The 56,941-nt window shown below is 41.1% G+C and overlaps 2 protein-coding genes across 3 annotated transcripts; one reads left to right on the top strand and one right to left on the bottom strand.

Moving 5' to 3' along the window:
- The first annotated feature begins 8,030 nt into the window (after positions 1-8,030).
- LOC124146457 (inositol-trisphosphate 3-kinase A-like) lies at positions 8,031-25,391 on the top strand. The gene is made up of 8 exons (XM_046516750.2): positions 8,031-8,257; positions 16,048-16,138; positions 16,285-16,425; positions 17,082-17,209; positions 19,634-19,783; positions 21,417-21,518; positions 22,357-22,428; positions 24,639-25,391. The coding sequence occupies exons 1-8, from the start codon at positions 8,114-8,116 to the stop codon at positions 24,840-24,842; spliced, it is 1,032 nt and encodes a 343-aa protein (XP_046372706.2). The 5' UTR covers positions 8,031-8,113; the 3' UTR covers positions 24,843-25,391.
- A 4,946-nt stretch (positions 25,392-30,337) lies between these two features.
- LOC124146458 lies at positions 30,338-43,376 on the bottom strand. Of its 2 annotated transcripts, XM_046516751.2 has the most exons (5): positions 43,229-43,376; positions 40,553-40,757; positions 33,819-34,043; positions 32,855-32,916; positions 30,338-32,201 (listed from the first exon to the last, which is right to left on the bottom strand). In XM_046516751.2, the coding sequence occupies exons 2-5, from the start codon at positions 40,749-40,751 to the stop codon at positions 31,656-31,658; spliced, it is 1,032 nt and encodes a 343-aa protein (XP_046372707.1). In that variant the 5' UTR covers positions 40,752-40,757; positions 43,229-43,376; the 3' UTR covers positions 30,338-31,655. The 2 variants fall into 2 exon arrangements, with proteins under 2 accessions (XP_046372707.1, XP_046372708.2); XM_046516752.2 differs by lacking the exons at positions 40,553-40,757; positions 43,229-43,376 and adding an exon at positions 37,025-38,130.
- Positions 43,377-56,941: the final 13,565 nt, after the last annotated feature.

The raw sequence follows: 56,941 nt of genomic DNA, 5'->3' as shown, positions 1-56,941 counted from the left end.
CACGTCAGTGACGTAGCCGTATGAATCTGTCCTGTGCTCTAGTAGTGATATGTGGTCGACCGGATGTGGGAAGGTCACGTGTTTTCCCGTGTGTGATAACGGTTCCACAGTCTTGTAATGGTGCTTGGTGCTACATGGCAAAAACCTGGCTACAACTGAAGCTATTTTCAAGTTTGCAGTCGGCCGATGACGTTGTTGCGTTTGGCTTCTGTCAGTCTCGGCATATTTTCGCTGTTCACTTGATGAAAGATTGTGATGGCATGCAAATGAAAACCCAACGTTTTTATAGCCCAACAAGTGATGCTGCACGTGCATGGCATGTTGGTATATTTCGGTGCCAGCTTCTCACGTGGTTGTGTTTTGGCGATTTTTCCATCTTTGCATCACAAGTTCGCAGTACCTCACTCTTTCCACACAAATCAATCCCAATCCACGCAGAAACGGACCCGTGAAGATCCGGGGTAGAATTGGTCTTCAGCTACCCATGCTTGCCGTAAGAGGCGACTATGTTTATCGTGAGGCAGTTGCTGAGTGCGGCGTTAAGCAACAAACAAACAAACTTAAGAGGCGACTAACGGCATCAGGTGGTCAGGCTCGTTTACTTGGTTGATGCGTGTCATCGTATCCCAATGCGTGGATCAATTCCCATGATGTCAATCACTGGATTGTCTGGTCCAGACTCGATTATTTACAGACCGCCGTCATATAGCTGGAATATTGCTGAATTCGGTGTTTAACAAACAAACAAACAAACAACCATGCATAAATTACGAATTGGTATTAATTGTGTATGGATGTTGGCAACACTGCCAGATATTTACGATTTTACAACTTTTGCGTTTCGTTTTTTACATAATAAAGTTCACGAAAACGCGTGTTTTGTGTTTGTGTTATGTGTCATTATAAACGCACCCTTTAGAGAAGAATATATATGCTCTATTATTTACAAATATATTCTCCTCCTCACAATAAATATTTCATTTAGTATCGGCATTTAACATTGTGATCAAAACAAAATGCGTGGTTGTAGCACGTGATGAGGAACGTGAATCGTCACATAGTCATGCGCCCCAGCCAAACCTCACGTATCTCTGGCTGAAGGTTACGCACATAATCACAGATAAACAAACTCTACACACAAAGAGCCCGCGATGAACAGGGCCGTTGACAAACACACGAGACCATATATACAGACGGAGCCCAGTCGTTTGTTCACGGGCCTCAAAAGCACTTGGTGACCTTTTTGCGTCAAACGTTGCCACTGCTAAGAGCTCGCTCCCAGCAAGAGCACTTCACCAGAATATATGGAGTGAGAAGTATTCAATTGTTCTAACCTTTTAAAACTGTCTTGTTTTGTTTTTCAGCGTTTGTGAAACTACGGGTTTTAGTTGATTTGTTACTACAAGATGAAATTAATTAAACACGTCAATAAATTATCTTTAATTTTCGCGAAAATATAATTAAACATGTCAATAAATTATCTTTAATTTTCGACAAAATCTCAAAAATTATTTTTTGTGCTCTGGCGGTCTTAAGACTACTTGAATTTCGGCACTGTTCACTTACGAACATATTCTAAAGTAGATTTGGCCACGGACCTATATAACCAAGTCCCTGGTTTGACAAGCTTGGCCAGAGCTGGGTCACATAGAGGTCACACAAACTGCTCCTGTCAAGTACTTGTAGTTCTTATGTCATCTCAATGATGCAATTGACAACTTTGTGATCAGTAAATATTAATACATGTATTTTTAAAAGATATAAGCACAACAGAAATATTGTTTTGAAGATAATAAGTTAGAAGAAATTAATAGATACCTACAGATAACGTTTTTCTTTGTGTAAATTACAATAATAGAAATATGTTGATAGAAATTGAATCTCTTTGAGTGATTGAGTGTTATTTTACGCCACAGTCACCAATATTCGTCTCATATCAGCCCAACCCGGCAGACATACCAAAGGTTGATAGCATGAACCAGATCAGTCATTGTGACCGTCCACTCATTAACTCTACTCGGCTCTTACAGCGAGCGTAGGATAATTAGAAATTTGAACCAGGAAATCCAAACTCTGTATCTCTCCCGACAACATTCAAGATTTAACACAAATTTTACATATCCCGTAGTCTGTCTCACAGTCTCTGAACCATCTTACTTTCCTTTCCGCCCAGCCCTTAGTGTAACGATCGCGCCCTAATGAAGCAAGTCTAGATTTTCCACAGGTTTGGGTCTGAATCTCCCATCTCAATGGGGCTAATTTTCAATTTACATGTAGTTGCTTGTTTCCAGCAAAATTATATATTTCCAGAGGCTAAGCGTTAGTCTAGGGTATTATATTTTACGATTTTCACATACTTTCTGGGATTTTTATATGAGTGTATACACACTCATGAGGTTGGATGAGCAGAATGTGGCTTGTGTTTAGCGGGGAAGTGAAAGCACATGGTGAATCGTGTTAGGGTTGATGGATGCAAAAATAGTCTAACATGGGGCAGGTTAACACATGTAAATATTAAACCGTTGTGCAAGATTTAGTCGCTGTATATTTTTAGAGTTGTCGTGACGTGATAGAGTGTAGCCCTTGTGGGTTGTACATAGAGAGACGCCATCGGGATATTCGGAACATATTTACAACAGACACGTTGTTCTTTCCCCCAGCCATGATGTTGGACAAGAAGATGCCATAAATACTACTGACGTGGTACCTGCCCGATACAACGTGATACAACGCATGTTGACGCATGGATTGACGGCCACTGTTTGGTGTCAAGGTTTGCATGTGCCGAAATGCACGCCATTGTTCCAGTCCCAAGTTAACGCTGTAAAACACAGATAGGTCGCCGTCAGACAAAACAAGATGAAGTATAATTTTGTTTAATTTGTGGTGAGGATTTTTCTAAGCGTCTGTAACCTTTCAACACTTTTCAGCACCGCTAGAGATCGACGTCCAAAGAAAGGTCGTGATTGGATCACGTGAAATATACTCAAAAGAAGTTACAGAACACCCATTCTTTCATATGACTATAGTTAATCTGTCATTGCATAACCGTTGGTTTGTTGTTTTACACCGCACTAATCAATATTCCATCTATGTGACTGCGACCTGTAAATAATCGCGTCTAGGTCAGACAATCAATTGATTCATATTAAAAGCAACGTCGAGGTTCGATGACACACAATCAACCGAGCTAGAGTGAGTGAGTACGGTTTTACGCCGCTTTTAGCAATATTTCAGCAATATCACGGCGGGGGACACCAGAAATGGGCTTCACACATTGTACCCATGTCGGGAATCGAACCCGGGTCTTCGGCGTGACGAGCGAACGCTTTAACCACTAGGCTACCCGACCGCCCCCAAACCGAGCTAGAGCACCATTCCACTGAGTCGCCTCTTTCGACCAGCATAGGTTGCTGGGGACGAGGTACCGTTCCACAAACCGATCTTAACTTTAACATAGACTCACGATAGTCGCAGCGCTAAGATGGATCTGTGGAACGGGACCCTGCAGTCTGTCATACAAACCCTGAATCTATCCAATCTTTATATATATATCCAATACAGCCCATGCTATAATAGCGTTTTTTGTTGTTGTTGTTGTTGTTGTTTAACGCCGGACTCGGCATTATTCCAGCTATATGACGCTGTAAATAATCGAGTCTAGACCAGACAATCCAGTGATTGACGTCATGAGCATCGATCTACGCAATTGGGATACAAGTCAGCGAGGCTGACCACCCGATCCCGTTAGTCGCCTCTTACGGCAAGCATAGTCGCCTTTTACGGCAATCATGGGTTACTGAAGACCTATTGTACCCCGGATCTTCAGGGGTCTCTATGATAGTGGGTAGAGTCTAGATTACTGCAGTTTCAGGGCCATTGGGAATGAAGAAAGTCTCTGGGCTCCTTCTTATCATATATGGGGGCACGGGTGGCCCAGTCGTCTAAGGCACCGCGATTCGCTGTGCAGAGTTGCGTCCCTTGGGCACGCCAGAAACCTATGATTGTGGGTTCGAATCCCGGTTCGCCTCGGTTATGTTTCTAGGTTTGTCAACACCATACCCGTGCTCGTGGGTTTCACCGAAGTGGTAAACGTCAGAGACCTGCATCACTTCGGGCCTTCCTCCCACATTAAGCTGACACGCCGTGATATAACTGGAATACTGTTAAAAGCGGCGTTAAACCCAACTCACTCACTCACTCTTATTATATATTATAAAAATAATTTAACAACTGTTTTTTTCTGTAAAGTATGTTCATTTCAGAGTCTAGATGTCAGTCTAGAGAGCGTGTTCCACCCATCAATACACATAGGACTGTGTACGTTCATTTCTTGCAAGATGGTGTAATTTAGTGCGTATTGAAAAGAAATATCGTTATGACAATAAATGATGGCGGTACCGAACAAATACAGAATATACAAGTGTATGATATGCAAGGGTCTAATCGTGGGATGGAGAGGTCAAAAGGACAAGTTTGATAAGGTTTATTTTATGACTGTGGGGTATATATTGTTTATCTTTGTCTCAGATCACAACCCCTGCATGACCGCCCAGCAGTGAAAACACAGTCCCTTATAGATTTATCACCACTATATAATGGAGGGGGCACCGATCAAGGGTTGCATTATTGCATGAATGACATACACGTTCAACACTTGACCTTCCAATAAAGCTGTCGCGGTAGGTCAAGAGTGAAACCTTGTACACAGAAGACGTGTCATGATTACGCACTGAAGAGCTCGGAATTTCCGATTAGTTAGAAGAAGAAGGAGGATGAGGAGGTGAAGAAGGAGTAGAAACAACAGCAGAAGAATGAAGAGAAGGGATAGAAGGAGAAGAAAAATAAACAGCAGAAGAAGAAGAAAGGGATAAGAAGGAAGAGAATAAACAACAGCAGAAGAATGAAGAGAAGGGAGAGAAGGAGAAGAAAAATAAACAGCAGAAGAAGAAGAAGAAAGGGGATAAGAAGGAGGAGAATAAACAACAGTAGAAGAATGAAGAGAAGGGAGAGAAGGAGAAGAAAAATAAACAGGAGAAGAAGAAAAGGGATAAGAAGGAGGAGAATAAACAACAGCAGAAGAATGAAGAGAGGAAGAGGGAGAAGAAAAATAAACAGCAGAAGAAGAAAGGAATAAGAAGGAGGAGAATAAACAACAGCAGAAGAATGAAGAGAAGGAGAGAAGGAGAAGAAAAATAAACAGCAGAAGAAGAAAGGGATAAGAAGGAGGAGAATAAACAACAGCAGAAGAATGAAGAGAAGGAGAGAAGGAGAAGAAAAATAAACAGCAGAAGAAGAAAGGGGATAAGAAGGAGGAGAATAAACAACAGCAGAAGAATGAAGAGAAGGGAGAGAAGGAGAAGAAAAAATAAACAGCAGAAGAAGAAAGGGGATAAGAAGGAGGATTATAAACAGCAGAAGAATGAAGAGAAGGGAGAGAAGGAGAAGAAAAATAAACAGCAGAAGAAGAAGAAGAAGAAGAAGAAGAAGAAGAAAGGGATAAGAAGGAGGAGAATAAACAACAGCAGAAGAATGAAGAGAAGAAGAAGAAGAAGAAGGAAAAGAATCATATTAATGTTATGTTGCTAATGGAGAAAATATATGGTATACATAGAGGATTTATCACGAGTGTTTTTATATATGGGAAATATCAGCCGGGTCTTAGTTAATGGGTATTTGCCGAGCCTTTGGCGATTACGTATCCTCCTCACACAGGTGATCCTATAATATAATAAGTGGAGTCAATCCCGGAAAGAACCTTCACACGCCGCTCACCTCACTGCCGTACACTTGGGGGTCCATACTGGAGCCGGATTCACAAGTTCCACTAGTTTACTAGCCACACTATCTTTTCATCAATTACATCCAACTACTAGATGCTACAGAAACACGTTTCACGAACTAAACCTTCGGGCAAAGGAAAGTATACGTCCATGTTTGATGGTGGCTAAAAATGAAACAAACAAGGTCATTCGCTTACCCGATGGTCACGTGTTAGATACAGGTATCACTGTTGTGATTTGGATCTTTTACCGTGTTGCGGCGACTATTTTCAGCCTAGTAACGTTTAAATATCGTTTCTAATTTTTTGGTCAATTCAGTTTCCAAGTGTATACTTTCCTTTCCCCGGCAGTTACAGTCAAGACACCGGGTGTTGTATTCATAATGTGTATTATACTCAGCAGTTGTTTTGCCCAGCAGTTTATATGCGATGGAAAAGATTGAATTTTTCTGCAATATCCGGGCTCCGAGGTATAATGTAGGCAACTGAGTAAGCTCCCAATTACACTTTGGATATCTTGAGCTACAGAATATTACAACATTTACTACATATGGAGCAGCACAGAAACATATACCTAAATCAACTTTTTCTAAAAAGTATAACCCCAATTTCACATCAATGGGAAAATATTCATCCTGTTATCCTGATACAAGAAATCTAACAAGTTTACAATTTTCGTCGCGCACCCCGGAAGTGTCAGTGGTTCCAAGGGGAGATAACCCTTCTCCCTGTCTGCGATGGCAACGTGCTTAAATTGAGAGCGAGTTGTGGGACATTAATAGCTTAAAGGTACATTCTGGTATTGTGTAATAAGTATTTGCATCTCTCTGCTGTAAATTTTCATATTGAACATATTGAGCATATTGAACGTAAATATCTTACAACGATTATAGTCTATCATGAGTCGTATATGATTCTCACCGTTCGAATTTTACTGGAAGTTGTCAAAGATGGATTCTAAACGTTATCCTCTTAGAGTTCCAATTAATAGCTCAGCTTACCTGCCGAGGCCAAATTTATTTTAATATCTTTGGGTTGTATCAAATATAAAAATAGATTGTATAATGTTTCATGTTCTTTGTATTGCCATCAAACACTCGAACGTGTGTCCTCGAGTCATCCATTAATGAGAGATTTCGGAATACACAATCATCTTTCCCTCGGCCAATACGACAAATATGGTTTCCTAGCTATGTTGGCACAGCAGGTACAAATTGTAACTCTAAGACCGCTGCTGCGGCTAAAAGCAGCACGTGACAACAATCATCTCCCCTGCTTACCCCACACAGCGATTTTAAGCCAATAATTAAAGTTATAATAGGGATCTTATTCCCAAATAGGTGGGACACAGTTTTGCCACAGAAACTGTAACTATGACTACAAGGCAACAATAAGGAATATCAGTCAAGACATGGCGGGGTCATCGTGCGATGCTGTCGTAATGGGTGGTCGGTTGTCTCATGAATATCTGCGAAACGCCAAATTCAGATTTACGTTTATCCTCCCAAATGTATCCCTTGTGATGAGAGGAATATTTGTCAGTGGTAAACGCCTGAGACCTGCATCGCTTCGGGTTTTCTTTCCATGTTTAAATGACACGCTCTGAAAGCGGCGTTAATCGGCTGTTCAAAGCGGCGTTAAACTCAAATCAAGGCCACATTTAAAGAAGGTCTCAAAAGAACTTTACTAAAAATATTATAAATTATTGCCATCTTTCGAAATGTACCTGCTAATACCATCTTCTACTTCCTATCCATTTTGAAATTCAGAACTTATCACAATCTTCCCATTGAGCCCTGAAGAAGACCGATCATGTAAACTTTGCAATTGTTTATCAATTGCCGATGAATTACCTTACAAACCTTAAATCAACTAATATCAATAACAAACTGCTTATGCCACTTAATAAACCTTCTATAAAATATATCGCATGTAGATCGAATCGTACAGAATTACATTTCAGTAAGTTCCATACACTTCTGAATACGCGTCTAAAGAGGTAGTTTATAATTATACACCCAGTGTTGATTTCTATGTTTTATAGGGTGTATTTATTCCACTTGCTCTGGTACCAAGAACTGCGGCTTAATGAGATGTAAAGCATCAGAATCAGATAAAATGGCCTGTATAACTGATGGGAGGATACCATCTAAGTCCATGACCGGGCTGTATGTTCCGCTTGGCCGCCGTTCCGCACGACGCAACGCCACCGCCCACATTTACGACTGTCAACATTGCGAGATGGTATATGTATTTATAGTGACAGCCCGGTCCCGTTCTTTATAGCCAATACAACTGGTTGCAGTGTAACTCAGGTACTTTGTGAAGTGTATGTGTAGATGCACGTTGCCGAGTCTGTTATTTGGATCTGTGACAGCTGCAGTTAAGATGGCGAGCACAGGTGGTTCTGATGATGATCTCAGCGATTGGGAGGGTCCCGTGGACATCGACTTGGATGCTCCCCCAAGTAAACAGGTAGATAGATACTCGTTTGTACCTTGTGCAGGTGTATCCCATGTCATGGTATTCAATAGGCAAACTATACAGCGTTACGTCATATATGTTTATTGCCTGTACATGTCACATTCCACTTGACTGGGGACCAAGGCAGGTAGATGTGCATGTACATTGCGGGTACATTTAAGACCGGTTTTATTAAACTCCATTAAATACCACGCTTGTTGGGTACTTGATATGTCATCTATATGCACAAGGTCTATGAAACCAATGAGCGTATATCAAACTTCAACCCATTGAATAGAGTCTCTAATGTTTAATCGTTAGAATTATGTTAATTGTATTGACAAGTTACGCATGCATTGTGCACGGCTGCTCTTGTGATATTTGTAGTAAAATTAACACCGGTTATTGACCCAGGGTTAAGTTTCAGTTGCCCTGCAATATTCGAGAATCAGCCTCACAGATGCCCCGCCTCCGTACTTGTGTAGGGCGTAATGCATAGCCATGTACATCAGAACTAGAGCTGACAGAGACCAAACAACCATCCTGTCACTATAATACTGCATTATACACAACATATGCTTGCCAAAAGATTCATCGGAGAGTCAAACATTCCTAAAAAAATATATGATCTCACCACATCTCACCATGAGATGTACTCATCTTGTGAACACATGTGTCAAAATACGTATAACTTGTTAACTCATGTATCAAAATACGTATAACTTGTTAACTCATGTATCAAAATACGTATAACTTGTTAACTCATGTATCAAAATACGTATAACTTGTTAACTCCTGTATCAAAATACGTATAACTTGTTAACTCATGTATCAAAATGCGTATAACTTGTTAACTCATGTATCAAAATACGTATAACTTGTTAACTCCTGTATTAAGATACGTATAACTTGTTAACTCATGTATCAAAATACGTATAACTTGTTAACCCATATATCATAATACGTATAACTTGTTAACTCATGTATCAAAATACGTATAACCTGTTAACTCATGTATCAAAATACGTATAACCTGTTACCTCATGTATCAAAATACGTATAACTTGTTAACTCCTGTATCAAAATACGTATGACTTGTTAACTCATGTATCAAAATACGTATAACTTGTTAACTCGTGTATCAAAATACGTATAACTTGTTAACTCATGTATCAAAATACGTATAACTTGTTAACTCCTGTATCAAAATACGTATAACTTGTTAACTCATGTATCAAAATACGTATAACTTGTTAACTCGTGTATCAAAATACGTATAACTTGTTAACTCGTGTATCAAAATACGTATAACTTGTTAACTCATGTATCATAATACGTATAACTTGTTAACTCATGTATCAAAATACGTATAACCTGTTAAGTCATGTATCAAAATATGTATAACCTGTTAACTCATGTATCAAAATACGTATAACTTGTTAACTCATTTATCAAAATACGTATAACTTGTTAACTCATGTATCAAAATACGTATAACTTGTTAACTCCTGTATCAAAATACGTATAACTTGTTAACTCATATATCATAATACGTATAACTTGTTAACTCATGTATCAAAATACGTATAACTTGTTAACTCCTGTATCAAAATACGTATGACTTGTTAACTCATGTATCAAAATACGTATAACTTGTTGTGCAGTTATTGCATACTGTAGCCTTCCTCCGTGAAGCAAACAATGAATACCATTCACTTTGACCCACTATTTTACGTACAGTGATACAGGTGTGGCGTGCATGCCGTGGCCTAGTTTGTCCCCGGAGACGTATAAATCAGGGTTGACAGGCAACGTTTCAAGTTTGACGGCTCTGTAACGCAGAAGTATTGTCATCCTTGCAGTAAATTCTGAGATATCTATATATTGATTCTAACGCTTTTGTCCACATATTGACTAACCCACCTCTCTTCCGACAGTAGCACATGTCACCGGCATACTCCCCAGTTGATGCAAATTCACGACATCGGATAATCATGTATTTCAGGAAACGTCAATTTGTACATAGGACACCGCCGGATATACATATAGTGAAAGGTAGCCTGTCCAGCCTGATTTACTCCGTCACAGCCATGATGATGAATAGAATATTGAGAGAGAGAGAGAGAGAGAGAGAGAGAGAGAGAGAGAGAGAGAGAGAGAGAGAGAGAGATGAAACTTTCTGCAATCAATTTGAATGTGTCTCTGTGTGTGTGCATGCGTGTCACATTCTATACGACACACGTTACATTTACAAAACAGAAAGGTAAATATACAGTTTATATTGCGTATCCATATACCGTTCTATACACAGTGTAGGTACCCATACACGTTGTGCATGTATCGTAGCGGCAAAAGTAGACAAGACGTCTGTCTCTTGTCACTATATTCTATATTATGAGCCAACTCAACTTCTTACCCCAAATGCGTTAGACCGGCACGGGTAGGCCTGATTAAACTGTTGCTTAGAGTTGAACAAGCGGTTGGTTAATAAATGAATGATTTGTCAGCACTTTTACAGCTATATAATGGCCGATTCTGTAATTTGAATTTATCAAGTATATAATTACAGCAAACTACGTTTATTACGAACACGCTTATAACGAATTGACGGATATAACGAACTGCTTTTAGCTCCCGTCCATTTGCTGTATAAATGCTGTGTATATGCTCATAACGAACCAAGGTTATAAGGAAATTAAAATTAGTGGTCCCTTATAACCGTAGTTTACGGTAAAGGTTTGCTCTCAAATTACTGCTGGCTACTTGCCATCGCAATATTGACTCCCATCACCGATAGATATTAGGGCAATGCCAGTCGTCAGAGTCTGCAAATAGCTTCGGGTCAGTTTGTATGCATTGCCTGACTTGAACGATGGCTCGGTTAACCCTGCTCAAATATAGGACAGTCAAGAGGTTATCAGCATGAAGTTATCAGTTTAATTGTAACCGTGAGAATCACCGTCCAGTCAATTGAACCGAAACTGCATATAGTGTCTGTTTGTTTGTTTGTTTGTTTTTGTTTGTCCCCACAGTCAGCAATAGCCGTGCTATATCACGCGGTCTGTACTTAATCGAGTGTGGACCAGACAAACAAGTGATTGGTGTTATTAGCAATGTACAAACACGAGAAGATCTGGGGTAGAAGTGGTCTTCTAAAACCTATGCTGGTTGTAAGAGGCGACTAACGAGATCGGATCGTCAGGCTCGCTGACTTGGTTGACGAATGTCAACGTATCCCAATTGCGTGGATCGATGCTCTGGATTGTCTGGTCCAGACTCGATTATTCACAGACCGCCGTCATATAGATGTGCAAACAAGCAAACACCAAAGCTATGTACATGTCCCGCAACGTCGGGGTACGATATCACACAACCAGCCAAGTCACCGCGGATGACCAACCGATCCATTTAGTCGCCTCTTCCAACAAGCATACGTTGCTGGGTCTCATATTCCTACCCAGAATCTCCACGTCGGCGTATACCCGTAGCACTGGTGAGATGACACTGAAAAAGGGGATATAGCCTCATGGTTAAAGCGTTCGCTCGTCGCCGGGATCAATTTCTAACATGGGTTCAATGTGTGAATGTTGGGTGCCCCTGCCTTGATATTGATGTAATATTGTCAGTCAGCGTAAAACCGCTCTGTTGACAAAGGAGTCTTTGATGTTATCAATATCAATTCATAGCGTGATAAAAGTTATGCGACCTCTTGAGTGACTGATATACGAAAGATCCTATGTATCTGACATGGTAAAAAATATACTCGTAGCGTTACCTTGCTATACTATCGCTCCTTTACAATAGCAGATAGGCTACTGATACGATTATCCAGTATCACAACCACGTGAGAGCCTGGCGCCGAAACACACCAACATCACATGCACGTGCAACATCACGTGTTGGGCTATAAAAACGTTGGGTTTTCATTTGAATGACATCTCAATTTTACATCAAGTGAACAGCGAAAACATGCCACGACTGATGGAAGCCCTTCGCATAAACGCCACCGGCCGACTGCAAACAGGAAAATCATCTTCACCTGTAGCCAGTTTTTTTCACGTATCACCAAGCACCATTACAAGACTGTGGAACCGTTATCAGACACACGGACAACACGTGACCTTCCCAGATCCGGTCGACCATGTTTCACGACTAGAGCGCAGGACAGATTCATTCGGCTACGCCACTTATATCAAAAACGTAGTGTCATTTTGACGGACCTGCATCATAGGCTGCGACGTCGATGGCGTCAAGGTCACAGAGTTTGGCCACAACTGCGATGGAAGCAAGTGTGGTTTAGTGACGAGTCACGTTTATGCTTCACCGTGCGGGCGTTACAGGCGTTACGGAGAACGTTATGAACGATACTGCCTTCAGAAAATGGACAGATTTGGCAATGGCAGTGACACCGATAGAACAGACTTGGTGCAAGTTCTGGGGAAGTTAACGGCATATCGTTACACGGATGGCCACACGTCCTTCCCATTAGGCAACAAGCGAACGTCATTTTCCAACAAGACAACGCCCGACCTCACACGGCAAGACTGACAAAAGACTTTTTCAGGAACCACAACATCCGGGTCCTGCTGTGTCCCTCAAGGCCTCCAGATTAAAACCCCATCGAACATTTATGTGATGCACCGGATCAACGACTGCCAGCACGTCAGCACCAACCACAGAACCTCCGACAGTTGGCACAAGCACTGCAGACAGAGTTGGTGAACATTCCAATTCTGGATCTGATTACTTTCATGAGACAACGACGCCAGTCAATTGTGGACTCTAATGGTGGCCATACAAGTTTTTGAGCATTTATGACCTTCATCTTGAAAATCTACTGTTCCATGTTTGCCATATGGAACCTGGGTCAATGACAATGGTGTGTCAATTTTAAACAAACGATTGCCATCTGTTGATTATTTATATGATATATATAATTTGCATCTAAACTCACTTTTGCGTGTGAGTATATTTCAAAACCCTGAATGACCCAGGTGAACTTAGTTAACTTTGGTTGACCAATTTTCGCTCATGTTAACTAATTGACGTCATACTTAAGCTGCCAGTACATTCTAAACCCTTGGGGTGCAGCACTCTTGTTACCCCAAGTGACGCCACCATTAAAGCTAATTAGTTTCATTTACTGATTCAATCATGAATATAAGCATTTTAATGAATACAATAAACCAGGTATTGATAGTGTATATGTATTCTCATATGCGTCAAGAAAAATGAACTTTCGGTTGTTGATATAAATACTTAAGAATCAATAATGCAACTTTGATGATTATTTTGCATCTCATTTGATGGTGTCCGCGTTGTTTAGAATTTTCTTGTCGGTTTACTTGCATAAAATAGTAAAGGCACAACAGCAGTGCTGTCAAGCAATGAAAAACTTGTTAACCTCTCACGGATGTGTTTTATTGCAATGGCTTTTGTGTTTCTCCTTGTCCAGGCTAACAATGTTATAAGCAAGGTTGCATTTTATGCGTTTTGTTTCTGGAAAGTCCTAAATTCCTCTTCTTGTGGTAGAGCGTCCGCCCGGAGAGCGGAAGGTCCGGGCTTCGATCCCCAGCCGCGTCATACCAAAAGACGTTAAAAGATGATACTTGTTACCCTGTCTGGCGCTCGGCATTAAGGGGCTAAAACAAGGACTGGTCGGCTCGGAGTCAGTATACTGTGTCTGAGTGGCGTATTCATGTTAAACTGCGGCATGGTATCTCAGTGAGCTAGCACTATAAATCGGCATCAGTCCGGACTAGTACAAGCAGCAACAAACACACACACACACACACACACACACACACACACACGTGCATGCACGTCGCTATATAAGTGCAATAATCTTGGACGCGACGTTAAACCAAATTTCACTTCACCTCACCTAAATTCCTCTTGATTAACGCTGGTTAACGAAGGCTGAATCTAGTCATCCCTGGTTGCCAGAAACGTGGTTGACTCAGGTCAGTCAAATTGTACTAATGGAACAAATCTACTTACAGCAAAGTAGGCCACGCCTCCGGGGCACAACGACACATAACAAAAAATGTCCCATATCCAGTTCACATTAAGCGGCACGTTGAGGCAATGACGCACGTGGAGCAGCATGTGCTTGTAATCTCACTCGTGCAAATTTGTAATAACTGATGAATACAACACCTGCAACATTATTATTGTTGTAATTATATTTTCGTACCGTTCACACGATAAAAATAATTTCCCGATCCGTGATATATTTCGAAAGAAAACGGGCACCGTATATCATCTGGCCTCTAAATTGGAACATGAAAGATATTTTCAAACGATCAAAAAGCATAAACTGTCCTGGTATTGGTGCTCGAGCACATGTTGTCGTCGGCAGCCTCATACCAAAACACGTAAAAAGATGGTACTTGTTGTTACCCTGCCTGGCGATCGGCATTAAGGGTTTAAAAGCCAGTTTCTAGCTAGTCGGCTGGCTCGGAGTCAGTTTATTGCGTCTGAGTGGGGTATCCATGCGACATGGTATCTCAGTGGGATACTATAAAACCGGTATTAGTCCGGACTTGTCCAAGCAGGCAATCCAACATGTGCATGCACCTCACCACCTGTCCTTTTTTTGCGTATTTTTTGTGAGAAGAACCACTGCCTCCATGGAGCGGTATGGCTGCCACGCTACGGCCGAGAGAGTGCAGATGAACACCGAGCATGTTCCAACAGGGTGTCTGCCGTCTCGTCACTTTAATTATGTTATAAACGTTGCTCTCAACAAGGGCTATCGGTATATGGTCTCTGTGCTTATCAACCATATGTTTGTAACTCATAAAACACCATTTTGAATACACGTACTAAGAATCTCGTATCGAATGTAGTTAAGGTGTTTTGAAGAATCGTGTTCGTTTCTTCTGAATATAATAGAATCTATGATATTTGTGCCATATATATATAAAACCGGTATCTTAAGTGCATACCAGATAAAACTAGTATATTGCATGCACATGCTGACTATTGTTTGTTGGTTTGTTGTTTAACGCCGCACTCAGCAATATTCCAGTTATATGACGGAGGTCTGTAAACAATCGAGTATGGAACAGACAATACAGTGATTGACATCATGAGCATCGATCCACGCAACTGGGTAACGATGACATGCATTAACCAAGTCAGCGAGCCTGACCACTCGGTCCCGTTAGATGCTTCTTACGACAAGCATAGTCGCCTATTACGACAAGCATAGTCGCCTATTACGACAAGCATAGTCGCCTATTACGACAAGCATAGTCGCCTATTACGACAAGCATAGTCGCCTATTACGACAAGCATAGTCGCCTATTACGACAAGCATAGTCGCCTATTACGACAAGCATAGTCGCCTATTACGACAAGCATAGTCGCCTATTACGACAAGCATAGTCGCCTATTACGACAAGCATAGTCGCCTATTACGACAAGCATAGTCGCCTATTACGGCCGATAAGTAGGGTCCAAAACACAACTATGATACCCCTATCAAATACATAAGCATAGATGGACCGTTTCTTGCAGGTTTCAATTTGCAGCCACTATCAAACATGGTTGTATACCTTCTTTTGACCGTGAGGGGCGGTCGGGTAGCCTAGTAGTTACAGCGTTCGCTCGTCACGCCGAAGACCCGGGTTCGATTCCCGACATGGGTACAATGTGTGAAGCCCATTTCTGGTGTCCCCCGCCGTGATATTGCTGGAATATTGCTAAAAGCGGCGTAAAATCATACTCACTCACTCACGCTTTTGACCGTCAGTTAATGAGCTGATCATTCAGCTCCCATCGTGTAACTGTTTCAGATGAATCCATGGAGTGTGGTGACTAGTGTGGCCAAATGGGTGGGAGTGGGCAAAAACAAGAAGTTGTGGACACAGCTCGCTGGACACCAAGGTAGTTATCAAATAATAATAATTATGAAAGATGCAGACAAAAAATAAATTTATGCCAAATGTTTGGTTATTCTCTTCAATTTTACTTTACAAGTGCAATGTTCTGACATTGCACTTGTGAATACGCTGTTCACACGTATATTCCAGGCAGTTTCCAGGCAGGAGAATCCCAGACTGTCCTCAAGAAGCTGTTGGAGCGGGAACGACAGTGTTACGTCAATATACAGTGTGATCTCCTTAAAGACTTCACCCCGGAATATAGAGGGGAGGTCCAAAAACAAGGGGAGAGTATCCTTCTTCCGTGTTGATAAGTAAGCCAGTTCTAGCGAACTGCAAATTTGTATCCAATAAGAGCAGGACATGGATGGCAACGTCACTATTATTTCTGTAGGACATTTCGGCGTGAGAAGGTGGGTTAGTTAGGTAGTGACTTAGTTAGCTAGCTAGTTAGTTCACTGCCGCTTTTAGCAATGTACCAGCAACCAAAAATGAGTGAGTGAGCGAGTGAGTATGGTTATACGCCGCTTTTAGCAATATTCCAGCAATATCACGGTGGGGGATACCAGAAATAGGCTTCACTCATTGTACCCATGTCGGGAATCGAACCCGGGTCTTCGGCGTGACGAGCGAACGCTTTAACCACTAGGCTACCCGACCGCCCTTAACCAAGAATGGGTGGTGGTTCGAAACCAGGTTTTCGCTGTGCCATTAAACACTTTAACCACTGCAGTTCTTTTCTTATTTTCGTATTTAAGTCGGGAGTGAAAATAATATCTACTAAATATTTTAAAGTTATGTGCAATTGCATTGGTATTCAATTCATAACTCCAAAAGTGAAACACTACTATTTTTCCAGGACGGGTATTTTTGGGTGCAAAATATTAGAATTTTCAGAATTTTATATTTTAAATGTGCAGTATCAGTGGAACCTTGACAGTCCCTAGCTTACCTCCAACTGCAGGACTTGTTGAGTGGGTTCACCTGCCCGTGTGTCATGGACGTAAAGATGGGCTGCCGCACTTATCATGAGGAGGAGTTGAAGAACGCCAGGGAAAACCCAGTATTTAGAAAGGTATCTTTAACCTTTCAATTTCATTTAAATCAGATCTTAGATCTTAGAGTTTAGAACTGAGATCCTGATTTTGAGTTTGTTCACATTCTTTTAATAAGAGCAGGCCTGAAATACACACCCGGTCAACCTATCGAAATAATGAACCTACACATTTTGTATCATGTTAATGTTATGAAGTATTTGACTGGCATTCAGTAAGTTGAAAGAACATTAAGATATAGAAACTCTTATGGGTTAGTGTGTGAGTTGAAACTGTACGTCACGTCGGTCATGTAGCGAAGAGAACACGTTATATACCCATAAAACTACACGCCAGTAAAACAGTAAGTTAAATATCACGTGTATACCTTTATGGATAGCCGTGTCTTCAGTGTTTGTCTCGACCCTTTCATGTTAGTGCTATGTTCTTTCTGTAAATGTCGTGCTTCTACGGTTACGCCGTTCTGTAAATGTCATGCTTCTACGGTTACGCCGTTCTGTAAATGTCATGCTTCTACGGTTACGCCGTTCTGTAAATGTCATGCTTTTACGGTTACGCCTTTCTGTAAAAGTCATGCTTCTACGGTTACGCCTTTCTGTAAATGTCGTGCCTCTACGGTTACGCCTTTCTGTAAATGTCATGCTTCTACGGTTACGCCGTTCTGTAAATGTCATGCTTCTACGGTTACGCCGATCTGTAAATGTCATGCTTCTACGGTTACGCCGTTCTGTAAATGTCATGCTTCTACGGTTACGCCTTTCTGTAAATGTCATGCTTCTACGGTTACGCCGTTCTGTAAATGTCATGCTTCTACGGTTACGCCGTTCTGTAAATGTCATGCTTCTACGGTTACGCCGTTCTGTAAATGTCATGCTTCTACGGTTACGCCTTTCTGTAAATGTCATGCTTCTACGGTTACGCCTTTCTGTAAATGTCATGCTTCTACGGTTACGCCTTTCTGTAAATGTCATGCTTCTACGGTTACGCCGTTCTGTAAATGTCATGCTTCTACGGTTACGCCGATCTGTAAATGTCATGCTTCTACGGTTACGCCGTTCTGTAAATGTCATGCTTCTACGGTTACGCCTTTCTGTAAATGTCATGCTTTTACGGTTACGCCGTTCTGTAAATGTCATGCTTCTACGGTTACGCCGTTCTGTAAATGTCATGCTTCTACGGTTACGCCTTTCTGTAAATATCATGCCTCTACGGTTACGCCTTTCTGCAAATGTCATGCTTCTACAGTTACGCCTTTCTGTAAATGTCATGCTTCTACGGTTACGCCTTTCTGCAAATATCATGCCTCTACGGTTACGCCTTTCTGCAAATGTCATGCTTCTACGGTTACGCCTTTCTGTAAATGTCATGCTTCTACGGTTAGGCCGTTCTGTAAATGTCATGCTTCTACAGTTGCGCCTTTCTGTAAATGTCATGCTTCTACAGTTACGCCTTTCTGTAAATGTCATTCTTCTACAGTTACGCCTTTCTGTAAATGTCATGCTTCTACGGTTAGGCCGTTCTGTAAATGTCATGCTTCTACAGTTACGCCTTTCTGTAAATGTCATGCTTGAACGATTACGCCGTTTTGTCAATGTCACACCTTAACGGTTAAACCTTTTTGTAAATGTCGTGCTTGAACGGTTACGCCGTATTGTCAATGTCATACGTCAAAGCAGAGACCATATACCGGTATATGGTCTCTGGTCAAAGATTACGCCTTTATGTAAATGTCATGCTTGAACGGTTACGCCGTGTTGTCAATGTCATAGGTTAACGGTTACGCCGTTCTATAGATGGGATGCTTTAACGGTTACAGCGTCTTGACAATGTCATACTTGAACGGTTACAGCGTCTTGACAATGTCATACTTGAACGGTTACAGCGTCTTGTCAATGTCATACTTGAACGGTTACAGAGTCTTGACAATGCCATGCTTGAACGGTTACAGCGTCTTGACAATGCCATGCTTGAACGGTTACAGCGTCTTGACAATGTCATACTTGAACGGTTACAGCGTCTTGACAATGTCATACACTGTTACCGTTACGTCTTGCTATTAATTTTATCCGTGTATGGTTTCACTGGCAATAAATCCCTCAATGACAGACCAATCAGAAGAAATCTCCCGACCCATGTGGGAGTACCTTCGATCAGAATTGCATAGTGGATTGACGTGTAGGTATGTTTTAATGGATATGAATCGATTGATCTCTCCCATACCAAGATACGGGGGACGGAATGTGAATTTGCGCGAAACACGTGACAGGTAATTAATAATGTTGCCACTGGTATGATGAAACTTTCTTCGCGTGTTGGGTCCGATCAGGCTTCAGTCAGAAGGGCATTAGTTCCGCATGGCTAGAAACGTGATTAGCCGGATATTTTGACCTCTGTATAGCCTTTGCACGTGTCGTGTTTTATTCTTCATTTCCGGTTGTTTCAAGGACATTTACAGGAAGATGACTGATCTTGACCCAGATGCACCGACGCCAGAGGAGAGGGAGAAAGGGGGTGTGACCAAGGCTAGGTACCTGAGATGGAGAGATGAGATGAGTTCCTCTGTCAATCTCTCATTCCGCATCGAGGGAATTCGGGTATGATACGAAAGTTTTGCATGTTGAAATAATGTAAATGTCTTGGACATGGCTGAATCGGTGATGGCTGAATGAATAAATGAACGAAATTCTTCTTCTCCTTCTTCATTATGATGATGATTATTATCATCATCATCATCAGGGGCGGTCGGGTAGCCTAGTGGTTAAAGCGTTCGCTCGTCACGCCGAAGACCTGGGTTCGATTCCCGACATGGGTACAATATGTGAAGCCCATTTCTGGTGTCCCCCGCCGTGATATTGCTGGAATATTGCTAAAAGCGGCGTAAAACCATACTCACTCATTCACTCATCATCATCATCATCGTCGACGTCGTCATCATCATCATCATCATCATCATCATTATTATTATTATTATTATTATTAATAATGATGATACTACTACTACTAATAATATTATTATTATTATTGAAACAACAACGGATAGTATCCACGATAAACTACATATCTTTGTGATAAGAGATTACTGTCACTGATGCGACTACTACTACTACTACTACTACTACTACTACTACTATTTGTGGCACCTTAGAAACGTAGTCACTTCTAACCCCTTTATGTATTGAGAATTGACTATTGTATATACATGAAATAACGACAAGCTGACATGAACCTTTCTAGTGACACTTCTTGTGTAGTATGTATGCTTCGTAGGGACTTGTGTCTTACACGTTACTTTCATTTGTCTAATGTTTTCTTTCCTTCAACTCATTGATTACTGTTTTTACATATTGTTGTATTTTTTTCCGGCGTCATGTTGCAACTTTTTATCCTCATCCCGAAAATCTCGAGTCCAGTAATTACGTTCTCGCTGTAAAATGTTTCCCAATCATCAACGTTTTATATTAATTAATATTAAATTACAAATGAAAACAAAATGTTCCTGGCGTTTGTAGCTCAAGTTTTTATTAAAAACAAAAGACCATAGGTGAATATAAGGGCAAGTTATTTCAAGCTCATTTTACGAAAAACAAACCCCATTAATTAGAGCTACAAATGAAATTTACAACTGAACCATCGCATCATTCTTATTTTTGTCATCAGACAAGCTGATTTCCCTGAATGTTTAAGGCCACTGATGACACCAATTTCTTTAAAATCTGATCTTTGTTCTCGCTACCGCTGTCGTAAGTCTATGTTAAGGTATGAGAGTTACGATCACCTTAGCGCTAAGATCACATTGTACAACGGCACCTGGTAAGCAACGCTCTGATTGGTTGGATTAAAGGCCGTGCTGACGTGACCCGTATTGGGACGTCCTCAGATCTTTGTTTAGCGGTCGCGAGAACTAAGATATCTGATTTTAATTGTAATGACCTAGTCGTCTAAAGTTCCTCAATCTGTGCAGTGTTGCGTCCCTTAGGCGTTCCAGAATCCTATGATCATGGGTTCAAATCCCAGATTTGCCCTGATTATGATATTTGGCAGCAACAGATCCATGCTCGTATGTTCACAAAATGTTAAACGTCCTAGACCTGCATTACTTCAGGCTTTCCTATCTACAGGCTTTGATATGAATGAAAAAGTATTCACTCTACAGGCTGTGATATAAATGACAAAAATATTCAAAGCGTCGTTGTTCACAATGTCAGTGTTTATGGATGTCTCCTGCAGAAAGATGACGGCAGTTCCAGTAAGGACTTCAAACGAGTGAACCGTCGCAACCAAGTGAGAGAGAAGTTTAGATTCTTTCTTGGAGGAAATAAGATCGCCTTGGTAAGATGTGTGAGTGTGTGTGTTTGTTGCGCGGGTGTGTGCATGTGGGGGTGGGGGTCGGGGCGTTGTACTGATTTGGGAGGGGTAGATACGGCCAGGTACTGGAGTGGGGGTTGGTAAGGGCGAAGTACTGGTGTGTGTGTTTGAGGTGGGTGGGGGTGACATGGCGGACAGGGATTGATAGAGAAGGGAGTGTTTCAATGTTTCTTATTCCAATCTTATGACATTGGAGACAATCGTCACTATTTATTTGTTTCCGAATGCTTTGTCGATATAAGAAAGAAATTATTGCCATTTTACTGTCTAAAGATGCCTTCTATGTACAATATGATAAATTGTTTTAAAAGTAAAAATACTCTTATAGTAAATAAAACGTTCTGGATTTTCAAGTCTTTGAAAGGTATTTAGAAGTGATACACATAAGGAAGAGAATTTAAGGATGTTAACTTCTTTATTATGAGGAAGACAACGGCTCGGAGTATATGTTTACTCCTTCATCAGGTAATTCATTCATCTGATGAAGGAGTAAGCATATACTCCGAAACGTGATCCTCCTAATAAATAAGTTGACATCTATAAATTCTTTTCCCTTTCTAGATTGTGCTGTCAAGTAATCAGTATGTTTAATATAAGTGTAATCTGTCGCCATATTACTGTATATTGATATCTGACAATTACCTCAGTATGCTATGCTTTGTAGCCTTGAGTGAATAAAGTTCTGTTCTGGCGTGGAGGAGATTACACGGCAGTAGCCTAGTGTAGGAGGGGTTAACGGGCCGGGTACTGATTTCGGCTTGTATATTTATAACGTATCGATGATGGTGTTTTGTATTTACAGGAGGCCTACCTTAAGCGTCTGGAGGCAATCAAAGCTGCTGAAGAATCGTCAGAGTTTTTCAGTCAGCATGAGGTGCGGCATTGGTTGTTTTAGGTTTTCGGAAGTATCTTACCATTCTTGTAATCTTACCTCTCGTCTATAAAACTTATCAGGGGTGGTGGGGTAGTCTAGTGGGTCAAGCATTCGCTCGTCACGTCGAAAACCCGGGTACGATTATCTGCATGAATACATTGTGTAAAGCTCATTTCTGGTGTCCCCTGTCGTGATATTGCTAAAAGCGGCGTAAAACCATACTCACGCACGCTAAAACTTATCCAAGACTGTTAATGACAGAGTGTTTTATTATAAAAATCGCGTATCGTTAAATCATTTAGCTGTGTACATGTACTACGTGGATGTGGATGTGGTTATGATGTGAGAGTGTAGATTTCGTTGTGAGTATGGATGTGAGCGTTGATTTGAGTGTGGCTGTGCGAGTTGGTGTAGGTGTGTGTCGATGTCGTTGTGAGTATGGAACTGAGCGTTGATTTGAGTGTGGCTGTGCGAGTTGGTGTAGGTGTGTGTCGATGTCGTTGTGAGTATGGAACTGAGCGTTGATTTGAGTGTGGCTGTGCGAGTTGGTGTAGGTGTGTGTCGATGTCGTTGTGAGTATGGAACTGAGCGTTGATTTGAGTGTGGCTGTGCGAGTTGGTGTAGGTGTGTGTCGATGTCGTTGTGAGTATGGAACTGAGCGTTGATTTAAGTGTGGCTTTGCGAGTTGGTGTAGGTGTGTGTCGATGTCGTTGTGAGTATGGAACTGAGCGTTGATTTAAGTGTGGCTGTGCGAGTTGGTGTAGGTGTGTGTCGATGTCGTTGTGAGTATGGAACTGAGCGTTAATGAGACCATGGCTGTTCGTGTGGATGTGAGTGTTGATAGGACTGTGGTTGTGTGTGTTGTAGGTGTGTGTTGATGACGTTGTGAGTATGGATGTGAGCGTTAATGAGACCATGGCTGTTCGTGTGGATGTGAGTGTTGATAGGACTGTGACTGTGTGTGTTGTAGATGTGTTTATGTGGGTGCAGGTGTGTGTGTGTTGATGACGTTGTGAGTATGGATGTGAGCGTTAATGAGACCATGGCTGTTCGTGTGGATGTGAGTGTTGATAGGACTGTGACTGTGTGTGTTGTAAGTGTGTTTGTGTGGGTGCAGGTGTGTGTGTGTTGATGACATTGTGAGTATGGATGTGAGCGTTAATGAGACCATGGCTGTTCGTGTGGATGTGAGTGTTGATAGGACTGTGTTTGTGTGTGTTGTAAGTGTGTTTGTGTGGGTGCAGGTGTGTGTGTGTGTTGATGACGTTGTGAGTATGGATGTGAGCGTTAATGAGACCATGGCTGTTCGTGTGGATGTGAGTGTTGATAGGACTGTGACTGTGTGTGTTGTAGATGTGTTTGTGTGGGTGCAGGTGTGTGTGTGTTGATGACGTTGTGAGTATGGATGTGAGCGTTAATGAGACCATGGCTGTTCGTGTGGATGTGAGTGTTGATAGGACTGTGACTGTGTGTGTTGTAGATGTGTTTGTGCATCTTCCCGAGGCAAGACAGTTAACTGACTTTAAAAGTCCAGTTTTCACCCTTGCCGAACTAGGCTGGAATTCCTGGGCTCGATCGTAGCGCCACCAGTGGCTATTACGTGTTATGTCCTTTCGATGCCTCTCCTATGGACCAATCAGATTCAACCTCTCGTATCACTTACATTTGCTTCAAACAAAACGGTGGCGCTCAGTCAAGACGATCTGATTAATAATCAAGATCTATATTGTGATAAAACGAATCTTACATCGCGAAGTGCATCAAAACACGTGAGCATCTTGATTAAAAGCATGAAAAGATTTAGAAAATATCTGTTGACAACCAGTTAGCAGTGCACATGCTTTGCAATTCCCGCAGGCGACCGAAATCTGCATGACACTTTACGAACCGGATTTCGATTTCGGTGCGCAATTTTGATTGGACTATGTATAGACTCGTTAGTCCAGCCAAAATGTAACTCCATAATACCAGCCAAGTTCGGCAAGGGTGGAAACTGGACTTTTATAGTCAGTTAACTCTCTTGCCTCGGGAAGATGGTGTTTGTGTGGATGCAGGTGTGAGTGTTGATGCCGTTGTGGGTGCAGATGTGGGTTTTGATGGTGGTGTGGCTGTGGATGTGTATAAAACATAACAGACGATAGGATAAGTCGCCAAGCTTGCCCTTTGGTATATGTTGACTTCACTCACTCACTCACTCACTCCGGTTTCAGTTGGTCGGGAGTTCCCTGCTTTTTGTGCACGATTCAGAGAAAGCCAACATATGGATTATAGATTTCGGTAAGACCCTGGCCCTGCCGGCGGGAGTGAAGATCGACCATCGGACTCCATGGGTGGAGGGAAACCACGAGGACGAGTATCTCAAAGGCCTTGAAAATCTCATTGCTATCTTCACGGAACTGGCCAATGCCACATAAAGGTCAGGGAAGAGACATGCATCTACCGCACTACCTTGTAGTAACGTCCAGCGTCCAGCTGATTTCCCTGTGTAACTCGGTGTCATGATGCGGCCTCCTATTTGTACCTCCGTACCCTACACATGTTCCATCTCGCATCTTAGACTTCTGACAGTTCCAGGAGCCCGTTTCACAAAGAGATCGTAGAGCTAAGACGGTCGTACGTCTATGTTAAAGTATAGGAGTTACGGTAGTCGTAGCGCTACGATCGCTTTGTGAAACGGGCCCCATCTTAAATTTGATGTAAGTTCCTAGGCCCCGTTCCACAAAGCGATCGTATCAACGACATTCGTAAGTCTATGTTAAACTATGGGAGTTACGCTCGCCTTAGCGCTATGATAGCTTTGTGGAATGGACTCCTGCAGGGCCCCGTTCCACAAAGCGATCTTAGCGCTAAGATGATCGTAACTCCAATTCTTTAACATAGACTTACGACAGACATAGCGCTACGATCGCTTTGTAGAACAGGGCCCTTGCCATTTATATTGACTTTGTCCGATTTATGGATAATTTTTTTTTTTTAAATTGAAGGTATTGAAAGGAATAGTTATCAATCGTTGTAAAGATACAATTTGAAGAAATAAATGTGAATATGGTTCTTGTCTTCCAAAGCTGAAGTGTATACTAGTATGATTATCTGTTATGTATAGTCACCTCTGTATGCAACTCCTGTGGTCTTCAAAATCAGTCCGTTATATCCGTCTATTCGTTTCATCCGATTCATTATATTCGGTGTTAACTGTAACTGGCAATGGCTCCACTAGTTGAGCTTCAGATAGTGTCACGTATTTTACAGGGAACTAACAAAGGAATATTAGTGTATATTGTTAATCTGCCTTTGCTATATTAAATTTGAAAGATCATATCTGCAATTTGTAATTTGTGTATGGACTAATTGGGAGTTTTGTCTGATGAACTAATCTCGTGATAAAGAGTAATCTCGCGATAAAGAAGAAATCTCATGATAAAATGTAATCTCGCGATAAAGAAGTAATTTCGAGATAAACAGTGATTTCGTGATAAAGAAGTTATTTCGAGATAAAGAGTGATCTTATGATAAAGAAGTAATTACGCGCTAAAGAGTGATCTCGTGATAAAGAAGTAATTTGGCGGTAAAGTGATCTTGTGATAAAGAAGTAATTTCACTATAAATAGTTATCTCGTGATAAAGAAGTTATTTCGCGATAAACAGTGATCTCGTGATAAAGAAGTAATTTCGCGATAAATAGTGATCTCGTGATAAAGATGTAATCTCATAATAAAGAAGTAATCTCGTGATAAATAAAGTAATCTCATGCTGAAGATTGAACAGGACACTGATCTTGAAGTCAGTTTTGAGGGATCACAGAATCTCCGCACTGACGTTCTTGTCTCGTGCTTTTTCACGGTCTATCCCATAGCTATTTGTGTGGATTGTGCTTGTCTAAAACCCATAGTTTTGTCACTGTAGGCATTGTGTGTCATATTCTTGTCAAACTTGTCATACATGTACATATAAATGATTTTCTTCAAAAATATAATAAAAAGGATAATGCAAATATTTAGGAGGAACTTTACACTGTGCATCGTTAAAACAATGTATGGGTTGGTGGTAAGCAATGATATGATCTCTGACAAGAGAACGCCAAAGGCTTACGTCACAAGGTTCACGTTTGCAGCGTTAGTTCTGACATTTTTGAGCTGTGAATGATCACTTCATGATCAACATTTGGGGTCATTAATCAATGTAAGTAATGGAAACATTGAAACTTATTTTTCCTTTTTGTTGACACAATAGATTTAAAGTTGCTGTCAATAAAAATAATATCACCAAATTGTTGATTGTTTGTTGATTCCCCCCCCCCCCATGCATGTCATCGTATCCCAATTGCGTGGATCAATGCTTGTGATGACAATCACTGGATTGTCTGGTCCAGACTCGATTATCTACAGGCCGCCGTCATATAGCTGGACTATTGCTGAGTGCGGCGTTGAACAATTAACCAACAAACCCAATGTGTGGGCGTGTGGACCGCCTCCGTGATTAGTGGATGGAGCGTTTGCCGGTTCATCCCCTGGCCGTCATACCAAAAGACGTCATAGGATGTTACTAGGTGTTACCCTGACTGGTTCTCGGCATTAAGGGATAAACAAGGACGGCTGGGAGTCATAATAGGCGTGGAGAATCCATGTTCAACTGCAGCATAGAATCTCAGTTGGCCACACTTACATGCGTATGCACGTTGCTATGTAATTGCAATAACACCATGTTGAAACGATGGCGAGGGAAATAGCCGAAAGTCAAGAATGTCATCGTAAGTCTTTTGACCTCACTGTCAGAGAGTGAGTGAGTATGGTTTTACGCCGCTTTTAGCAATATTACAGCAATATCACGGCGGGGGACGCCAGATATGGGCTTCACACATTGTACCCATGTCGGAATCGAACCGAATGCTTTAACCACTAGGCTACCCGACCGCCCCACTGCCAGCAAGACTTTCCTTATCCTTCGAGTCCAACATTCGAATCTGGATTCTTTGAGGAACAATATTTTGACCTCACTGCATTCCACACTCGAATCTGGATCTTGCTCTCGCTCGCACGCACACACATGCACACACATACACACACAGGCACCACAAATTCAGTTCAGCATATTCTGCAATAAAAACGAACATTTTACTGAAATGTTTTATTCATTATTGTCAACAGAGAAACCAGTTTGTTCAAATACCTGGATATAACAGTTACCCTAATGAGCAAAATCAAACAGCACTGAAACAAACTGTTAGCTGTCCCTCAAAGAAGCCCATTGCATCTGCATGATGCCACACTTTCAATCTCTTTGGGCCTTGTTCCACAAGAGGTGGCCCTTGACATATCATCTAGCTTTTGTCTAGTTTCAGGCACAGTCCCCGAATCTACACATGACAACAGTATTCACTATACCAATATTACATTAAATGTATTACCAAACACATACAAAAAACAAAGAGAAAACTGGATATTAATTCCTTAAAAAGGACAAAGGGGAACTAACATATACTACTCAAAAAGGTCAAGGACCACACAATTCTTTCATATTTCTGTAGTTAATTTCTCATGTCATGTCATGGCATGACGGATTAACTATAGTCATATCAAAGAATCAGTTGTCGTTAACCATTTTGAGTGGCATAATTCATGTTCCTGACATATTTTAATTCTGCATGCCAGAATACAACATTTTTTACATCAGTTCTTTGAAGAACTATCAACGTGCAAGATGGACGGTAAATCTAGTGCCACCAGTTTTCCTTGTCTATCAGATCAGTCATAGTTTTTGAAAATGCAGAAATATTTTTTAAAGTTTGATTACACTATGCATATTTCAAACCTGTTAACAGTGTAATAAGAGGGAAACAAACAAGAATCTTTAAAATCAACAGAAATCAAAATAATATTGTTAATGATTTATGTTACTGGCGTTGTTTTGCCCTAAGGAAACCCTAAAGGGCCGACCATTTGATATTGGGTGGGGTTTGCCTAGTACTATAGGATTTAATTGAAATCATAAACTGTCTCAGAAAATGCTTGAAACTTCAGCCCCGTTGAATAAATACAGAAATTTCCTGCCCCCCCCCCCCCCCCCCAATATATTGTGGCAAAATATTTATAGAAAACAATACTTAGGCTCATAGTTAGGAATAAAAAAATATATCCGGTTTTGCAGGTGCAGCTGTCTCCAAACAAAATCCCAGATATCCCAATATCAAATGGTCTGTCCCCCATGATATCTGACCTGACCCTACAATGGGCATAATAGACTAAAGATCTGTAAAACAAGAAATATAACTGGTCTGGCCCAAAAACTTAAACACTAGACAACAAAAAAGTGAGTGAGTGAGTGAGTGATTAATGAAATGCAGCGTTTAAGCCATGACAATAAATCAGAAACATTCAAATACATCAATTAAACATAATATAAATGTGTCAGGAATACTCAGATCTGTGGAATATTTCTATCTTTAATCAATCTCATTAAAATCAGATCTTAGTTCTCGCTTCCGCTAACCAAAGATCTGAGGACATCCGATTACAGGTCACGTCAAACGACATTTCACAAACTTTGACCGACCAATGAATTGACTGACAAGAAGACGACATTAATCTCAAGCTTTACAGCACTAGCTTTGAAAACCAATTTTACAGGTATGCTCAGATCTATGGCATATTTTCTACCTTTGGCAGATCCACAAACAGTATGAAGGAGGATTGTAATTGGTCCCAAAGGGCTAAAATAGAGAATAAAAGGTCCCAAGGGCTGAAATAGATAGTTAAGGGTCCCAAAGGGCAAATATAGATACTAACAAGGGTCCCAAAGGGCTGAAATAAAGAACAAAGGGTCCCAAAGCGCTAAAATAGATAGTTAAGGGTCAAAATGGGCATACAAAAAAGGGTCCCAAAGGGCAAAGATAGATTGATGATCAACAGAATAACATGACCTCTAACAGGAATGACCTCCCATCTGTGTCACCTTGGGTATAAAATCACATAACAATAGGACTTACATTTTTGCTAACATTTTGCCATTCTGTTACAGCTTAGAGTCCTACTCGTGTGTCTTCACAACAGAAATAAACTAAGGTAGTTGTATCACAAATACTACAATAGGAATACCACTAGGACTTTCACATGAAGGAAAGTTGTCAACTAGTTTAAACATCTACCATAAATCTCTTGAAAAGTAACAGACAGAGATAATGTCTCTCCCTCAGCACTACTAAGAGATGATGGATGTCAAAGCACCAAACTTTCCAAAACATTTATCATGGCCAACTAAAGCCAAGTAGAGCAATAGGCCAACATGATCAGGTTTAATGGTAATGTCCCAAGATACAACTCACGATGTTTTGGTATGTACTTTACCATAGAATGATATATATCTATATCTAGATATAAACAAGTGTTTTCTTCACACAGAAAGAAATAAAGAAAGATGCTTCTATATCTGTATGTAGTCCAGAGAAGTATGAACGCTGATATAATGGGTACTGCTTATTTAGAAGTAGATACTGAATGTGAATTTGGAACTGTTCCAAAATTGGACATGTTGGCATTGCTGATCCTATTCTGTGAAGACTTACTATCAGCAATCCTTGATGGGGGAGGTAACTGCTGTGGGAGTGGTTGATAGGGGAGGTCACTGCTGTGGGGGGGTTGATAGGGGAGGTACCTGTGTGGGAGGGGTTGATAGGGGAGGTACCTGTGTGGGAGGGGTTGTTACAGCGGGGTACTGGTGTGGGAGGGGTTGTTACAGCGGGGTACTGGTGCGGGAGGGGTTGATAGGTGAGGTGTGGGAGGGGTTGTTACAGCGGGGTACTTGTGTGGGAGGGGTTGTTACAGAGGGGTACTGGTGTGGGAGGGGTTGTTACAGAGGGGTACTGGTGTGGGAGGGGTTGTTACAGAGGGGTACTGGTGTGGGAGGGGTTGTTACAGAGGGGTACTGGTGTGGGAGGGGTTGTTACAGAGGGGTACTTGTGTGGGAGGGGTTGTTACAGAGGGGTACTTGTGTGGGAGGGGTTGTTACAGAGGGGTACTGGTGTGGGAGGGGTTGTTACAGCGGGGTACTGGTGTGGGAGGGGTTGTTACAGAGGGGTACTTGTGTGGGAGGGGTTGTTACAGCGGGATACTTGTGTGGGAGGGGTTGTTACAGCGGGGTACTTGTGTGGGAGGGGTTGTTACAGAGGGGTACTTGTGTGGGAGGGGTTGATACAGAGGGGTACTGGTGTGGGAGGGGATGTTACAGAGGGGTACTTGTGTGGGAGGGGTTGATACAGAGGGGTACTGGTGTGGGAGGGGTTGTTACAGAGGGGTACTGGTGTGGGAGGGGTTGTTACAGAGGGGTACTGGTGTGGGAGGGGATGTTACAGAGGGGTACTTGTGTGGGAGGGGTTGATACAGAGGGGTACTTGTGTGGGAGGGGTTGTTACAGAGGGGTACTTGTGTGGGAGGGGTTGATGGAGCTGGGTACTAGTATGGGAGGGGTTGTTACAGAGGGGTACTTGTGTGGGAGGGGTTGATACAGAGGGGTACTGGTGTGGGAGGGGATGTTACAGAGGGGTACTTGTGTGGGAGGGGTTGTTACAGAGGGGTACTTGTGTGGGAGGGGTTGTTACAGAGGGGTACTTGTGTGGGAGGGGTTGATACAGAGGGGTACTTGTGTGGGAGGGGTTGTTACAGAGGGGTACTTGTGTGGGAGGGGTTGATGGAGCTGGGTACTAGTATGGGAGGGGTTGATACAGCGGGGTACTGGTGTGGGAAGGGATGAGGGGACTCTAACCACAGATTATGCATGTACATGTCCAACTGCTGCATTGCTTTTCTCCAATAATACATGAAAACATTATATTTGCCTTGAAGCCTAATTAAAAAGAAAAAGAATCTGAATTCCTAATTGAATAGAAAAACCATGTGCACAATACACCAATTAACCTTTGGTAAGCAGTGAAAAGTCTCAACAGCACAACATTTAGAGATAAAGCCTATACACAAGTGCCTTGACTGCGACTAGTAACAAATCACAACAGCATACATACAATCAAAATTTACAACATTCAAAGATTATGTACATCTCAAACTTGAACATATTCTAACAAAACAGATTTTTGTACACATTTTAAAAAGGTGGACTTTCACACATGCTACAAAAACTGATTTAGATAACATGAAACTTCCAATTAGGTTGTAATGATATGCAAATGATATGCAAATGATATGCAAATGAGACGAATCCAGAACAGAGACCAATGGCAATCATGAAGACTTGATAGAAATGTTGTGGTTCTCAAAGGACTTGTGTTTACGGGCATAAAATTGTGCCTGCATAGTGAGAAGAGCTTGCTTGAAACTGTTATTTTCAGGATTTTTCAACACAGATAGCATCAGCTGTTTAGATTCTTGTCTCAGTTCGTTCAGCTCCTGTTGAAGTGTTCTATTCTGAATAATCATTTCGCCAGTCCTCATTGCAATCTCCCACAAGCCCAGCTTCTTCAAAGCTTCAGTTGTACGAGCAAACCGCTTCTTCTTCTCAGCCTGCATGGAATCATCCAGGTGGATCTGCTTTGGACTGGAACTGGATGCTGAGTCCGACTTGCTCAGTGAATACTTCCTCTTGAGCAAGCTGCGGCCTCTATGGTCACTGCTGTCCAATTCCTGGTAGTTCATGTCAATGGCGTCAGTCACACACTTGGTTGGCAAGGGAACACAAGCCACGCGAGTAACTGGGGTTGTAGTACCAGGCAGACTCTGCAGGTCCACAAGTCCTGAAGAATGAGGTATCGCTCTACGTCTTGCAGCACTCTGAAACAGAGGATATAAACTGACATTACAACCACAAAGCCGTAAGTGAATCAGTGAGGGTTGAGTGAGTTGATGTGGAAGGAAAGCTCTCGCCTTAAGCAAAATGTTAATCATGGTAATACTGATAAACATGATAAAGAAACATCTTTAGCAGTTTTGTTTTACAAACACTCCTTCTGCTGTTTATTATGTGCATTATTTGTCATCTCCTGGTTTATGTAAACACTAAATTTTCACAAATGTGAACGAATGTTTTACTAATATAAATTTCTTCCCACCCGATATATTACATCTAACTATTTTCAGTCATGAAAACAAATTCAACATATACTGAAACACTTTGAAAACACATACTTGAATTTCTGTAATATTTAGCAAAATGGCCACAAAAATCAAAATAAGTTGTTCTGTGTATTTAGGCTTGAGGTAATCAAACACACTCATGATATTGTTCAGGTGCGAATCTCATTGGATGTGTTGAGAGACGGACTTGAGCACAAAATGATGACGCCCTTTCATTATGTGTCAGTTTTGATACAGCAGCCAATTTTGTATTTGAAAAAAACACCAAAAACTGACAAACAATTCTTTTGAAACTCAAAAATTAAAAAACAAACGTTTAACATATATGTCATCTAATTTTTGACACATACCATGCTCCTTGACTGTGCATCGCAAGGCTGAACAGAATCATCCTTGGGATAGCTGGAGTTGTCTGTTATGGAGAAAAATGGTTGTATAAGTACACCTGTCTTATTGTGTAGGGCATATATGAACACAAGTTGCAATGGGTCTGAAGGAAACATTCAAAATAGCAAAAAGGTCCCACGAGAATTTATGAAAAGAATTCAATAATATTGGAAAAACATGGAAAACTGTTAAAATAGTTTCCTTGTAAACCCAAGCTCACACGGAAAAGAAGCGATGTACTTCCACTTTGCGCCTGCGCAGTAGATCAGTTTTGATATTGCTTCCTGTGCAACAGCAATAAATAACTGACAGTGAAGATGATTTCTGTTAAAAATCTGAAGATTTTTAAAGTGTGAGTTTAGCTAAAATGGAAATTAACGGTATGACGTAATAGAGGTAAGATATTCCGAAGGAATTAAATAAATCTATCCATGAAACTAATTATCCATAAACTTGTGACCAACACAACATGCTATTGTTAATAATCAAGTACACCCACCACCACCCCTACCCCCAACGTTTGCATCCAGGTTCTAGCAGACCTTAATCTGGATCCCCCATCCTAAACCTTTTCTAGGGTTGAACCATAGCTTTTATCCCCATCCTCTTGTAAATCTGCTGCGATGAATTACAAAGTAAGTAACCATCGCTAAAAGTGGAGTAGAACCATTCTCACTCACTCCTCACATAAAAGCAGGTTAAAGTTTTTCCACCAACAAAAAGACCAAAGTGACAAAACCAGACAAATGAGTGAGTGAGTGAGTTTGGTTTTACGCTGCTTTTAGCAAAATTCCAGCAATATCACGGTGGGGGACACCGGAAATGGGCTTCACACATTGTACCCATGTCGGGAATCGAACCCGGGTCTTCGGTGTGACGAGCGAACACTTTAACCACTAGCCGGACAAATGAATCTATGGGCCTTACCTGTAGATGTTGCCCCTCCAGTGAATGCTGCACCACCTCGCAGTAAGGAGGACATGCTAGTAGGGCTCTGCCAGGAGGAGGATTGAGACAACATGTGATGCTGCTGCTGTTGCTGATGTTGCTGCTGCTGTTGCTGGTGGAGGATGTTGAGCACCTGCCGGCTGGGGTGGTGAGGTGAATACTCCTGACTGGGCCAGCCCATTTGATGGTATCCCATCCACGCATCTGAGGAAAAAGATCATACATTTACCATACTGACAACAAATGTCTGATTGCAGTTGCCAAGATCACCAGGGCCGTATGAATCAACATGATGAAGTCTTGTTTGTTTGTTTGTTGTTTAACGCCACACTCAGCAATATTCCAGCTATATGACAACAGTCTGTAAATAGACGAGTCTGGACCAGACGATCCAGTGATTGACACAGTCTCCTTTTACGGCAAGCATGGGTTGCTGAAGACCTATTTTACCCCTGAATTTCACGGGTCGATGAAATCTTGATTGAACCTAAATACAATGTGTCACTATGTGCAAGTATATATACAAGGGCAACAAAAGATCTGTTATAATCATATATACAGCATAAATACATCAAATGGCAGGGACTAAAAATTAAGTTTGTTATATCAGTTAGTTCGTTATATCGGTCAGTTTGTTATAGGCATGTTCGCATTAAACGTAGTTTACTGTATATTGCTTTTCTTTAATAAGTTATTTAGCACACCAGCAGAAGCATGTAAACCTTTATTAAATCTGGTGACCTTTCATAACAGTCAACCAAACATCTTGTCAATGACTAAATAAGCCATGTAAGCCAATTGACATTTCATGGCCTGTGTCCTTCTTAATGTTCCAGAAATACTGAAAAATTAATAAGTTTGTCTAAGGTTTATAAAATAAAATATGTTCATGTGATAAACTGGATGTCCTGAAACAACATGTTGTATAAAAAGAAAGTTGTTTCACTTTTCTTTCAGAAAAATAAAGTGTATGTCTTGAAGTTGTGGCCGAAAAAAACAAGAAAACAGAGATATCACTATCCCCTGCCATTGGGCACATTAGAAGTATGTTTGTTCATATAGTACTGAAAATACATGGGGAAAGGGAGGGTAACTCTAGAAGAAGAAAAAATAGGGCATAAATTTGTTAACTCAGTCTTGTCAAGTATCTCTTGATAAGCATGGAAAGATTAATTCAGTTCAGTAGTTTCTAAAAAATCCCGACCCAATTGCAGCCACACAAGTAAACCAAGGAGACTAAAACACACAAGTCTTAAGCATAAAGTCCGGTTTCTTGCAAAGGAAACAAAAAAATATTAATTTAAAAATACCAAAACACCAAAAGCACCAGTTCAGCAGGTGTTTCATACAAATGCAAAGTTTCATAATAAAATATCAAACAGTTTCCGAGTTATGCTCTGGGAATAAATCATTATGGGTGCCACTTTGTGGCAGAACAAAAAACAAAACTGGACATCTTCCCCAAAAGAACTAACATGGTTGGAACAAAAGCTTACCAGACCAAAATAGACTTTACTGGACCTGTGCTTCCACAGCCTAACAGCAAAAGTCACAGACTGGTGTTGGGTAACTTTGGAAATCACTAGATACATTCAGATAAACATGACTTGGTGGGGATTCCGTAACTTCTCAGACATAGTTGCATCACATTTTCAAACAAGTCACAATGGCTTAACAGCATTATCTCTGCTTGCACTGAACCAACAAAATAGAAAATACCAGTAAAGTAATGATGACGCATGACCTTATTATCATGATTATGTTGAGGAAAGACAAAAATGGTGTAGTCTGTAGACACGGCCACTATTCTGTTACTCCGAGACTTGAAACAATCTGGACTGACTAGTTGTTTTACGCCAAGAACTAGTTATTGTACATAACCCAAAATCAGAAATGAGCTGTGGATTAGTCAAATTTGACAAATGGTGTCTACCTCAGACTTTAGTGTGTTCATGTGGAATAGTGTTGATCGACCGGAAATCATTATGAGGGCGACTTTAAGTACTCGACCATGTATTAGCATGATTAGTGAGCGAGTGAGTGATTTTGGTTTTACGCCGCTATTAGCAATATTCTAGCAATATCACAGCCGGGGACACCAGAAATTGGCTTCACACACTGTACCCATGACGGGAATCGAACCCAGATCTTTGGTGTGACGAGCAAACACTTTAACCACGAGGCTAGCCCCACCGCCCCGGACCAGGTATTAACACAAGCCTACATTATGGTGACCAACAATTTGAAAGACAAGTATTACCTCCCTACCAACATCTGTAGCAATTTATGAATCTTGGAACTAGCAGATGTATTACCTCCCTAACAACTGTAGCAATGTATGAATCTTGAGACTAGCAGATGGATTACCTCCCTTACCATGCTTACAACATCTGTAGCAATTTATGAATCTTGGAACTAGCAGATGGATTACCTCCCTTACCATGCTTACAACATCTGTAGCAATTTATGAATCTTGGAACTAGCAGATGTATTACCTCCCTAACAACTGTAGCAATGTATGAATCTTGAGACTAGCAGATGGATTACCTCCCTTACCATGCTTACAACATCTGTAGCGATGTATGGATCTTGGAACTAGCGGATGTACTGTCAGATACTGAATAAAACCAATCAGAACTTTGCAAATAACCAGACTTACAACCACACTGATAACTAAACAACAACCCTACTTACAATCAAATATCAAATTCACAATCACATTCCAAACCCTACTCACAAAATATTTCCACAATAACCCATACTGATAAACATTTTAAGCAAAAAGAACAAAGTTCATTACAAGCTACATGAGTGAGTGAGTTTGGTTTAACACCGCTTTTAACAGTATTCCAGTTATATCGCGGCGTGTCAGCTTAATGTGGGAGGAAAGCCCGAATTGAAGCAGGTCTCAGACGTTTACCACTTCGGTGAAACCCACGAGCACGGTTATGGTGCTGACAAACCTAGAAACATAATCAGGGCGAACCCGAGATTCGAACCCACAATCATAGGTTTCTGGCGTGCCCAAGGGACGCAACTCTGCACAGCGAATTGCGGCGCCTTAGACGACTTGGCCACCCGTGCCCGCTCAAGCTACTTGAAATGGCCATTGCCCAACACCTACTGGTACTTCAAAACAACAAAGCATTTTGCAACAGTGAATAATGAAGGTTCAAAGCTACCACCTCCTGGCCTGTGTTGGGGACCTTTGTCATCCGACGCACACACAGCCTCGATCCCTGGCAACATCACACTTTGGACAATATCCACAAACTGCTGGACATTGATAGCAGTCCCATGCTTAGGAGTCGTCGTGTCCGCCTCAGCAAGTTCAACTTTCATTGTAACTGTCTCAACAGTCCTCAGATATCTTCCACAGATTATCCCCCTGTACTGTATATAGTGGTAGACAGCTGTTTCTGCTTGACGACTTGGTACAATGTTAGTACATACTGTTTCAGCCTTAAATTACATGGCAGCAATCAACACAAACATAGACAAATCATAATGATTTTTACTTATCCTTCCAGAACAGAAACTGTTTAAATAATAGAATCCAACAGGTTCATCCTTTTCCCAACTCTGCTCAACATATTTGCAATGACATGTAAGAAAACTCTTTCTTCACATAATCACAGTCTGTATTCCATCGGGTCAAGCAACATATCACTGCAACAATGACATCCATGTCAACGCTCTTCCAAAATATCCTAAAAGTCTAAGAAAAATCTGTAACCTATTTAATTTTAGACCATCCAATTTTCCCAAAGGAGATTTTCAAATTCACAATTGTCTCCCAATATCTCCTCCAGATGATCTTCTTTTCACACTGAACTTGTCAGAAGAAAACTCGGTCGTCATCCTCAAAGCTCGCACTGGCACTAGCTGCTCACATAAACTGAGACCTCACTGGCCAGATCCCCACTGCCTGAAGTTCACGGTCAGACTTCATCATGCCAAGCAAGACTCAATGTTTTATCACTGCACATTTTTCGATCCCCATGTTTGTGCTTCAGAGAAACAATATTTACGAGCAGCTTAAGGCCAGCAGCCAATGACGGTGAGCCTGAGTCCCCAAGGCTATACTCAATGCGACAATGTGCTCCAGGCCACCAAGCTTACAACGTGAGCCCACTTAATCCGTTACATGCAGTTTGCCCACGTGAAAGGCCAGTCCCAAGCATAACCAGATCTTAGACATTTGACATGGCCATGAAATACTTAAACATATACAAAGATGATATTTTTGTTTCACATAAAAAATGCCAATGTGTGTGGACTGTACAAAAATATCTTATTTCTCTCTTGTAAGTTTGTAACATAATAAAAACATTATTTCAAAACATTTTAGCATAGATGTCTACGTTCAATAAATCAGACATTACCGTATTCGATGTAATAAGCGCCCAGGCTGCTCTCAAAATTAGAAATAGGGGGCTCTTATCAGAATATTATTTTGTCAAAAAAACACATAGTTGAAAGATAAATTCCGTGGTTTACGCTGACAGCCTGAAATGTTTATATACGAGAGATATATTTTTCCAGAATTTAATTGCCCATAATTAAGGGTGCATATAACACACGAGTGCATATTATACGCGAATAAATAAGTATTGTGTACATTGATCAATCGGAAAGGGTGTTAATTGGGATTGTTCACGAGCCAATATATTAGCAAATATCGATGTGGGCGCTTATTAGAGCGGGGCGCTTATTACGTCGAATACGGTATATCTAAAAAATGTATTATATAAAACAGTTATAAGTCTGAATATGGGACTTTATGGAAAATGAGTCAAAATGTTTGATGCTACGTACATGATGTATCTCTGTAATAAATATGAATTTAAGCTTATGAATTGTATTTTTAGTGTACTAAGATACTAGTAGTTTTAAAGTATATTAAGAAGTCAAATGATTTTATCCAAGAAGGTCCTTTAGCTCATGGTTGGTCACACATATCATTGCTCATGATGTCAACGACTGGTTCGTCTAGACCTGCACTTAGTAACCTGTAAATCTCACTGTACACAGGAGCCAGGTTTATTTTGTTGTTGTTTAACACCACACTCAGCAATATTCTAGCTATATGATGGTGGAATCTGATGACATGCAATATACCAAGTTACAGAGCCAAACCAACTGATTGAGTTTTGTAATGATTCTTACGACAAGCATAGGCTGCTGGGGACCAACAATTGTACCCAGAAACCCATGGGTTCCTTGGCAGGTAGTTGGTATATGCCAAGGTGTGATAAGGTCACTTTTTTGCACATTAAATTGGCATGATTTAAGAAACCGAAATTAAATTGTTATCAACGATACTTGGAGTTTGTGAGTGAGTGAGTTGGGTTTAACGCTGCTTTTAACAGTATTTCAGTTATATCAGGGCGTGTCAGCTTAATGTGGGAGGAAAGCCCGAAGTGATGCAGGTCTCAGACGTTTACCACTTCGGTGAAACCCACGATAAGATACTTGGAAGTTCAAGTAATTGGAACTTCAGATCTTGTTCTTTTCACCTGTTTTGTGAGACCTTTTACGCAACGATCGGTTTAAAATGTTTAAAAAAAGGTGATTTGGTAGGTTTTAAAAAGTTAATGGTAATGCTTGAAAATAGACCGACCTTAACTGACGTTCTTAGAAGATGTTTGTGAAGACAGTTCCAACAGGGAAAAGAAATCAGTTTGTGTGAGTGAGTGAGTGAGTGAGTATGGTTTTACGCCGCTTTTAGCAATATTCCAGCAATATCACGGTGGGGGACACCAGAAATGGGCTTCACACATTGTACCCATGTCTGGAATCGAACACGGGTCTTCAGCGTGACGAGCGAACGCTTTAACCACCAGGCTACCCGACCGCCCCCAGTTTTTGTGAGAAACCTGACAATAGGTTTTTCAATAGTGAGTGAGTGAGTGAGTTATTATTTAAAGTCACAGCGGCAATATTTCAGCCATATCGTGACTCGAACAAGGTATAGCTTATAGAAAACAACTTGTCAAAGGACAGTACAACAACTAGCAAGATATCACAGATTATAACTTTAAAACTAGTTTTAGAACAATAAAATGATTGGATTATGACAGACGACACATCATAAAAACAGGCTATTGAACACCAACAAATAAAGGTAGGCCACCATACCAGGGACCACGGGGGCTTACAGTACTTTTGCTACCTGCATGGACCCCGGCAGGATTTACACCAACCCTTCAGTTATTGGTGAGTGTGGAGAAATTTAACCAAAATTAAAACAAACAATCATTCTACGATTAAAAACCTGGCATATATGAATTACTTTGAATGAAGTGGGCTTACGCATCCTCTCAGGGGGACAATAATTTTACGCTACTTCAACCCCCATCAAGGGTACAACCACTAACAATCTCAGTTCATAAATATATAGTACCAATTTATAAAATATATAACTTTCTACATCAAAATTTATTAAGCAATTCAATTTCTTTTAAAATATCAATGATTAAATGAGAGTTTATGTTAAAAAGATCCTTGATTGATGAAACTTTGAAATAGTTATCCCTTGTTTTCAATAGTGAACCTTATTAACTCATGTTAGCAAAACTCTTGTACTCTGTGATCAACTTTACAATATCAACCAATTCCTAACATAGCCCCATGCACACACTTTAACAACATTACAAGATTTCCTTACTTCAACATCAGGACAAAAAAAGATCACAAAGCTGATGGTTTACCTGAATCTTGTTCCTTTCTGCCTGCCTTGTGTTGACCAGTATAGATGCTGTTCTGTCGAACAATGCACAAGTCATCTTCATTATCTGGTGTGGAGCATCTGGAAATGCTTGGCGTCGAGTCAATAATGCTCCCTTCAATTCCTTCTGTGACAGTATCGTCATCTATCTCTCGATGATGTACTGGACCCATTTTAGACATACGAGACTGGAAACAAGAGAAATACAGTTTGGCCAAAAAGTAAATGTATGGGTTTCTTATTTCAACTTCTCAATAATCAGATAATGGAGGGTCATATTTTAGGGGTGTGTGTGTGTGTAATTTTACCACCATTAAAAAGTTTTCAATTTTTGTTTTAGACCAGTAACCAGTTTTGTTACTTATAAAGATTTTCTTTGTCAACATGAAACAACGGAACCAGATAGAAAATGTAATCACTGTCAATTTGAGGTTAATGTCTTCAAAACAAACTCTCTGAAATCAAAGTTCTAATACAAACAAGTATATTGTAGAAAAGAATACTGTAAATCTTGAAATTAATGCGAGCGTGAATTAAATGCAAAAAATGAGAGTGGTCTTTGCTGGCATTATTAAACAACGCATTTATATCAACAATAAGACATTTTAGATAGCAGAAATACCAACTCAGACATACGCTGAAAACAAACAACTATGTATTCCACATCACTGTTTATTGAACAGCACTTGTAACAAGTATATAAACTATGCCATTCAAACACTAATTACATCCTGTGAATTGTCACACTGGGGTCAAGACAAGAGTTCTACACTTAGGTCATCAGTGATCACACCTGCAAGTGTAGACAGACGCCACCCAGGCAATACAGTGTATTGGATCTTTGCGACTGCGTCAAAGGCCGACACGAGCCAGCGCGCATGTATTTTTAGCGGAAGTACTCTAAACAGTGCTAATGAGCGGTGCTATTTGGTGTGTGATTGGAATAATGTAAGGTTGGATGAGGTGAGGATTCTCCTGTAAACCTGACAGAGGACATTTTCTTTAGATATAAATCCACTGAGTCTTGAGAGGAGGGGGCTGTTGCATTCATATTGAGTCGCATTATTGACTAGGGGCCAGCGGTCGCATTCTTTTGATGAAGTGTGCCAACAAGAAGATGTATGACACACTGATTTTCACTTACTCGTCACTATAGGACTTAAATTCAATACGTCAGTTACCAATGGCAACCATTGAACTGCTTGATAACTTTTACAATATTACTGTTGGTGACATAGACCCGTTATCTAGGCTCCATCTTCTTTGAGTGAGTGAGTTGGGTTTAACACAGCTTTTAACAGTATTACAGTTATATCGCAGCGTGTCAGCTTAATGTGGGAGGAAAGCCTGAAGTGATGCAGGTCTCAGACGAGCACAGATATGGTACTGACAAACCTTGAAACATAACTGTGGCGAACTGGGATTCGAACACACAATCATAGGTTTCTGGCGTGCCCAAGGGATGCAACTCTGCACAGCGAATCGTGGCAGCTTAGACAACTGGGACACCTGTGGCCACCATCTTCTTCAAGAGTGAATGCCCTTCACCACAAGCTACATCATAAGCAGTTGTTATTTACAAAGGTTTCCAATTAATTAAAGCCCCAAGTAACTCAGTTTGTCAGTCTGCTCACTAAGCGGTCACTAAGCATTCACTAAGCGTTCACCACTGGAAGTACTGCACCAGACCGCATCTGTGGTCTAGTGGATAGAGCGTTTGCCATGAGAACTGAAAGTCAGTAGTTTGATCCCCTGGCCACACCATGCCAATAGACGTTAATAGAAGGTATTTGTTGTTATCCTGCCTGGCGCTCTGCATCAAAGGGATGAAACAATGACAGGTCTGCTCGGAGTTGGTATACCATGTCTTAATTCACACATTCTGAGGCATAACTAACGTGATCAGAAACTATTCATAAATATTCAATCAATCACATTATCACTGATTCACCATAACTTATTGATGGATAGTACAACCCAACAGTAAACGGAACTACAAGTATATTTTCTGAAATAGACTATATACTTTGCATAGATAATTATCAAACCCTGGGCAATAACAGTTGCTTCCCTTATCCAAATTGGGTGAGTGCCAAAAATTATGAAAATAGCATTCGAGCAATGTTGCTAAACAAAGATAGTAGAATAGAATGTAACACTGACACAATTAGCTGGAAATTTGTTTTGTTCAAAAATTATCATTGTCACATGATGAATATGGAGTTGGTCATTTTCGGAAAAGAGCGGAACCGATGCGCCACAGGAACTCGTTATTGATCAGTAAATCAGAAAAATAGATATATACCCCTATATGTAAGTAGAGAATACATATAGCGGGTATATATTTTTATTTACGTACCAAAACGAGATCCTGTGCGCTGTGCCCGAACATAGAATATGTTCGCTACTATTTGTAGGATCGAAGGGCCGAGGATAGATCTAGAGTTGAGGGTTGCCTGTCCTAATCCTAACACAAATAACCCCAAGTATCGAAGAGGCACGCGTACATGTATTTTCCGATACTAAACATTTTTTCTTGAGATATATGTAGTTTATGACACTAATGGATGGCGGACAGATTCCATAACACCTTCTATGCATTATTTTCATCAGGTTTCTGATCTTAGACAACGTTTTCAAAAAGCAAATACAAACTTACCTCTCATCCGTATGTAAATTGATATGCCGATTCACAACAAACATGTACTTAAGCAAAAGCAGCCGAGTAAATTCCCGAAATCACCTTTGCCGTGGATAGACTATACAGGCGAGCACACTCCTCGCCACGTGAGGAAGCATTTATTGATGTGTTGTTGAACAAGCACGCGTTTTGATTGGCTGAACTCAACGCGAGCAATTTCGTCACGTGTTTGCTAGCTTTTCGCCACGCTGTACAATCTGCAGCTGAAATCCATTGTTAAACAGGCTCGATTGACAAATACCATGTTTTGTAATGATTTTTTTCTTCACCCCTTTTTAAGACGCATGCATATCACAAATTACGTTGTAGGAAGTATAAATATTGCTCGTTTGGTCCCTGAATAAGTTTTGTTTCACTTTTGTAACAAATATGTCAATTAACAAAAATCTGAAGCCAATAAAGATCATGTAATAATGTTGTCTCACGATATATACATATACTCACTGATTTATTATAACACGCGTCGGAAATTAGGATATAGAGTACACGAGAAGAGAATGGCTACATATCGGCGCGATCAGAGCCCAATCCCTTTGTCTTTTTGGACGATTAAATTGTTTTAATAAAAAACACACACACACATATATATATATATATATACATATAAACATACATGAACATGATAATTGTTCCGTCAAAGTATTATGTTCACTGCAATGAAAATGTCACTCTTCGCAAATTCAGAAAACTCAGTCTTTCACATTGAAGTATGTAATAAATCGCCCTAGCCTAAACTTCTTTCGAAAATAAACCTACTTCATTGTCTGTACGACTTATATTATGAACTACGGAAGCTGGAAATTGCCCAAACGGATGACTGAGCTCAAAGAACAAGTGCGAAAGTGTCAGGACAAAAAGTCGACCTAATAGAACGGCAAGTTTGTAATATTGCCATTTCTCGGCATTTCTTACTTCGTAGGGGAGGTCGGATAGCCTAGTGGTTAAAGTGTTCGCACGTCACGCCGAAGACCCGGGTTCGATTCCCGACATGGGTACAATGTGTGAAGCCCATTTCTGGTGTTCCCCGCCGTGATATTGCTGGAATATTGCTGAAAGTGGTGTAAAACCAAACCTCTTACTCACTCACTTACTTCGCAATTACTTTCTAAACTTTGTAAAAAGTAATTATTCACCTTTATGTCGCATTACAAAGTCCAATATTGGTGCCATGGTTGTTGATAGAAAATAGGTTTAGTTAAGACAACCATGATCGTACAACAAATAAAGTTAGCACTGACATGATAATGGCGACAAGATAAGCGCTTCAGTTTTCGTTCACGTAAACAACAATGTCATGTCCTAGTTGCTAACGACGCTGTGGGATACAAAGGGGAGGGAAAATGCGGTGGCCACGGGTCTTGTACGGAATGTAATTGAAGTATCAGTCACCGTAATTCATTCATCCTATCAATGGCTCATTGACAGTTTGCAGAATACTACACCCATTTCATATACGGTAAATTGGCATACTACTTCCGGTATATTACTACAATTATACTCCTTAAAAAGAAAAAAGAAAATGAAACGCAAAGCCAGATTTGTGTGAGGTAGGAAAATGCATTTATACGAGGAACCGTACAAGGTATTCAGCCAAAATATTGTGGAGAGAACACCTGGTGATTGAAGCCATCTCAGATATCCAATTCATCCCACAGGTGCGCTATCGGGTTCAAATCCGGGGATCTGGATGACCAGGGGAGAACACCAACGTTTTTGTTGTGTAGACAGGGTGATCCGTGCTGTATGCGGTCGAGCTTTGTCCTGCTGGAATACACCGTATTGGGAGTAATTGGGAGGACGTGTGGTAGGAGAATTACGATTGCCCTGGATATGGACCAAACCTGTCCTACCATGATGAGAGATATCCGCCCACATCACAACGCTACCAGCACCAAACCTGTCCACTTCCTGTAGGCAGTTTCCGACGTAACGTTCGCCCCGACGAACCCGTGGTCTTCCATCCCCTCGACGGAGGAGAAATCTTGATTCGCTGCTGAACCAGACATCTCTCCATCGCAGTTGAGGCCATACCCTGTGTTGACGACACCAATGCAGTCGTTGTTGACGATGTTGTCGACTCAATATGACGCGTCGAACAGGACGTCTTGCTCGTAGACCTGCTGCTCTTAAACGATTTCGTACGGTCTGGTCGGAGATTCTGCGCAGATAGGGTATTTGGGATGCGGTTGAGGTGGCTGTGGTCGTCCTTTCACGTAGGTGGCGCAGTCGGATCTAGCGATCTTGGGCGGGGGTGGTTACTCTTAGCCGTCCCGACCTTGATGTTTGATATAAGTCAAAGCTGTAAGGATAGCTTTGGCCTCAGCAGTAAAAATTGAACTAGAATCTGGTATTCTTGAGGAGACAGTTCTGGATCCAATGATGGTGGCACTTGCAACTTTGCCACCATCCTTGGACCCGTCTGTAAAAATGGACCTGTGAGAATTATATTTTGTGCGTAATCTGTAGGAAGATGTAACATGGTGCATTAAAGGCAAAATTGTCAAATATGTGTGTACATTCCTGGTAAACTTCAATTCAACAATTACAGAAGGAAACTAAGACATGGTTGTAGTCAAACCACATGATAAATGCCTCATGATAAATGGTTGGTTCGTTTCATTGCCTCATGATAAACGGTTGGATCCTTCCATTGCATCATACTAAATGGTTTGGCCCTACCATTGCCTGAAGCTTAACAGCTGGGCCTCCTTCATCGCCTCACACCAAACGTTTGGGCCCTTCCATTGACCCATGGTGAATGGTTGGGCCCTTCAATTGCCACAAGCTAAACGGTTTGACCCTTCCATTGCCATAAATGGCAGGCCCGACAGCTGAATGTGCAAGGGTATGACCTGGCCAACGCTTATATATGCCCTGCAACATATTCATCGAATCACTATATATGAATGATTGAAGATTCGGGATGGAGTTATTTCGAAGAGACTGTTGTGTACGTTAGTTTCACAACTCCTTGTATCATTATTTACACGGGAGTATTGCCAGGTGACTATTGATTTAGGAAGGGCTCAGGAAGGGTCTATCGTGCTTGTTAATTTATGGCAGCCATTTTATTATTTTTGACTTGAGATCCTTCATCACGTTCAAATTAAGTGGTTAGATGAGATTAGACCGAGATATTATCAACTACCGGCAGTGATCAAGGTTCATGTTCCTTCAACACAGTGATGGCAATTACCTGGTGGATATTGAGTTTGTTTGTTTGTTTGTTGTTTAACGCCGCACTCAGCAACATTCCAGCTATATGACGGCGGTCTGAAAAGAATCGAGTCTGGACCAGACAATCCAGTGATTGATATCATGAGTGATCGAGTAGGTTTTAGCATTAGTCCAGCAACAGCACGGCCCGGGACACCAAGAATGGCAGCGTCAGAAACTAACAGTTTCAGTCCACTCGTCCTTATGATGATAACATATGGCAAAACACCCAAACATGGCAAATGTCTACTGGTCCTTGTGATACGTTAACTATTGGGCAGTTTGGCAAGGACTACAGGACTAGTGCCAATTTCTAATGTTGAATGGGCTTCGCATATTGTATCCCCAGCTGGACCGGGGACCGGGGTCATCGATGCGACCATTAGCTACCTGCCCACCATCACCACTACTATCATGACGCTTCCACTGCCAAATCGGTCGACCTGTCTATCGTTGGCGGTTGAACGTTCAGGGCGACGTCGTACACATTCCCCGGAATTTCCATCAGCCCGATCGATGTCGCATAAACCTTGACTCGTCGCAGAATCAAATCGCTCTCCGCCGCTGGTAATCCATACTCTGGGTTGGACACCACTGATGTAGTTGACGGTGTTGTTGCGTCAATACAACAACGTGTGAGATCATCCCCCCAGCCAACCTTGGGTCTAACTGTTCGTGCATCACTAATACTATAGAAGTCTTTGTGTGAAGAAAGCTACCGATGCATTCTCAATAAATTCAGATCTTACTTCCCGCTTCTGCCAAACACAATTTTTTTACATTTTATTACAGGTCATGTCAGAACGACCTTTCGCCATATTTAACCGACCAATAAGTGACTAACAAATCAACATCAGCCAATCAGAAATCGGTTTTCTCAAGCTTTACGGCACTAAGTTTCAAACGTGCTGCTTCAATTGTAGGCTACGCTTTGACATTTTTTTTGGACAAAGTTAAATTCTCGATTCAAAATTTGCAACGTAAGCAGAAAAATGGTAATGTCTAATATATGCCCGAGATAGCATGGCAGTACTTCACAATGAATTATGGATCTTAGTTCCTTCCGTTTCATTTTGACAGAATCAGTCGTACAGCCAGTAACTGTAGTTCGGAATATCCCGTGTTAACCTTTTCGATGTACCAGTGAAAAGAAAACACATTCCGAATGTCACTTTCCCGACCTGGTAATTGACGCTCTGATTGGTCGGATGACAGGTCGTTCTGGCGTGACCCGTAATCTTTGTTTAGCAATAGCGAGAACTAAGATATCTGATATTAATGAGATTGTCTACCGATGTTGTCTCTTCAAACTAAAATTCGTACACTGAGTCCCTGCATATATGCAAACGTACATATAATAAGGGGGCCCAATCGGGTGGCCCAATCGTCTAAGGCGACGCAATATGCTGTGTAGAGTTGCGTCCCTTGCGCCACAAACGTTTGATTTTGGCTCCGAAACCCGGTTCGAACCGGTAATGTTTTTAGTTTTTGCAGTACCATACCCATGCTCGTGGTTTTCATCAAAGTGGCATCTCCCCGAAGCAAGAGAGTTAACCCACTATAAAAGTCCGGTTTTCTCCCTTGTCGAGCTAGGCTGGAATTGTGGAGCTATATTTTTGCTGGACTAACGAGTCTATGTATAGTCCAATCAAAATCGCGTAACGACTTCAACATCCGGTTCCTAGACTTCAGCGCAGATTTCAGTCGATTGCAGGATGTGCAGAGCACGTGTATCGTCAACTGGGCGTCTGATGCTACTAGAACTGGGATTAGAACTGGGATACGACCAGAACTGGGATAAACACCATAGAGAATTATATCTGTGACATGCAACTATGTGTTGAATTGACAAATAGTTAATAACAGCAAAATCATCTGCACTTCTTGTGTTTTTTATTCTTAGTCCGTTCTGCAAAGTGCGCCAATGGCAGTGCTACTGACTCGATATCCGCCATTTGTAGCTAAATATAGCAGCGTATAAAAAGTGGTAATGCAGAACTTAACGTCCCACTCTGACTATAAATAGCCCGCAAGGTGGCGGTGTTTCAGTTTCGAACAATGACTGACAATGTAAACACAACCGAGTGTCGGGAGAAGCTTTTTTCCAGCAAACCCTGGATACCACAAATGGCTCATTATATATATATATATATAAGTCAATAAACTTTCTGTAGTTTTATCATAAAAATCGAATTGATCGTGTTTGGCGTCTGCTTCAATCACAGTGGGCGGAGGTTATTTACGGTTGCGCTATAAAAAGCATGTGTACATATGTGACACATTCAATGCATTTGTGGTCAAAGTGTATTGTTTTGTATATTTTACGGCAGAACAGCAGCAGAACAGTAGTTTCGGTTAATGTAACAGTACGATACATAAATACGAAATTGACGACAAGGTTCTTTCAGTTCAATCCGAAAATTACAGATATTTGTTCAGTTTTGGTCATTTGGATTCAACAGTTAGATCTATTCCACGCAATAATCAGTTTATATTTAGATCTATAAAACTTAAATTATTACACAGATTTTTCAACTAGTGTTTCGGACGGGGCCTAATTTGAAGCACCAGAAGTTGCGCCAATATTTCTTAGCTTGACTACAATATATATACTGAACCGCAAAAGAAACGTCACCCCAAGTAACATTGCATGAAAAGTTGTCATTCTAATTTCTGGGTAATTTTTGTCAAAGTTTCTTAAATTTAACATTATCTTGTCCGGAAAAATGAAATTTGATGATAAAAAAACAAGGCAGATGACAATAAAACCGATCGCCCTAACACATCACGGCAATGGCCATGGTAACCCGATGCACGTGAGTTCCGTGCAAATTGAAATGCACATGCGTTCCCCCATTTCTTGCACTATAAAAGTCCGCCCAGATCGGATAACATTCATTCGTTATTGAATTGCAACCATATTGACAAGAAATCAGCGACACCAAGCCCTTGGACGATTGCAAGCTGGACAAATCGCCCGGCAAGTAGCCAATGCATTTCAAGTCCACGTAAGGACCATATACAGGCTCCAGCAACGATACCTGACCACCAACACTACAGATGACCGACCACGTAGTGGAAGACCAAGGGTGACCGCCCGACGTCAGGATCGTCAGATTGTGCGACACCATCTTCAAGATCGCTTTGTTACTGCTTCGGAAACTGCTCGACAGACCATGGGGACACACCAGCGACACATTAGTGCGGACACCGCGCGTCGACGATTGACGAGCAGACACCCCCACTGTCACAGGCCACACCGAGGACCCATTCTGACACCACGTCATCGCCGAGACCGTCTTCAATGGGCAACACAGCACCAGCAATGGCGCCACCAGCAGTGGGGAAGAGTCCTCTTCTCAGACGAGAGCCGTTACGTCTCAACAGCAGATGGCAGAGAGAGTCTGGCGACGCCGTGGGGAAGGCTAATCGGATGTGGGTGTTGTTGAGAGAGACTCGTGGGGTGGTCTGAGCATCATGGTGTGGGGTGGAATTGGTCTTGCACAGAGGGTCGGTCCTGTGGTCTTCCAGAACATCGGTCCAGGTAGAGTCTTGAGACCACACGCCATACCTCATTTGGCACGTCGCCGCAACCACGAGTTTCAGCATGATAACGCCCGTGCCCACACTGCGAAAGCAACAATAGACTTCCTCCAGCAGAATGGCGTCAGAACCATGCAGTGGCCTGCCCACAGTCCCAATTTAAATCCCATTGAGCACCTGTGGGACGAGATTTAAAGACGACTGAATGACGTCCGACCAAGGCCGACAACTGCAGCTGAACTGCGTCAGGCGTTCCTCAGAGTGTGGGCTCAAGTGCCTATGGCCTTCATCAACCGCCTCATTCATTCCATGTATCGACGTTGCACGGCAGTCATCAATGCACATGGCGGACACACGAGATACTGACTTGTGATGCCATTTTCTCAGAGACTAGAGTGTGTTTCACTTTTATTTCAACCTTGAAGATCAGTTTTGCCAAGTTTCATCTTTTTAATGTCTCAAAGTATGTTTACAGTGTTTGGACAAATAAAGTTTCTCACATATCTATCCATGATGACGTTTCTTCAGTATATGTGAATATATGTCACGTGTATCAACATAACAATGCACATAAGCAACTAATAAACAAGTAACGAAATATACTTGATGTTTTGACCTACATTAGGCCTATCCAGATGATATTGTATTTACGATAAACGAAAACTCCAATACACATATTCCAAGACAACTTTAATTTTGGATTTCCTTTCCTTTCACAGAATTTTCACACACAAAACTGAGTTTGATCATTAGATCCACACTTGTCCCATGTTTGTTTTGTTCGGGGGATTTTGATACACTTCGCCCACAAGTTTTAAATACAATCTGGGATCCCTTTCCCGTTTTGTCCACACCAATCCTTCATCTGCTGCAACGTTTAATATCCGAGTATCTACGATCTCTCCCAAAACATCGTCTATTTAGCTCAGTCCCGAAGAATTTTTAAGCACTGTTTTCGAGTTAACGAATTTCTGTAACATGGTGTGTGAACATACATATTCGGCTTCATCTGGTTCCACAATGAAATCTCGCTGTTACACTGATTCACTAATCCCAAGAATCGCACTGAAGAATGCACTGTATTTGTCAAAGTTTCTGTTGCACTTGCAAGGGCGGGAAGAGAATCTTGTCGATTCGAGTTGACGGTCGGAATGTCATCGTCTTGAATTGGAACTTTCAAGTTACAAATACTGGTGCATTGAATAGGGACGTGACTATTGAATGCACTGAATTTGTCAAAGTTTTTCTGTTGCACTTGCAAGGGCGGGAAGAGAATCTTATCGATTCGAGTTGACGGTCGGAATGTCATCGTCTTGAATTGGAACTTTCAAGTTACAAATACTGGTGCATTGAATAGGGACGTGACTATTGTATAGTTTAATAACACATACACACATTACACAGCTAACGCTGCTTATTAATACTTTTGCTGAATTATGCTGTATGTTTTCACTGTTTTGTCATGGGTTATCCTAAAGACTGGTGCGGAGAGTGACTGGTGTATGACTGCAGCGGCCAGTGTCTGGTGTATGACTGGTGTAGAGAGCGAGAGTATGACTGGTGTAAGAATGGTATATGACTGGTGAATGACTGGAGCGGCCAGTGTCTGGTGTATGACTGGTGTAGAGAGCGAGAGTATGACTGGTGTAAGAATGGTATATGACTGGTGAATGACTGGAGCGGCCAGTGTCTGGTGTACGACTGGTGTAGAGAGCGAGAGTATGACTGGTGTAAGCATGGTGTATGACTGGTGTATGACTGGAGCGGCCAGTGTCTGGTGTATGACTGGAGCGGCCAGTGTCTGGTGTATGACTGGTGTAGAGAGCGAGAGTATGACTGGTGTAAGAATGGTGTATGACTGGTGCGACTAGCAGCAGCTGATGTAAACTGGCGTAAGACTGGTGTGACTCGCGAATGGTGTAAGACTGGTGCGGAGAGCGACTGGTGTATGACAGGTGCGTAGATGACTGATGTCAGAATGGTGTATAACCGATGGAGCCAGCAACTGGTGTATGACAGGTGCGTAGATGACTGATGTCAGAATGGTGTATAACTGATGGAGCCAGCAACTGGTGTAAGACTGGTGCGACCAACAGCTGATGTAAGAGAGAGCGATTGGTGTAAGACTGATGCGGCGAGTGACACGCGTGAGACTGATGGTTGCTTTGTGTCTTCTTGCAGGGTTGCACCACCTTGGCAAAATGTTATTTGGAAAGTGAAGAGCACTGAGAACAATTGATCTTCAGTCCACCTCTTGGGTCTCCACTTTCAGGAAGATGAGTGCTGATCCACGGCGACATTAAAATGCCCATATTTCTTGCAAGAAGACGACGTTGGCGATGCATTCTGGATCCTAAAACAGGCTACCATCTAGTGACTTGTCTAAGGTAAACAAACTGAAATAAACAATCCTCTTCAGTTGTATTCTTGGTTCTTTGGGATGATGTAGCTTGTGCAGATTATAAGTCAGATGTGTTGATCCTGTCCAATTATTTATGTTTCAAAGTTTCCTGTGTTAGAAATGTACTCAGATATGTATCTGTTGCCTGACTTGTCTCAGATAGGACCTGTCTTAGAATGTACCTATCCGAAAATGGTAACATAATCATAAATACAGACATTTGTGTTGCCTGAATCTTCTATAAACACAACATAACTAGATGGCATGTTGAAGAGTCTTATGGCACTTCTTGGGTAACTCTTAACTCCAGTTTCCACTTGACTTTTAAAGTCAGTTAACTCTCTTGCCTCGGGAAGATGTATTCTAGCAGTTCCAGCCTTTGGTGTCTACATTTCACAGTGTTTGATGTTCAATTGAGCATGCTCTTTCCACGAATCGTTATACAACTCTTGCTCAGAAGTTGTTTGATCAAGATTACAACATTCACGGCCTCAGTAAAGCTTTCAAAATGTTTTATGGTAGACATGCGGTGGACATTTCCAAAGTCGACACATCAGTGACAAAAATAATGTCCGATGCAATTCCCTATTTTAAATTACCATATGTTCCCGTGTTGTGTCAGGTGAACAATTTACTTGCCTTTGCATGTGTTTGTGATGAGTGCAACGAATGCTTGTCGTAAGAGGCGACTAACGGGATCGGGTGACTTAGTTGATCCATGTTATCTTATCACAATTGCGTGGACCGATGCTCATGGTATCAATCACTGTATTGTCTGGTCCAGTTTGCCACTCTGAAACAATCGTCAACATCCAGCTTACTATGTTTCTAAGTTTACATTGCCTGCATCTACATCATTCTGAAGTATGTATAACATAATACATCCGATACAAACCCTCTATCGTTATCTATCGTTCTGAGTGATGTATGTTTCATATCCGGTATACATACTTCCCCGCGCCTTTCATTTTTAATGATGTATATAGCATGTCTGTTATACAATACCCCGCGTTTCATTCTGAGTAATGTATATTTTATGTCCGATGTACGTGTGCGCTTCCCCGTATTTCTTTCTCAATGATATATGTGTATATAACATATTCGATATACACCATCCCCCATAGATCGGAGTCGAAGTGCTGTATGTGATATATTTGGTACTTGTATACCGTCTTCAATCTATAGATATCGTTTTGCACGAACAGAATTTAATTCCGAACAGTCTGTCATATAAAGCGATATTGATTTTCTCCAGACGAGCGGTATTAACTTTGTAAAAAGAATCTTAAAACACTTTCATCTAATGTAATTTTCGGCTAAATCTTATGGCATACCATATACAATTAATCCATACAACCAATTTAAAGAAGTAGAAAGAGCATGTCTAAATGCAGAGACAAGTGAAATAATTGTTTTGAAAAATTACATAAAATTAGGATTTATTACATCTACTCATATTTGAATTAAAAGGGTTCCCTTCAGCACACTATATTAAATCAATTAGTGAGGATAAGTGTTTTGCATTTCTGTTCACATCGTGGGATTGGAGGAGACCGCACGTTTTACAGTTACAAACAAAACAGCAACTAAATGGAATGCATATTGAGTCAAGACTCATATATTCCACGGCCACAATCTGAAATATTTCAGAAACCTCACAAATTACTGCTTTTACTATTGTAATATGGACGATTCTGTTACATATACTATTGTGACCACAGTGTGATGTAGAAACACTTCCTTGCTTCAATTATTGATCTAATTATAACATAATTTATGAAAAGAAATATCGTAGACACAGTGACATTAGTGCCTGAATTTGAATTGCCGCACATAAAGGCGTGTGAGTATTTGACAAACTGTACAAAATAACAAGCACTCAAGATGTTTCCAATTTAAAGTGAAGAATTTAATGTGGGTTATTATTTTTTAATGGAACATGGAAATATACAAAAGATCATATTCAGTGCGGTACCCCAAAATAATATTCACTAAATCATATTCCGCATATTTATCGCCATACGTTTTAAAGCTAACCGAAAGCACTACCGCAGTAAATGGGGTTTTACAAAATTGTGGACTGTTTATCCCAGTCAAGGTCGTATCCCAGTTCTCGTCGCTACAGGCGTTGACGGATTTTTTTCCAAATCTCTGCATGTTTTTAATCAAGGCGCTCAAGTGTTTTGTGGTAAGACCTGTTTTATTAAAATACAGATAATGGTTTTCTATCAATTCGTTTTGACTGGGCGCCGCCATTTCGTTGTAATGCAAGTGATATGAGAGGTAGAATCTGATTGGTCAGTAGGAGGGACATAGAAGGGACATAACTCGTAACAGCTTCTGGTGGCGCTACGATCGAACCACGAAATTCCAGCCAAGTTCGGCAAGGGTGGAAAATGGACTTTTACAGTCAGTCAACTGGGAAGATGCCAAAGTTGTAAACGTCTGCGGCCTGCAACATTTAGGGATTCCCTATCACATTAAGCTGACACGCCGTAATATGACTGGAATACCGGTCAAAGCGGTGTTTAACGCAACTCACCCGCTCACATATAATAAAAAACGTAATTGTCTGAGTAACTAACGTGCCTATATCAATAAACGGTTTTGTACATTATGTAATCGTAGTGATGTAGACGATGGAACTTAGACATTATTCATATTTGACTATTTTAATGAAATTAGGAATTAATCTATGCCTGCATATTTTTGGTTTGCGTATGTACTGTAAATATGAAATAAGTATTTTAAAGTTAGCAAGAAAGCGTCTTTAACACACGTGCCATCTTCAGTGTCATCATTGTATGTACAGGGAGACACCGCCCACATAAAAATTTAATATATTGATGGTAATTCGATCAGTATATCATGGGCTGAAATATCAAAAGACACATGCGAACGTTAAAGAATTAAACATAAACTTCACTTTCTCATTAACTGAAAAGGGTGGACATGGTGCAGCAAGTCGCAGCTGACGATAAGTATCTGATGCCACGTGCCTTTTAGGCGAATATAAATACCAGAGTTGATTTGACGCTCGTATTAAAAGAGATACTGCTACCACACGTTTCCGTATAAATATAACGTGACATTTAGTCCTTTTACCTAAAGGCTATCATCAAGGCTATTGATGACACTGTGAAGGGACGTTCATAGGATTTAATTATTTTCCAATTTCAAGCGTTCTCAGATAACTCCTTGTATGTATGTATGTATGTATGTATGTATGTATGGATGGATGGATGGATGGATGGATGTACGTACGTACGATATATATACTTTATTTCCTCAAGATTTCAGTATTCGTAAATGTTGTAAAAGCGTCAGATGGATCGCAATTCCCGGATTTTGTTTGTTGTTTAACGTCACACTCAGCAATAGTCCTGCTATAGGACGGCGGTCTGTTGGTTGGTTGGTTCGTTGGTCTGTAAATAATCGGGTCTCTACCAGACAATCCAGTGACTGATATCATGAGCATCGATCCACGCAATTGGGATCGATGACATGCTTCAACAAAGTCAGCGAGCCTAGCACGCCTCTTACGACAAGCATAGTCGACTTTTACGGCAAGCATGGGTTGCTGAAGACCTATTCTGCCATGGATCTTCGCGGGTCCGGCGGTCTGTAAAAAATCGAGTCTAGACCAGATAAACCAGTGATTGACACCATGAGCACATCGATCTAAGCAGTTGGGATACGATGACATGCATTAATAACCATGTCAGCGACCCTGACCAAAAGCTCCCGTTAGTCGCATTTTAGCAAGCATGGGTTGAGGCTATAATGTAGAGAATAAGCATCTTCGTAGATTTGTTTTATTCCACAGAAGTTGTCTTCGGACTATAGCGAAAATGTTAAAATCAGCATCCGGGGTCAGGGCGATTCATTCTCAAACACGTGGGGAAGCGAATGACATTATCCAAGCATTTGATTTGAACAATTGTGACGTAAGCCTGACGTATGTAGCTGTTTCAAAAGTACAAGGATAAATATAAGACACATAATGTTCTTCAGCTATTTATAACTATCGAACCGGACCTTCATACATATATCTCTCTCGTAAAATCAATACCCAAGATCAGGATCTTGACAGCTTCACATCTTTATGTGGTTCGTTAATGTGTTGTGAACGTTTATGATTTGTGTGAACTGGAAGAAGCGCGGATAGCAGCAAATATAGACTGTGTGGGAAGTACGCATGACGCAGCCTGTCTCTGGACCATCCTACAGCCATCAACATCTATTCAGTTTACTAACAGGGCTGATATGGGGTATGATATGAAAACTGCCATATAATAACCTTTCTATCATATACCATAACCTCAAATTGTAAAATGTAACTATTTGCAAGTGAATGCAATACATGTTCACCTTGTTTAGAAGACTTTGTCACGGGAAAGCTTGCCGAGCAGACGAGCAGACGATGCACTAAGGGAGGTAACTCCAATTTCTTACCACCCGGGCTGACATCGTTCGTCCATGCAAAATGCACTGACAAGGCATATCAGGCC

This window comes from Haliotis rufescens, unplaced genomic scaffold (assembly GCF_023055435.1).
Source record: "Haliotis rufescens isolate VD_foot unplaced genomic scaffold, xgHalRufe1.0.p SCAF_3, whole genome shotgun sequence".
In the NCBI taxonomy this organism is placed as follows: Eukaryota; Metazoa; Mollusca; class Gastropoda; order Lepetellida; family Haliotidae; genus Haliotis; species Haliotis rufescens.
This window is presented reverse-complemented; position numbering and strand designations above follow the sequence as displayed.

What these genes read in the sequence shown, in the direction of transcription:
- LOC124146457 (XM_046516750.2), top strand. Translation starts at nt 8,114, where the DNA reads ATGTGTAGATGCACGTTGCCGAGTCTGTTATTTGGATCTGTGACAGCT. An exon ending in ATGCTCCCCCAAGTAAACAG is followed by an intron (nt 8,258 to 16,047) that starts GTAGATAGATAC and finishes TAACTGTTTCAG; the next exon opens with ATGAATCCATGGAGTGTGGT. An exon ending in GAGGAAATAAGATCGCCTTG is followed by an intron (nt 21,519 to 22,356) that starts GTAAGATGTGTG and finishes TTGTATTTACAG; the next exon opens with GAGGCCTACCTTAAGCGTCT.
- LOC124146458 (XM_046516751.2), bottom strand. Translation starts at nt 40,751, where the DNA reads ATGTCTAAAATGGGTCCAGTACATCATCGAGAGATAGATGACGATACT. An exon ending in CAGAAAGGAACAAGATTCAG is followed by an intron (nt 34,044 to 40,552) that starts GTAAACCATCAG and finishes CTTTTTCCTCAG; the next exon opens with ATGCGTGGATGGGATACCAT. An exon ending in ATGCACAGTCAAGGAGCATG is followed by an intron (nt 32,202 to 32,854) that starts GTATGTGTCAAA and finishes CCTCTGTTTCAG; the next exon opens with AGTGCTGCAAGACGTAGAGC.